The 52,494-nt window shown below is 40.5% G+C and overlaps 5 protein-coding genes across 9 annotated transcripts; 4 read left to right on the top strand and 1 right to left on the bottom strand.

The window, feature by feature from the left end:
* Positions 1 to 1,859: 1,859 nt before the first annotated feature.
* Positions 1,860 to 11,951, bottom strand: LOC139135121 (solute carrier organic anion transporter family member 2A1-like). The gene is made up of 9 exons (XM_070702367.1): positions 11,714 to 11,951; positions 8,497 to 9,276; positions 7,407 to 7,703; positions 6,734 to 6,892; positions 5,698 to 5,893; positions 4,708 to 4,852; positions 4,138 to 4,328; positions 3,805 to 3,869; positions 1,860 to 3,395 (listed from the first exon to the last, which is right to left on the bottom strand). The coding sequence occupies exons 1-9, from the start codon at positions 11,790 to 11,792 to the stop codon at positions 3,094 to 3,096; spliced, it is 2,214 nt and encodes a 737-aa protein (XP_070558468.1). The 5' UTR covers positions 11,793 to 11,951; the 3' UTR covers positions 1,860 to 3,093.
* A 3,400-nt stretch (positions 11,952 to 15,351) lies between these two features.
* On the top strand, positions 15,352 to 19,920 carry LOC139135120 (uncharacterized). 2 transcript variants are annotated; one of them, XM_070702365.1, is made up of 2 exons: positions 15,352 to 15,579; positions 17,619 to 19,920. In XM_070702365.1, exon 2 carries the CDS (start codon positions 17,635 to 17,637, stop codon positions 18,292 to 18,294), a length of 660 nt encoding a protein of 219 aa, XP_070558466.1. In that variant the 5' UTR covers positions 15,352 to 15,579; positions 17,619 to 17,634; the 3' UTR covers positions 18,295 to 19,920. The 2 variants fall into 2 exon arrangements, with proteins under 2 accessions (XP_070558466.1, XP_070558467.1); XM_070702366.1 differs by lacking the exon at positions 15,352 to 15,579 and adding an exon at positions 17,126 to 17,319.
* Positions 18,215 to 28,236, top strand: LOC139135118 (monocarboxylate transporter 12-like). 2 transcript variants are annotated; one of them, XM_070702363.1, is made up of 5 exons: positions 18,215 to 18,302; positions 22,387 to 22,671; positions 24,188 to 24,331; positions 25,864 to 26,724; positions 27,470 to 28,236. In XM_070702363.1, exons 2-5 carry the CDS (start codon positions 22,428 to 22,430, stop codon positions 27,793 to 27,795), a joined length of 1,575 nt encoding a protein of 524 aa, XP_070558464.1. In that variant the 5' UTR covers positions 18,215 to 18,302; positions 22,387 to 22,427; the 3' UTR covers positions 27,796 to 28,236. The 2 variants fall into 2 exon arrangements, with proteins under 2 accessions (XP_070558464.1, XP_070558465.1); XM_070702364.1 differs by lacking the exon at positions 18,215 to 18,302 and adding an exon at positions 20,191 to 20,496.
* An 809-nt stretch (positions 28,237 to 29,045) lies between these two features.
* On the top strand, positions 29,046 to 37,380 carry LOC139135117 (monocarboxylate transporter 12-like). Its single transcript, XM_070702362.1, has 5 exons — positions 29,046 to 29,415; positions 30,746 to 31,029; positions 32,294 to 32,437; positions 33,940 to 34,791; positions 35,121 to 37,380. The coding sequence occupies exons 2-5, from the start codon at positions 30,786 to 30,788 to the stop codon at positions 35,459 to 35,461; spliced, it is 1,581 nt and encodes a 526-aa protein (XP_070558463.1). The 5' UTR covers positions 29,046 to 29,415; positions 30,746 to 30,785; the 3' UTR covers positions 35,462 to 37,380.
* A 4,460-nt stretch (positions 37,381 to 41,840) lies between these two features.
* Positions 41,841 to 52,146, top strand: LOC139135116 (monocarboxylate transporter 12-like). 3 transcript variants are annotated; one of them, XM_070702360.1, is made up of 6 exons: positions 41,853 to 42,197; positions 44,566 to 44,623; positions 47,044 to 47,309; positions 47,437 to 47,580; positions 48,757 to 49,596; positions 50,966 to 52,146. In XM_070702360.1, exons 3-6 carry the CDS (start codon positions 47,078 to 47,080, stop codon positions 51,286 to 51,288), a joined length of 1,539 nt encoding a protein of 512 aa, XP_070558461.1. In that variant the 5' UTR covers positions 41,853 to 42,197; positions 44,566 to 44,623; positions 47,044 to 47,077; the 3' UTR covers positions 51,289 to 52,146. The 3 variants fall into 3 exon arrangements, with proteins under 3 accessions (XP_070558460.1, XP_070558461.1, XP_070558462.1); XM_070702359.1 differs by lacking the exon at positions 44,566 to 44,623 and having other exon boundaries at positions 41,841 to 42,197; XM_070702361.1 differs by lacking the exons at positions 44,566 to 44,623; positions 47,437 to 47,580 and having other exon boundaries at positions 42,056 to 42,197.
* Positions 52,147 to 52,494: the final 348 nt, after the last annotated feature.

Genomic DNA, 52,494 nt, shown 5'->3' with positions numbered 1-52,494 from the left:
CTGAGAGACATTTAATTTCGGTGGTAATTGATGATTTTACAGCACCTAGTTCTTCCATTATGTCTTTCATTGTATAGTTTTTATCGCCAGCTTTACCTGCCTCAGAAGTCACATTCTCTATGGAGACCGAACGGTTACGTAGTTCTTTAAACCCAACACTTACACTCTCCGTTATTTTTGGTTGTTTGGTTGCATGAACTTGGGGTTGGTTTGGTCCCGGGTTTAATTCTACATCACCACTCAGAATTAATAAATCAGCACGATGACATATCCGTGACATACCAAGACAGTACTTGTTCACATCACATTCATAGCGACAGACCCAATTTTCATATACTATGCGTGTGGCACAAGTTATTAGGCTGAAGTCCAATAATAGTTCATTATTACCGTTCATTTCATTCCGTCCGCGTCCGTTATAGCCAGTACATGGTACCATACCGTCAGTGAGAACTGTGCCGAAGAGCAGAACGGTCGTGGCTATTATTAGCGTGCATGCTAATCGATAGCTGAATACCATTGCTCGTGACCATTTGCTGTGTGGGTTGTATTCGGACGGTAAATCTACCATTTTCCAAGAAATTGGTTGTAGAAAACCACCAATACGACAACGCCAGGCACTAAGAGTGACTCCCATCCTACACACTGCACTCAGTTGGTAACAAATTTGTTAGAAGAAGTCGAAACTCACAGAAGGAAATGATATTCTCTGTCGAGTTCAGGAGCGCGGTCCGCACGATGCACACCCTTGAAAGCCACAGGTGCAATCACATCTGTACTTTTAAAACTGCTCTATCTTGAGTTTCTGAGCAATATACGTTACCGTCATCATTTGGGTGGTCATGAGTTGATCAGCTTTAATTCGTTCGTTGGATGCAGAAACCTCTATTTGATACAGTATCAACACCGAACAGACACAAAGAAAAACCAAAACTGTATGTGGCTCATAGCAAGTAGGCTATAAGCCATGCAAGACATTGATAGAGAACAAAACAGCCCAACAGAAAAACCAACAAATTAAAAAAAAAGCCGATAGGAAGGCCAAACTAAAACTAAAGTGGTGTCTTCTGCTGGCCATTTTGAAATTCCCTTTCCTCACAGAGTTTAATATTATAGATAATTTCTTTCTCTATTACAAAAATGTTATTCTTTACATCTACAGGGAAATATTTTAAGATTCCTTACAAAAGTCACAGCAAAATGTTTATAAGTATTTCAATTTCGATACGCGAAGCACCTCAACGCATATAGCTGTAGTTGACATACGCATGTGTCGATAGACTAGTCACTTATTTTCTTGGCTGCACTCACTAAGCCACAAACTCTTGCACTGCAGCTGGTTAAAAAAAAGTAGAAAATTATTTTGGACGTTTGCCATTCTGCTGGAATGAATTATCGTCTTATCTAAATATTTGGCAATACATTCACTCATTGTACACTGGGAATTTTCCTTCAGACTCGTGGTAACATTCAAAGAGGACCTCCATGGCAGAGGTTTCCACGATACGTCAGTAAAAGTGTTCTACGAAAGCTAACGTGATGAATAGTCCGTTCGATTCGCTTGTAATGCATGGACCGAAGATTTTTGATGATGAAGGTAATTTAATGACATGCAATTCGCCTCACTTTCGGTAACTGGGTTTCAAATGTCTCGCCGAAAGGATTATGTACTAAAAGACTTTACCCATGATCTCATCATGAGCATTGAAGACACGCAAAGGGACATTACATTTTCCCTTATTCTATTTCCTTCCTCTCCCTTTAACATTTGTAGTAGCCTTGTAAATAAAGCTCACCGAGTCTGCGATATGATTATCCGATGTCACACGCTCATTCAAGAACAAGGAAAACACGTCACATACTGATAAAATATCTGCTTTAATATTTTCCGGTAAAATCTCACACCTTGTGTATTATAGTTCATATTTTCAATTATACTTTATAAAGCAGAAATTATTGCTTTTTCCGATTGATTTAATTTCATTACTTGCAAGTTTTAAATGGCGACTGTTCTTTCACATCTAAATGCCCGTTGGGTTCGTGGTCTATCAAAATCAGTCAGATATCGGATGATTTCTGCTTAAATACAACCAGAAAATAATATATAAACAATGATTTTCCTTTCATTGGGATTTCCTACATGTATCTCTTAATCGAAAATCCCACATTGTCCTTTGATTTTGAAGACGGAAACTTAACTCTGAGTACGAATTCACATACTTTTTTGTTTTCTGCGAACTTGCAAATGGATTGAAACAAATGTCGAACAGCTATTACTAAAAGTCATACACCGATAAAAAACCATGAAATTACTGTGCATATGTCATTCCCAAGTCCAACCTAAAATACTTCTAATGAATGTGTTCAATCTTGGGATTTATGTTTCGGTTACCAAGAGGTAAATGCTAATGCTAAAATACTATATAAAATGGAGTTAAAATGTCAAAACCTCTGCAGAATGTTCTAAATGAGAAAATGTACATCAGAAGGATATGACAACGAGCGCCGCATTTTGTGGTCAATAATAGATTGATCATCTATTGTTGATTCCTCTGATACCAAGAGGTCAGAAACTTTCGGCTAAATTTATAGAATTTATAAACTACGTCCATGGTCATCATTTGCTAGTGTAGCTACCACATACAATAGTCTAACCAGCAGTCAGAATTAGCAACACGTGCGTTTGATCAGTGCATGCGTAGTGTGTTACATCTCACGCTTCTCTTGGCTCTATGATTTGAAAATTGTCGTGGCGATATCGCAAAAGAAAGCAATATATGATACAACCACTTTTCATCCCGATCGTTTGACGTCATTGATTTTGATGTACCTCAGCTACCAAACTGGGTATAATCGTTTTGTTATGGTTGCATGTGACCGTCAACTCGTCTAGTGCAAACGTCTCATTTAGTTAAATTTGTGAATTCAACCTTAAACCATAGACCTTTCTCAAGGGTCTATGCTGAAACTGATTTTTCAGCGTCAATAAACTTAAAAAAAAACGAACTATGTAGGCTGAAATCTTAATCGCAGACTGGGTCTCTGGTTTCTTTGGTTACAAAACAAATATATGCGGGAAACAAGACAGTGGCACTAAATTGAAGTTATCATTTGGATTTTCTGGTACGAAGCAATCCTTTCCGCTTTCTTTGATTCTTTTTCATAAAACTCAGTCATGTAATTCGGTTGTGTGTTCCGCTTGATCAGAAGGTAAAGGACCATGTAGAAAAATAGTGCGACAGCGGAGGCTCCCCCGCCAAGGGCCATGAACGAATAGTGAATTGCCGAACTGTTGAAAGAGACACAATTCTCCGGTGTGTTACATTCTGTAGTCTGCCAAACTGCGCATGTGTAATTGATTAGTAAGCCGCTGATAAGAGCTCCTGGTATGTAGTCTGGAAAAGATAGATAAATAAAAGGTATTTTATTCATAAAATATAGTTCTGTTAGACGGTATTATTCTAGGCAAATAGATGAGTAAGCTTATATTTCACATTTTTGGTCCACATTGTCTGACATTACGCCTACTAGAATTTCAATTTCCGTGTTCTGAAATCTCTTCGATTTGTCATTCTGTACATTTTGTCGTCTGCCAAACTGTATACTTGAAGAGCGCATGTGCTAAGTGCGACCCCCCCCCCCCCCCAATTCTTCATGCATGCCACTAGAGAACGTCACTAGTATGCGGGAAACGTGAACTTGAATTAATGTGGATAAGGTAAAAATAGAAAACTTGAAAAAAGACAGATTGCGTTGAAATTGCAGAATAATATATTAATTGGATGACTTTTTGGAACGACTTACTGAATATCCTGACAAATATCAGGTGTAGGCCAAGTGCAAATGACTTGTCTCGCCGATGGACACTCCTGCAAAGGAAAGAACACGTGCGCAGAGGTGTTGGTGCAAATCCGTTCAGTTAGTCATGTGCAAAAAATATGCTTGACTTCAATCTAAATAAAACTAAAGAGAAGACCATAAACAAATGAAATAATGTCCAACAAGAGATACATTTTATGCATCATAATATACGTCAAATATAAATATTTAAGAAACTCATTCCATTTCATTCTCAACTCGAGATGTAGGGTACGCACACTTGTGTACAATCACATATACACAAGCGTTTTGACTAACCTCATTACGACCGTCATATGGGGCACTGTACCACCGTGGGTTGCCAATGAAAATATGATAACAAAAATGATAAAGGCCGCTAGATGGCGTTTGATAGGTTGATCTTCACACGGGCCGTCTGTTGCAAACGACACCGTCACACCGAGAGGTGGCTGTGGTTCCATAACGACGCAGCTACAGTTGGCGTACATCTGAGAAGTAAAGCGGTTGGGGAAAATAAAAGGTAAAAATTTCCATAAAGGGACGCCGAATAAATAGCAATTCATGTTAAATAACTGCTATCAAATGCAGTACTGTATAACATATCAGGAAATTGTTCGGTATCATTTGGGGGAGATATTGGGACTAGTTTTTTGCCGAATGCAACACAAGACGATTATCGAGAGTGAATCGCAAATGTTGACTTTGTCAATAAAGATAACTCATACCGAAAAGCATCGAGAGGATAAACTTTTCACTGTTTGAACCCTCAGGCCACCTGCAATGACCTTAGGTCACCTGTCGACGCCCATAATTCACCCTTGAAATCTCCCCATTTCAGAAGTAGGCCTACCAACGTTTTCAACACACCTTTCCCGTATCTGCGTCGACTCTCGAGCACCCAGCGTGACATGGTGAGAAGTAGGTCATTTTGTCAGTCCCGCACACAGGTTGGTAGTGTTCCGTGCTACATTCACAGTTCGCATTGCATGTCGATATCAGGTCCTGGTTACTCCTGTCGACAGAGGAACATCCTTACAGGTAATATTGACATGAGATCATGTCACTGGGTAAGTAAGTGCCATGTGTTTCGTCTCTAAATATCAATCGCGATAGCTGCAATAATTGTAGCCCTTGGTTGGTGGGGATTGGGCTTCTGTCGTGCGGCTCGCGCCTTGCCCCAACCAGGGGCAAGGCGCGAGCCGCACGACAGAAGCCCAATCCCCACCAACCAAGGGCTACAATTATTGCAGCTACAATCGCGACTATGATTTTACTGGACATTGTGGAAAAGAGTGATTTTTGTATGATTTTAAGAAAATCGAAATGAACGTCAGCTTCTAATAACAATGGCCATACTCGGCCACTCCACGACTTGGCGTCAAATACAGGCAAATTGAAAGAGCGAGCTAATAGAAATGATCCTTCCTCGTGACCGGATGGTACTTTACCTGAAATTTCTCATGTATATCCTCTAGCAGACGCGCGTATCTCGATGGCCGAGGAAACTTTGAGCTGGAGAAACACTTGCACATCGAGTTTGTGCATAATGCTGGTTACAGAGCCAACATCCGCATTCAAATGTTCATGAAAGCAAAAAGGGTTATTATGTTTCTGTTCTGATCAAACAACGGGAATTTACCTAAGAAAATTAGTACATTTTCTAGTCCGCTAGATTCTATTTTTTTAATTTATCCAACGACTCTATTCTATATTAAAGCTGGTGTCAGTTACACTTCGGTGCACGGGAAAAAAACGCATAGGGAGGCAAATCAGCCTTTTCTACTGTGATTTTTTAAACACTTATTTTCATCACTCTGTCGCTCACAGACTAGTGAAGCGTTCGATTGGTATACTCACAAGGCAATTCCGTGACCAGGAGCGTTCACGGTGGTTCCTTCCATGGGGAAGACAAGCAACAGCCATGCGCAGACGACAGCCGTTACCGATAGAATGATGATCATTTTGGAAACGCTGACCAGGGACTGACGTAGCTTCTTCAAAATCAAGCCGGTGAAAATGCAGGCCGGGACAGCCGGGAAAAGCCACACACAGACTGTTGGAGAATGGGGCGGTAGCAAAGATGAAATATGGGGGTACTGCGTAGCTTATTTTATTCTTACATTTTGATTAAGGCGGTATCATTTATTACTTTTTCAAAATATCGTCGGTACACACAAAAAAGTCTGCGTTGAAGTGATGATTTATGTTTAAAATTACAAAGTAAGGTACTAAGCGCATCGGAACTAGAATACAAGGTTCTTCATTTGTTTTCCAACACTTTCCTCAAGGACTCTTTCAACCATTCTCATCCACATCAAAAATAAAATCACGGGTCCCCGTTTGATTTTGGTGCTACAGAAACAGATCATATACATTTAATTGCCGATATTTGGAATTAAAATGGCCGCCACCCCCGTGTTAACTCTGTCAGAAAAAACACAATTTCTTTGAAAGTTCGAATATCCATGACCCGAGACGCATTGTACCTTAAAATGTCCCATCAGGCCAACATAATGATTTCCAGCACACAATGCTAACCTGACACACCCTACTCTACATAAATGACAATCTGATTGAAATCAGATGTAGAGTACGGCGACGTCTATACTTACGCGGTATTCTCTTGCTGTCGCCTCTCACTACCGCGTAAGTATAGACGTCGCCGTACTCTACATCTGATTTCAATCAGATTGCATAAATGACAGTGCATTTGTGATGTCGAAGTCACTGTCATCACCATGAGAGCACACACATTTAAAGAAAACTTCTTTAGACTATATAAGGAACGTAAATGATGAAAACGGTATCAGTTGACAGTTTTTTTACCATTGAATGGCCGGTATAGGTCATTAGTTTTTTTTATTATATAACGATTCCATGTCTGTAAACCTACCGATTATGAAATTCAGGAGGAGAGGTCGGAGGACTTTCAACTGCTGTAGATATTTTGCCGTGAACATCACCAATCCAACAGGTCGATCGATGGAGTATGCGAATAGCGCCACCACAAGGACACCATTGGTCAGAAGTCTCACCGTGGCTCTCCAGTATTCTTCGGAGTGGTGAAGTCAAGAGATGATGAAATGTACATAAGGATTGTAGATCTTCAATGAAGCCAACATGTATAGAAGTGTCTCTTTGATTTGTGTTGTTTGTTTTTGTTGTTGTTGGTAATAATGCTATACATATAGAGACTATTATTTTTAAATGAACTTGGTGACCAACAAATTTTAATACTGTAAGGAGTGTGTTGTTGGTGAACAACATTCATTAACAAAGTCTTCCTATATTCACTGTAGACTGCATCATGTTGTTGTTGACTACTTCGTTCTTGCAAAATTCTTTTAAAAATCGAAATGTTGGCCAGTATTGTCTAAAATAGTGCCTATAATACGCCGACTCGGAAGGACGTGAGTATTAACGTGGACTTTAGAATGGAGAATTCCTCGGTAATTACTATGTGTGTTTTCTTAGTTACATCTTTTGTTAATTGGCGATGCTTTCAATTCCTTGCGGATATGTACACTGTTTCCTTTTAGATTGCTTACACCCTAACCGACCCTTACCTTTCGTGACGTCGGAGGAGGCAACAATTGGTCGCAAGACCAGCTGCGTGGCTTCCACAACGGGGCTAGGTTTGTGCATCGACTTCGAGAAGCAGAGAAGGGGAATGGCCGTTATGACCACCACCGCCGATCCGATGGCCACGATCAGCCACCAGGCACCCACCCAGCGTGGATCGTCGATGCCGATGTCGATCGAAGACATGTCCACTCGGTTGAAGTCGACATAGAGTCGGAGAGAGAGCGCCCCGAAGATGTATCCAACGATGGGCGCAATGCCCCAACACGATTCCAGCAGGCCTAGAGGATTTATCAAAACAGTAAATCATCGTGTATTCAATCAAAAAGTGCGTATACTATGATCCAGTCAATCTCGACAAGTTGTATTTGTGTAAAAAAAAACTGCCTAAAGCTGCATGCGTAGTGGCAGTGCTAAAGAAATGATGTATATACGAGAAGCAACAACGCACAATCTGTATTTTGCAAAGTAGAGTGTACAGGATAATTGTCTCGAAATTTATGACAATCAGGCAGTCTACAAAAATAAGAGATTTGCGTAAAACTGCAAACTCAAGATAAAAGCTGAAAAGAGAAATAATAAATGAAATAACCCTGACCCTCTGATTAGTTAGCTATTGATTTCACACTTTTCGAAGAGATAATGAATGTCTATTGACAAAAGATAAGCAGACAGCAGGTACCCCATAAAGAAGACTACTCGATATCAAATCTCCCCTCAAAATCACCTGTCAGAGCCCTATTAGCTGCAACTTTATCATTTACTGTTAATGAAATGCAGTTTCTTTCCAAAATCATATCTATACGCCTTAGAAGCGGCTTGTGCGCGTGTAACGTCCGATGTTATTGTCGACAACTGAAATTTTTGTCCGATAATCTGCCAACAATTTTATTACTTGCATATTGTTCACCATGCCTCCGGCCCGTCGTTTGGCAATTAAGTCAAAAAGTATGAGAGAAAAAGAAGTCACTCTGTTTTGTGGGGAAAACAGTGAAATATCAAAGCAAGAAAGATTGTCCCTTCAAAGTGTGATTAGATATCACGTGACAGTCAAACTGACTGCAAGATTCTTACCTATATAGAAAGGGGCGTTGTCCCCACCATAGTCATCTACGTACGACAGCATCAGGGTATTCACAGGTGCGTATCCGATCCCAACGACAACAGCGCCGGCCGCGAAACACAAAAACGCAAAGCCGTCATCTGGCACCATTGTAGGTACCTTCTCATCCTGGCACTCTTCGAACAGGTCGCTGCTAATTATCCTGTACGGACTATCTCCGTTTTCCACCGGCGAGCACAGATCGCCCGCAGCTAACTCTGAGTTCTGGCCGTCCCTCAGGTGTCCGACCTTCGCCTCCTTGTCGTACCTGTACTCGTAGTCAAAGATCTGCGGCAGAAGCATCAACGTGAATCCCACGGCTATGAAAACTCCGCCGAGCGCTGTCCACACCGGTCGACGGTCGGTCCTCCCGCCGCAGAAATAAGTCACGAAGGGCAGCGCCAGCACGGTACCTAAAACTCCCATCAGTGCGATGAATCCCAACTGTGGCGTCGTGAGGCCGTAGCGAACTTGCACTGTGGGCGCCACGGCCAGAGCCACCGATATCAGCCATATCACGTTGAAATTAAAGATATACGCGAACCCAACAAAGCAACGTATGTCCTGAGAGCAACCCGGCTTCCCTGTCGGTTCTCTCTCAGACGGCTTCTCGGAGCTAACAACAGAAGGATCTTTTTTCTCGGCGTTCCCCTTGGATACGTCTCCGGAGCAGTCGTACAAAAGATGCGTTTCCGCCGTGCCATCTTCAAGGTCTATGGTGAGAGGAAATTTACCGGGCTGCTCCTCGTCATCTGTACAGATTTATGAAGCACAATATTGTATGTTAATTTAGATTGCATCAAGCGCATCCTCTGACGCCACTAATCTATAAACAGTAAAATTTTGCAATGAAACGTGCATCGAGTGGAAAGTAACAGTTTCAAGGCACACTTACGCCAAATACACATTAAAAAAGAAGTAAAGAAATAAATGTAGTAAAAACAGATATAAAACATATGAAAAACAAAACAAATAGAAGTGAATAATAAATAAAATAAACAAATAGATAAATAATAAACAAATAAAAAACACTTTCCTTTATCAGTGGATGACAAATGTCGTCGATGGTATTCTTCACAGTTTGTGAGTACAGTCATGACGCATTCGACTTTCATTTCAACGTTGGCCCACGGTGGATGGAATCTATGCTGTGCATTTTTCTGACTTTTGAAGTTGGGAGTATCAGAGATTTGCTCGGCGACTACTCCTCTGTGAAGTTGCCAAGTGCAAAATCGACGCTCAAGTTGCAAGATTTTGTAGCTTGAATGAAGTCTTCAGCACACTGAACTCCAACTTTTTTTTATTATCAAGCTCTTTATTTCCGCTCCTCGATATCTCTTGCCATGAACGTTTGCCCGTTGCCGCAATAAGGAGTTGAGCGGTTCACGACGATGCACTTTCCAAACCGTGAGGGAGTCAGCGGATTTGGTCAGAGTCGAACAGCGCCCTCACATCAATTCCACCACAGGCTAACCTTCTGCGGCACATTAACCCGCGTAATGTGTATTATATCTGGCCTCAATTCAAATCTGATATTGTGATACTTTTGGACTTCCGTCAGGTGATTTCGTTTGAATATAATCTACCGACTTGAGTTTTATCAGGCCGTAATTTACAGCAGGCAAATTATCAAAACCTTATAATACTACCCCAACAGCTTATTTTGCCAAATTTGTCGTCAGCTGTTGTTCATTCTCGCGTGCGACGCCGATAACCACTTGCAATAATAAGTATGGTCACCCTTTGGCATTTCAGAGTTGACACTGAACAAACAAAACACTGAAAAACTGAACAAACAAGAAAGAATGAAAGTGTGGAGTTCGGTTGTATTTCACTGTCCATCAGTTGTATACAGCTCGGCTCTAGACTGATAACGCGAATGACAGTCCCATTGATTGAGCATAAATCATTTTCGGAAACGCTTTAGAACAGCCATACAGAACCCTACCTACAGAAACTGTATTGTCGATGGATAGCCCGGTGTTACACGTAACCTGAAGTGTAGGTGACCGTCCTTTAAAATCGGACACAGTCAAAGGGAACACCTTTTCTCCGGGACATGAGCAGCGATTCTAAAGTTCACCCGATGGCCGACTTTCTTGGTATGGCGCCCAAGAGCGCGAGAAAATCCCTAAATGTCCTGTACACGAAGTAAGAACGCCCGGTGCTCTTCTTTATGTCAATATGTCCCGAATTTATCGCGTTCGGGAAGCTAATATCGGGCAAGATAAGCAATAAAATAAGTTAATGGCAAACCGGTTCCTCTGATAAGTTTTTAGAACTAGTGGGTCAAGTATGTCACGACGTCAGAAATTAATGGTTTGTCAATTTGCCAGATCGCAAATGCCGAATAAACTGAAAAAAACCACGCTAACCGAAGATAAAGACAGATTGAAATTTACAGAAAATGCACCAAATTATGCATGTCTTTTGTGACCCCTAGCAAACCTAGTGTTGTGTTTATCAAATAGGAATTTAGATCACATGTTGAATTACGGAGAGTTCATAGGGTGACAAGGCAGTCGGCACAAAGGACTCAATGTGGCTCGCCGCTGCAGGGGCAAACGTTTAGTTGTCAACATGGTGCATTTGACGCAGAAAGAATCACTTTGAACGAGTGTTTTTAGAGAAGCTTGCGACAGTTTCTGGTGAGCAGAAACTACTCTGGCTATTTAGACGAGTCCCTAGTTTTCGAATGATTTTTTTTACGTTTTCTTCTTCTTTGCAAGGTCTTGCTACCACGCGCTACTGTGACATGTAAATACATATTATATATGGGTAAACTCTTTTATTAAAGAAACGTTTTCGTTTCGTGGTAACGGATTTCGTGTTCTCCACGATGCATGGTTGCGACACGTGCAGCGCGACACCGTCGTTGATCATCGAGATAATGGCGGTAAAGGTAACAAAAATTGAACAAGCGACAGATCTAAAACCTGTTGGGTATGCTTTTTGCGAGGAAGGATTTTCCTGGAAATGCCCGTGTCACCCATGTGTGATGCAATCATTTTGTTGAGAGAGACAAGACCGTATTGTCGTTCAACTAATGCACCTGCATGGCTCGGAAACCGTCGTATCTAAACAAGGCAATAGTTCCTAATTTCACCAGGGGTGTCTGTTATCAGAGAAGGAACTGAGAGTTTTACACAGCAACGTGCAATTTGAACCGAGAGAGACATGTACGCTCACCTGATTGCTTGCTCTCCCAGAAATTCAGTTCTCTATCGGCCGAACGATTGTTGTTCTCCGCAATATCACCATTGAACATCTTGAAGAAGCTTTTACGGAAAAACGACTCGAAGACTGAACTCCCTATCTATTCTGAAGCAGCGATGGATGGATGCATTTCCAGTGAGGTCCAAGGACTTGAGTTTCTCTCTCTCGCTCTCTCCCTCACTCTCGTAAACATCGGTTCTGTGACGTAGTCAGTGCGTGTGACACGTGATTAAGTTGACTCAGCCTGTGAGTTGTTTGCCATAATCTCGTGTCATAACTTGAACTGCCACCTTTTGTGGTTTGCAGACTTGATGCGCCGCTTTTCTGTAGGGATTTCTGCTGACTTCGAATAAAGGCGGGTGATGTGTGAACGCGAAGGCAACAACATGCAGGGTGATTGAGTATGTTTTCAAAATAAGGGTCAACATGGCATGTTACATTAACGTTATCGGTGGTGAAATTTACGATTATAACTTCGGCGGTGTGACCGAGTGGAACGGTGTGTTTACCTTTAGCTTATTAGGTCATAGCGAGCAATAAAATGTAACTAATGTCACTAAAAATTGCAAGTTTTTGTCTTAGTATTGCGAGACTGATGATAATGACAGTGGTGGTGATGGTGGTGGTTGTGACGACGACGACGACGATGATGACGATGATGATGATGATGATGATGACGGTTATGACGATGATGATGATGATGATGATGATGATGATGATGATGATGATGATGATGATGATGATGGTGGTGGTGGTGGTGGTGATGATGATGAAGATGATGAGGAGGAGGATGACGACGACGATGACGACAACGTGTACTTCGCTAAACGTATTTATTCCGATTTGTACTGGCCATGATCTCCGAGTTCTAATCATCATCTACATGATCGCTCTCCTATCACTTTCGCAATTACAATAATCATGAAACTGAAAACCTTAAAAATCATTATCATGATCAACAGGGACGTTTCAATAGTCGCCCTCAGTGGCAACACTCATTTTGTAAACCGCCATTATGTTTTTTATTTACTTCAGGCGTAACAGTAGTAACAGTTTCATCAGCATCGTCATCATCAGCAGTAGCAGCAGCAGCAGACCCAGTATCATCATCACCGTCAATGACCATGAACTTCACAATTATGATTTTTTTTACTTTTAATTAGATCGAGTAATCACATTTCCTACAGCAAAACGTAATATAAAACCAGTGTGGTCAAATTGGTGCAACAATCCTTTCCATTCCAAGTAAAATCGGGTTTACAAAAAGAAAAAAGGTTTCTACACAAAGAAAATGGATTTTACAAAAACAATTACTAGTAGGTTTTTACAAAAAGAAAATAGTACAAAAGAAAATGGTTTTACAAAAAGAAATGTTTTTTCAATGATTTAGCAATGTTTGGCTCGCCACAGAAGCATTATGTACAATATCTTGCTGGACCATCTTGAACCACTGATATTAATGGTGATAACATGGGTAAGCCTAGCCTACACTCCTAGTACGCAATCCTCGTCAGGATTTGTCAAAAATTGTCAAAATTGTAAGTGATACGGACGAAAGTGAACCATTTCTGGGCAAAGTTAGGTGTCCTGTAAATTCATCATTTGAGTAGCATAAGTGTGGCATTTTCAGTGTCTCCACTAAATCTACACAACAAGAGTGGTGTAAAGTACATAGACACTAGTTGATCTTGAAAAGCATCAAACGATTGAATATTCTATGTACAAAGGAACGCAAAACCAATAGATATCATTGTGGACTAGAGAAACTTTTTAAATATTATTAACGGCCTGATTGAGTTTCAAAATCTAGCCACGTCGCCGTCGTTCCATCGCAGAGAATGCGTGGCGACGTATTTGTTTTCACTTCGCTGCAGTTCTTAACTTCAGAGACCATATGGGAAATGGCGGTTTTGTTGACTCGTTCGGGCCTCTGATAAGGAGCGCATTATCAGCGCGTTAAATTTATCATATCATCTGTATTAAAATAGCTGTCAGTCACCTTCGTACGTAAAGGTCTCTATCTATGCAGAGGTTAAAATCAACTTTTGAATCTGAACTCTACCACTTCCACAACTGCGTAAAAAATAAACAATCGGTCTGTGTGTGCGTACGTGCGTACAAACAATGTCACAGACACCAACACAGACTCAGATATACACATGTACATGCATATATATATATATATATATATATATATATATATATATATATATATATATATGTGTGTGTGTGTGTGTGTGTGTGTGTGTGTGTGTGTGTGTGTGTGTGTGTGTGTGTGTGTGGTGTGTGTATCTGAGTCTGTGTCCATAAGGAGGCACCGCGTTCTAATAAACACAAGCATACAGTTATTATAATTCGATGGGTCATGGTCGGCCATATCCGGGGCAGCTCGGTATTTGAACATCTCTGAGAGGTTTAATGTTTGTCTATCAGAGAAAAACGCGTCATTATCAACGCTGATCAACATTAACTGTACTGTTAAATAAGCAACAAATGCATACGGAATGTCAAAATTATGATCTCAGCTGCAAAACGCAAAGAATGACACGACCCATGGCCAGTACATACGTCGGACTGAACGCGACAGTTGAATTCAGCCCCCCCCCCCGGTAATGCGTGAAACTGCAGACACAAACACTCTTACAGTACTTGAATTAATTTTTATTGATACCGTGTTGCACTTTTGCATTCATTCATTTATCAATAAACGCACACATACACAGCACACACTTTTCAAACTTCATTCACACCAACCACCAGAAATGATAGGAACCAACTTGAAATATTAAAGCGTGTACACATGAGACTTTGAAGTAAATATTTTCTACCTATCTCAAGATCGCGTTAAACTGGCGTAAAAGGTATTCTTGACATGTTCTCATTTTATCGATATGCCAGCCGATCTATCAATCTATATGTTACGAAATCATGGGAAGATGCAAAAATAGATACACAGATACAGAGATAGATTACATACATACATACATACATACATACATACATACATACATACATACATACATACATACATACATACATACATACATACATACATACATACATACATACATACATACATACATACATACATACATACATACATACATAGGCAGACAGACAGAGATTGCTATACGTGCAAGTTTACGTAAAAATAAAAATGTCACAACATGAAATACAACACACTCTCGCGATAAGCACCGACAATCTAGCCTATAGGATATTACAGTTTTAAGTCTGTAAGTTGTAAGTGAACAGGGTCCAAAGTTCTAATTCTTGTGACTTGTTGGACAAGCTGAACAGTTTTGATTGTTCTGTGTCATCTGATGTCAGTGTCACTGTCTGTGTGCGGCATAAATTCATTTGTTTGCATTAAATGTCAAGGAAAAATCGGGGATATTTGTGCAGATTAGGCGCAGAGCAAGCGACCATGTCGACCTAGAAAGTCGCGCTCACACCAGATAGCTGAAAACCACAGAATGAATGGTTGGCTCTCTAACACGGTTATACAGATGATATTTTCATCATCACAAGCAGATGCTCAAACAGAATAGCGCCCCCAAGACTCGCGTTGGATTGCTTTGTTTTGGTAGAGTGCCCCCAAACGGAGAGCATTGTATTTAAACCTAAGATAGTGTGGGACTGGATCGCTCACTTCAGAGAAGCACAGTGACCATCGTTGTTTACAGGAACAGAAAGCGCTACAGCCCTGCCGTTGTGGTATTGCGTCTGAAATATTGCCCTGAAAATCAACGTTGTCATCTTAAAATTTCGCCGCCTTCAATCTCTGGAAAGACTCCGTCATCCTTGGCTGTCTCCACGCTGCGTGTAAATTCCTGCAGGTAGCGTATAACGTACATGCATGTTTCTTATGAATTTCAGATTTCCATCTGGACAAGACATCGCTTCACCACGTACTCTCGGTTCAGGTGAGACGGCGAAGTGCCTTGACATATACGGCGATAAACCTAGGTTTTCCTCCTTCCGTTGAATCAGTGTGCATTGCCGCCGCAGAGTTTACATTACCATAGCGTTGAGTACTTACCCCATGCCGTGCAACAAAGACTGTTCTTTCCACTCCTCCAGAAAAATTAATGACACTGTTGCATGCACTTGCGCAAGGTTTACCTGAAAGGCCGTCGCAAAGTCTACGCACTCTTACTCTAAAGGACGTATTCGATTACAATGGATTTCAGGAATAACCCTACTTGGATTTCACAATTCATATCATGTACAGAAGGCCCGTATTCAAATACAATCCGAAGTCGAGTCATATTACCCTGATTGCTATTGTGTTGCTTGTTAGTTGTTTTCATCTTCAGTAAAGCTATGTTTTCATACAGAAATCGGTGTTTATGTTCATACTCGTAAACCTCACACAAGACACTAATTATTTTGAACATGCGCATGTATAGCTTTGTGTGTTCTGTTATTTTATCTATATCTCTATCTGATTTTGTGCGTATGTGTGTACATACCTTGGGCATGTTGGTCTGACCAAACACCCTTATATTTTTAAATTATATTAACTACCTATAGCGGCTGTATAGGCACAGGGGCTAAATACACATTAACATTCTGCAATGAAATATTTTGAAAGTGCACTAAACGTAATCAATTCAATAGAGTCTAGTCATTTTATGTGCCATATCGATGTTTATGGAGGTACGTGATATTTTGAAAGACCACAGACCTGGCCCGTATTTTAATATCCGTTCCTGACTTCATTTTCCGTCAATTTGTGCTAGTGGTTTGTTTTTTAATAAGGCGAACGTCCCGACAACTCTTCCAAGGACGCGCTGTTTTCACGGCGGAGATAAGTTCACACGCCTGACCGAGAAACGCCGATGGATAAATCAAAACACTCATTCCATGCATTTGGTTGCCTTCCTGTTTGCCTTGACTCCATGGCAACCAGACAGGGATCGCTCAATCTTCATCGGTGCCTGATTGGTTACTTGTCTTTAAGCGTCGGTTATGTCAGTTGGCCACAGAGAAACGATGTCGTTGGCATGGAAACGCGAGAAATCGGTTCTCTGCGAAGACGGAAATATTTTCTCGAACGCGAACAATTGTCTAAATTAATCACCAATGGAACCTTCCATGTGTGTTATTATCAATGCCCACATCATTGAAAGAGTCTCTCTCTCTCTCTCTCTCTCTCTCTCTCTCTCTCTCTCTCTCTCTCTCTCTCTCCCCCCCCCCAAAGTTCCTCTTTCCCACGTATCTGTGAAATCTCATCGCCTGTACAATTCCATTGTACTGGGTGCCAGGGAAAAAACTAACAAAAGATGCCGAAACCTTTGTTCGATAGCATTCTCCTAAACCTGGCCGGGATCCAGGAATCTGCGGAAGTAATTATGGCGCATGCTCTACTATATATTCTTCGCAAGTTGCAGGGCTACGCATGTCGGTCGAGAACAACAATTTCATTTGGGGTCACTAAGCGACTTTGTACACCCATCTGAGTAGGCCTATGCTTCTTTTCATCATGATAAATTTCTACAGGCATTTAATTGATATACGGAACCTGCCGAAAGCGCTTGGCCGGCTAAGTCGTCACGTAATATCAATCTTGCCAGGTAATTATAAAGGGACATTTGTCTCAATTCGGTACTTGTCTAAATCCCTTTTAAGAGTCAAGACCACGCTCTTTTGAGTTCAAAACAAGGACCACTTATTAGACTTTCGGTATTGTGTCGATGTTGAGCTTATAATGAAGTAGGTTTATGGCCTGAATTTGGGTTGACATTGATTTCTCTCTCTCTCTCTCTCTCTCTCTCTCTCTCTCTCTCTCTCTCTCTCTCTCTCTCTCTCTCTAGAACGTGTGCAAAAAAGAAATACTCATCGCTATTGCGTCACCTTTTTCATAATCTTTCAGAATACGAAATAAGAAGATGGCTGTAACCGAACATTGTGTTTCCGAAGTTATCATCCGCGTGATGAAAGAAAACGACGTGGAAGAAGCCACCCGTTTGCTGGCTGATGCTTTCACCGGCCGTGAACCCCTGACGGTTTGCCTCGGCATCAAAGCCAAAGACGACTTGTCTTACGCGCAGCGTATATGTGAACGCGCTGCGCAGGACGGGGTGTCGATGGTTGCCCAGGATACAATGAGGAAGAAAATCGTTGGCGTGGCAACTACGTTCGCAATGCGGAATCAAGAGGATGACGACGTGATAAAGCCGCTGCGCATCTTTCGACCCATTCACGCCCTGCTGAATCGCCTCGTTCGCTGCTTTACCAAACACCCGGACTACGCGAACGTCCCTCTGTCGAAGATTGCCCAGTTTATACGCCTAGCTGTTCATCCTGATTACACTGGCCGCGGCATCGCCACTATGTTGCGAGAGGCTAATGCTCGCCTCGCTAACAGCAAAGGCTTTCGGATGGCCATCGCCACGGCGACAGCGCCGGCGACGCACAAGATGTACGCCAAGCTCGGATTCGTCGAACTTCACGAAATACGCTATGAGGACTTTGAGTTCGAGGGTCGACGGCCTTTTGAAGGTGTGACGGAGTGTAAATCGGCAAAACTGTTCATCAAATCGCTGTAATTTGATAGGTATGTAGGAAAGAAATTTGTGAACTTAAAGACCAGGATATGTGGCTATGATCCGGATAGTTTCGGGTCCACGTTACATGACTCACTTCAATATCACATGGATGTGATACACGATATGCTTTGTCAGCTGCACCGGGTCTACAAGCGCCGCCGATCAGTTGACAATACCACATGTCATATAGACAGATCGAAACTGAACATTCTAGAATTTCCACGGGACCAAAATTTGTTCCACTCTGCCGGCTGTTAAAGAAAACCTTGCAGAATGATATATTTGCTTTCATCGTTAAGGCTTTTGTTAAGATATCCTCGGGGACAGATACTCTCAAATTCTTATGATGCTTCTCTGATCTACCACTCGTGGCGGCTCATGTCATAAGAAATTTTTTCTTCATAGAAATAACATAGGGATTTCGGCAATTCTGAATTTTAAATATCGGTACATGTTATAGGCAATTTGTTTCTCTCGTACAAAATTTCCAGGATGACCCCCGATTTTTATTTTTGATTTTGAAAGAGAACGGTTGAAAGATTCCTTGAAAAAAAGTTTGAGCAGAAGTTTAAGTCTTTCGCTTTCGAGGCGCATACTACCTTAACACGATGTACAGTAGGCTATTAATGATATACATGTTTCAAAATGCAATGTCCCAAGCGACCTCTACACTTGACTTGGCGAGGAGCAATTTTGAGTCGTCAGGCTTCGCTGTGAGAAAATCTGGAATATAAGTATAACTAGGAGTTTTGGTGTTTACATAAGAATTACTAAGCGCGTTAAGTAAATATTTATGTAAAAGTATGTAAAAGTGATTTGTCAATACGTGTCAATGGTGTCTCATCGAGTAGAGAAAACCACATACTATATATATATATCTATGGCTGTGTATGATATATGTATGTATGTGCGTGCGTATGTATCTATCTATCTATATACACTATATATCTCTCTCTCTCTAATTATGTGTATTATTTTTGGTTAACGTATATGCACGTAACAGTATGTTTGTGCTTATCTGACATACACAGTGAAATTATGTCTACCCTACATATGTATTTCCCTCACAACTATACACGTGTCTGCCGGGATTCCCACGTGAAGCATTCATTTTGTGTTTGATTTTTTGATTACGTCTCTTTCAATCTCTTGTTAATGTTGAATGGAAATAATATTGAATTATGCTATGTACATATTATTGCAAATGAATTTATTTCAGCAGTTACCCTCGACATGTTTTTCGATTTTGTCAATATATATGATTGTTACAATAATCCGTTGAATAGGACTGATTGCAGCTTATACACCGACATGAATCTGAATCTGATCACACATACATTAGAATCGGTGAGCTGCTGTGCATTTTGCACTTCGATAATTTACAGTCACGGTGTAAATTTTCTTCACGCTTTGATTTTTAAACATTTTTCAAGCATGGTAAACTTTGTAACTTTATAGCATTTGTATTTTATTGTACTTGTGACTGTCGAGACTTGTCCAAACCGTCACAAACACTTTCCTTCGATTGATATCTGTGAAAATAAGTACTTGTACAGATTCTGTTAACGTTGAAATAAACTATCAAAATGGTCTGCCTGCCTGCCAAGCACCGATTAACATACAAAATGTGATAATTCTTGTCATAAAACTGATAAAACATGCAAAAGCTTGAATCATGCGAATATATATATATATATATATATATATATATATATATATATATATATATATATTGATTACAGTGAGACATTATGTTATATAAAACACACACACACACACAGACACACACAGACACACACATACGCGTTAGAGTTGCTAATTGGCGCCCTCAGTGAACAATATGAAATCCCTAGTGAGTACGGTCACGGGTACGCGCTTGCGTACCAGTTCCTCATGATCACAAGCCTTTGGAGTCACTATGACCCGGACATTGCATAGAATGACATAGGACCTTGCAATTAAGGCAGAAAGAGCGAGTCTCGTGAAAGCCGTGCATGGTCTGTTGTTATTCTTATGTGGAAGTTAATCACGGTTGTGTACAGCACCCTCAGCAGACAACATTACTTCACCCCGCGACATCGCACCGTGTGAACGGACGTGACTTTCCGTGCGACATCGTCCACGGACGACTGTTCTCAAGTGTGCCGGAGTGAAACCGGTATATGGTGGCTACATGGTTACGGCAGGGGGAAACAGTTGCAGGTGACTCTCATGTGACTAATCATATAATTATGTAGTAACCGTGGATGGACTATTGTGACAATTTTCCTAATCGAACGTGTTCTGTGTAGTTTGAGCCAATTGTGTGCCACTGGCTGTGACAGTTGTCTTCAAGTTCTCTGTTGGGGAGCGTAATCTCCAAAGCAATGATAGCATAGTATAATTATGATGGGAGTACCGAGCTCTGGCCAGTAGTTGGAGAAAATGCATGATTCGCATTTTTGAAGCTAACGTGCTATAGGCAATTGTATTTGTATTATAGAACCCAAACATAACATGTGTCATAGTTACTTCACTTACACTTTACCCTACAGGTGGATTTAATCAAACGTGTATGTCTCTACAACAGTAAAAGTCTGCACATTAGGCACGTTAACCTTTTCACCCCCAATTCCATGTATAGAGGTCCACACTTACCAGTGATAACAATGGGTTTGGACAAAACCACGGTGGCGAAAGGGTTAAAGGACGTCAAGATGTTACGCGATAGGTGTAGCGTGTTTGGCACGATAGAATTTGACTTATGGAGTACCATGCACCACAGGCTAATTAGACATTATTTGTGTTGATTTTCCAGTTATGATCAAAAACTAATTATGATATTGATAAATTATTAATAATTTATCAATATTCATATTAAAGTTTGATCATAACTGGAAAAATCAACGTAAGTATGTCTAATTAGCGTGTGCATGCACCAGCGTATATACCCTTGTGTCACTTTGTGATTTAAGTAGTTTCTCGCGTGATTCCTATGATTGATGGGCCACGGTTCGGCGTGGATGGACGTACTTGCGTGCCACCTGTGCGAGGAGAGTTTGTATTGCGTTCAGCCTACTGCGCATGTGCCGATGGTCACTGGGATTCCTGCCAGTGATGCGGGTACCATTAGGCCTGTGATTCAAGTGGTTGAATTGATGCAAATTGTCATTTAACTGTTTTCTCTTGAAGATAATGTAATACGTGATGCGGTGAGAGTAATCTGCAGGCAGTTCTCCACTGTGCGCTGACTCAATGGCTGTGCTAGCTGTCTAGAGAGGTTACAATAAATGATAAAAAAACACGTACTCCACTCTCTCTGCGCCCGCCCGAATACTCGACTTGGAATACGTGTATATTTTTGCAGGATCTAAGATAGTACTGTTATAGAAAAAACCTGTCATCTGCCGTGGTTTATATTTTCAAATAAATTCAACGACAAAGTTTGAAAAAATAATCCAGACTTGTGCAACAGAGTGTCATCAAGTTATACATCAGGGTATAATAAAATGGACTGCTTTTGATGCAATGATGAGTGTATGTTTGCTGTTTCCATGGCGAACGTTACTAAGGAGTTTTTGCATTTGAAAGGGGTAGCACAACCAAGTGTAATGATGCTCGATAATCATCTTCCTTTACTGAGTCACCAAAATTAACAGAAATAAAAATTTCTGTAACTTTGTAAATTTAAGTTGGCATATAAATAAAACCGTGAACAAATCATGAAAACTTACAGCTGCTGGTCCTTTCAGATGGGTAAGCGCCCATCCTGCTAACGATAGTTTTGGAATACTCGTCCGTGGATGTTTATATTACGAGTATTTGAGGTCTCGTCCCACCTGACATCTAATATACAGACAGCTAGAAGATGATACTTTCATTTTTGCGCTGTCATTTTAGCATGTTAGTTTGTGTGTGCGCCTTGACAGTAGTAAGCGATCGACTTAAACCATAAACTCTGGACCGCTCTACAGTGTATGAGTTAAGTTCATCATGTCATAGGCACACCGTTTGCTGTCTGTGTCGTTAATCGAAAATTTATTTCTAAGATGCGTATTTTGCGGATAGTTCTTGGTACAATTTTCATTCTCACATCTGTCTCTTTATCACCAGGGAATTTGATCCACACATACAATTATTTTAATATTCGATAAATGACGCGAGTTATGGCGACAAACAACAAGCAACGCAATCCATGGAAGAGAAAACTCGAGGAGCCGCCCGACGGAGGCTGGGGCTGGATGGTCGTCTTTGCCTCATTCATAGTCCTCTTCGTCGTCAGAGGAATCCAGAACTCGATTGGAGTATTCTTTGTGGTCTTAATGGATCATTTTCAAGAGGGCGCTGGCTCAACGTCTTGGCTGACAACATGTTTGACTTCTCTCAGTTCATGCACAGGTAAAAAATCGCATGTTCGTAGCCCATGGTATCTTGAAAGACAATATTTTATAGTAGGCTTGACATGTAATTGTCTCAGAATTTAATATCAAAGACGCAAGTCAGCGAATAAGATAATAATGGTCTGAAACCAAGGATTTGGCTTATTTTGTAAGTGTACGTACTGTATACAGTGGTATGGTTTGTATAGATTCGCCCGATCCTTGTGATTGACCGTCACCCTGTAGATGGCGCTCCATGCAAGTAGCAATGGCTCTAATTTATCAAGCTGAGTCATCGTCGACCAGCACATAGCGTCTTTGATAAGTCTTCCCCAAAACCATTTCAATAGCAGTACTAGTGGTTCATTTAGCAGTCAATAATTGTCGGACATAGGATTTCGGGCTTTGACAGTAAATCTAGAAATATATTTGATATCTATCAAGTGGCCACTGGGGAGCTCGGTGCATCATACTAACTATTCCAATAATTCCATCTGATTGTAATAATATTGAAATTACCACATCACCTTAAGGGGACTTGAAAATATCAAGGGTATGTTGGGGGCACTTGAAAGCATTTGAGGGACTCGAAATAACACTGTCTGTGATTGATGTGGAGTATGTGTTGGGTTGTCAATTTAAGTTATAATGCTTGGCTAATTTTAGGCGGCAGTAGTCATGAAACTTTTCTGTAACGGCCCATTTTAACTTTCGTTTGTTTTGCGTATCCGCTGCAGTTTCTTTTCTACTCCTTGAAGCATAATGAAAGTCCAGCACAGCCATATGTGTACAGCCAGCATTGAATGATTCTTTAAAATGGAATTCAAGTCCGGACTAGAATTCATTTGTCATCAACAACAATAATCGGAATTCAAGTCCGGACTAGAATTCATTTGTCATCAACAACAATAATCGGAATTCAAGTCCAGACTAGAATTCATTTGTCATCAACAACAATAATCTCTGCACTTGCATATACAGAGTATTTGCCAAACAGAATTTTGTTATTCTAGCATGCTAGGGGAGTAGGACAAGAAACTGCAGTCGATAGACAGAACAAACCATACTTGATGGCCAAAAGATGCACTAATGTCCCTTTTATACAAATATGTTAATCGTGCCCAGTTTTCCTGACAGATGAGTGAAGTCATTCTGTTTCCAAAACTTTCTTAAGTGATCACAAAAGGGACAAAAGTTGTAAGGTTTACCTTCATTCATAGTTTGGCTTGAAATTTTACAGACAGCACTCTTATTGTTCATCGAGATACTTATTACAGCCTAAAAGTCAATGTTTAACAACTCTTAAATATATACATATGTACTTATATATTACAGATAAAGCAAATTTTTCCAGGGAAAATATCAAATACTTTACACGTAGACTACCAAGAGAAGTGAAATAATAATTTTGGGCGAAATTCCAACATCATATTTGTTGTCCATATCTGAACTTTCAAACATCCTATTTGAATCAAGTACACTTGTATCAATTAGTTAACCAAAGTAACCCCGTCTAGTCTTAACTCCCATCGCAGGACCGATTTCCGGGGCGCTCAGTAAACGATTTGGTCACCGCAGAGTGGTGATGCTGGGCGGGCTTCTAGCCGGCACTTCCATCTTCATCACGGCCTTCGCCACCAACATTATCTACGTGACCGTAACATTCGGTGTCTTAACAGGTAAGGTAGCGTTCATGTGCTTTCGGTTTCCCATCACAGCGACTACGAAGAATTGCTGCCAGTATTCTAGAATGAACCTCCATGAGAACAGTTCACCAATCCCATTTTATGTGAATTTTTGTATAATTTGAGAAGTGTCTTGACTGCTATATTCTGAAGCTCGAAACGTGGTGTACTTGTAAAAAAAGGCGGACAAAACACATCACATTCCGCTTCCAGACTCAACGCACATTTCAAGAAAGCCTTTGTCCATAATTTTTACCATCCACGAGAAACTTCTGTGGCGTCAATCCAAGCCTGTTCAAATGATTGAAATATCACATCACGCGCCGAAAAGAAAACTTTTTCATAATGCCTGCAATGTACCAAAAACTACGTCATTTGAATTCATTATTTGAACGGGTAGTTTCAACCATAGACACTAGAAATCTATGTTTTGTTTTAGTCTACGTATTTCATTTCTGCTTGATACAAATAACGGCGTCTTTCCCCTGTAAGAATAAGTTGACGTCGTGGAATTCTTAGCATCATTGATTTGGTCCTTGATTTCTCACTAGACATTCCGTAAGTTTTGTATTCTTTCAGAGACATAAAAAGATTACATTTATTTGCTTGTTTTTAGGTACCATGCTCGTAAAAAAGCGAAAATTTCAGACAGGAGTTTTTTCAATGATTATTTTAGTGTCTACGCGCGCAAAAAAAATATTTCTTCTCACTAGAGTCTTTCAGACTGTTTTCACGGTTATGGCAAGTATATCACACAAGAGTATTCCGATGACGTAACTGCCATGAATAATTGCATCACACGAAGTGATGTTCATGCACGGCGCCATAAGATGTACAGCAAGTTTCGTGACATATACCAACTCCAAAGTTGATGAAAACCTGTCGTGAGACCTACCGTTTTTCGCACCCCGTGTCAATTCTAAAGCTCCATCCGCCTTGTGATCCCGCAGGATGTTTGTCAGTGGCAATCTTCAGACGGACGGACGAGAGAGAGAGAGAGAGAGAGAGAGAGAGAGAGAGAGAGAGAGAGAGAGAGAGCTGATGTTTTTATTGTTGTTGTTGTTCCTCAATTCCTCCTCAAAATATGAGAAGAGTTACATCAACACAGGTCTAATTCAGTGGGTTCTTACAGAGGTTAATAGTTTGTCGAATTTCGTCATTCTCACTGTGCACAGCTGAGGAATTGACAAGTTCTCGGAAGTGCAGATACCGACATGCATAGATTTTACGCTTTTCAATATTAAACAGATTATGCTTTCGGATTATGAATGGCTCGTTAAACAACTTTTCCCAAATTTCCATATCATTTTCCAGCTCACCTTCGTTTTTCTCTTAACTTGAAAGCTCAAGTAATTCTATAACTCCGGTCCCTCGATCTCACGGTTCATCCTAACTACCGGAGGGGCTAAGTCATTCCTTCTGATAATGACTAAGCGAATTCCGATGGAGATGGTATCTGCTCCAGAGCTCTAACACTGAGTTAAGTTCAAAGTGAAGTTATTAATGGTAATTTTTCTCCTCAATAGGTATCGGTTTCGGTCTTGCACGTGTACCTGCAGTCGCCTTGATCGGTCGTTACTTCAAGAAACACCACGCGATCGCCGCTGGAATCGCCGTGGTCGGCACAGGAGCAGGGGCTTTCTCCGTCCCGCCGTCGGTGCCATTTCTGGTCGACATTTACGGCTGGCGCGGCACCTTTATGCTTATGGGTGGGTTAGCCTTGAACTTGTGCGTAGGTGGCGCCCTACTACGACCGATATACTTGGCAGCAGACGACGGAGAACTGGGAGAAGACAAAGATGCGTCCAAACCTATGTCCGAGACTGTACTCGACAGTTCCAGTGCAAAGACTGATGATATTCTCCCCGACGAAAGCCACAAAAGTTGTTGCAAAAGATTTTTCTTGACATTTGCCTCATATTTCGAACTTGGACTTTTCAAGGATGCAATGTTCGTCACGCTGATGGTGTGTTACTCGTTATTCGGGTTTGGAGTTAACATCCCAACAATACACATCGTGAAGAGAGCGGTCAATGTCGGCGTGCCAGAACACCAAGCGCCTCTTCTGCTGTCAGCTTTAGGGTTTGCCATGATGATCGGTGGCTTCGTTCAGGGCTTTGTTGTCGACCTTCTGCATTTGCCGAAGTGCAGGGTCTTTGCTTCTGTTGTCTGTGTATATGGATTGCTGACTCTCTTTCTGCCTGTCGCAAAAGATTTCGTTACAATATGCACGCTGATGTCCATCATGGGCCTTGTAAGAGGTGTCTTCGCTGCGCTGAACTCTGTAGTCGTACGAGTAGTCGTCGGGCACAATCGATTCACTGGAGCATATGGAATGTCGCTTGTTTTCCTCGGTGTTCCACAGTTAGTTGGACCAGTTGTAGCAGGTATACCCTGACACACACACACACACACACTCTCTCTCTCTCTCTCTCTCTCTCTCTCTCTCTCTCTCTCTCTCTCTCTCTCTCTCTCTCTCTCTCTCTCTCTCTCTCTCTCAGCCAGGTCGAAACCAAAATAAAGAAATAGATAATTACGTTTGTCTCGTTGATATTCGGGCTTACAAGAACAGAGAACTTCATGCTCGATATGAAGTGTTTTATGAGAATAGTGAGAAATTCAACAGTTTTCACGTGCTCAAAGAAGCAAATGAAAACATTTAAGGTAGAACCCACCTCGGGGGCAGACATTCGGACTCTGAAACTTTTACAATTCTTTTCTGATATACCACATGTGGGGGTTCATTTTAAAGCTCTTGGTGAAAGAAAACTTTTCACCGGCTTAGTTTTTCGAAATTCGAATTTTTTTATTTTTCTCTATGGAGTTAACACAGGGATGGCGGCCATTTTGAATTTCTAATATCGGTAAATCTAGGGTAATTTGTTTCTCTAGTACCAAAATTTGCATGGTGACCCCCTATTTTTATTATTGATTTTGAAAGAGAACGATTGAAAGATCCCTTGAGGAAAGATAGAGCAAAAGTTCAAGTCTTTCATTTTCGAGGTGAATACTTCCTTAATGTTCATTTACAGGGTTTCATACAAATGTTTGGATTAAGCAAATTTTGATTCAGAACTTCAAACGGTTTAACTATTTATATAACCTTTTTCCTGTATTCTTTCCTCAACATAGGCTACCTTTACGATTACACTAATGACTACAGAGTTTCCTTTTACCTGAGCGGAATATGTATTCTTCTGAGTGGACTGATATTTTTTGTTGGCCATTGCATATGGGAGCGGGGGAAAGCTACCGCGAAGGACGAAGAGGACGACTCGCCCGAGGAAGTGATGCCTGACTACCCGGGTGGAGAACTCCAACATGCCGTGCTCGTAGTTGCGCACACTGACGACGACGGACACGGAACAACTACAAAGACTATTCAGGATGATGAAAGAGACTTAGTGAAATGTGCCGGCCCTCCGTCTGTCGATTTTGAGGAAGAAACCGCGATTTGAGTAAACGTTTGGTTTAAACTTGCCCGTAGACTGTCATACCAGCAGCGGCAAAGTCCGGCAGATGAATATGTGTCTGTGTGTATATGTGTCTGTGTCTCTGTGTGTGTGTGTTTGTGTGTGTGTGTGTGTGTACAACGCAGCGAAATCAAAATCGACAAATTATAAAATAAAAAAGGAAACCTTCAAAGCATTAGCACTAGCCTGGTTCTGGTAATTGTAGACCAAGTGACTATCGGACACTGACTTGAGGTGTAAGTGCCAGGACTTTCCTCAGTGAGTTGGTGAACAGTGGAGGCTCTATGTATTTGTGACTGGCGAGCTCCAAACCGTCACAAACACTTTCCTTAAATTGATCTGCGAATATAAGTACTTGTACAGATTCTTTCGAAATAAACTTTTAAAAGGTCTGCCTGCCCGACAAGCGCAGATTAACATACAGAATGTGATAAATGTTGTCTTAAAACAGTGTTCGATGCCACAAGTAGAGCGTACAAAGTTAATGTCTGTTTTTCCATGCATCCTGCAATCTTCAGACAGACAATCAGAACTAAGAGGATTCTTAGCGCTACACTTTCATTTACATTTTTGAGACTCCTCTCTCTCTCTCTCTCTCTCTCTCTCTCTCTCTCTCTCTCTCTCTCTCTCTCTCTCTCTCTCTCTCTCTCTCTCTCTCTCTCTCTCTCTCTCTCCTCTTTCTCTCTCTCTAATATATGTATGTATGTATATATATGTATGTTTGTATATATATATATATATATATATATATATATATATATATATATATATTATGTGTGTGTGTGTGTGTGTGTGTGTGTGTGTGTGTGTGTGGTGTATACATACATACATACATACATACATACAACATTCATAGATACATACATACATACATACATACATACTATACATACATACATGCATATATACATACTTACATACTTCTCTTTTCTCGTCAACGCATCTGATAAGCCTATACGTATAATATCCAATGTTTTTGTTAACGACTAAATTTCATTCCGGATAAGAATTTATGTGTAAACACAAGAACACCACGTATAACACTGTGCGTTATGTTCGCACGGTAACAACGTTTGAAACACTCGTGTTTGTTTTTTTCAAGCTAAAATTTCTTCACGAAATTTAACTTTAAAAGCAAATATTATGTCCATCATGAACATCAGGAGTAAAACCATGACGCGTTGGAGTTGCTAATTAGCGCCCTCAATCATGCTAGTGAACATGATGAAATCCCTAGTGGACCGCTGAACTGTCCGCGCTTGCGTACCATTTACGAGCCTTCCGGGTCACTATAACACCGGGACATTGCATAATTCCAGAATGCCATAGTACCTTGTCATGTCATGATGACAGAAAGAGCGATTCTTGTGAAAGCCGTGTATGGTATGTCGTCATTCTTCTGTGGAAGTTCATCAGGGCTATATCCACCACGCTCACCCTACAACGTTTACTTCACCCTGCGACATCGCACCGTGTAACGAACATTTCCGTAGGGTTTCGTCCACGGCTGACTGTACTCCGTTTTAAGCCGGACTGAAACCGGTATATATACATAAGTTTATCATTTACACATTGGTTGGTTACGACAAGGGGAAACAGTTGCAGGTGAGTGTCATCACAAACGAGGAATAAATGATCACTAGACCACGGTAGAGTGTAACCGTCAGCGGAATATGGTGACAAATTTCCTAACCGAACGTGTACGGTGAAGTTCGAGCCCATATTATGTACCACTGTCTGTGATCAAGTTATCTGCCGCGGAGCGTATAAATCTCGATAGTATAATTTATGAAGAGTGCCTTGCACCAGCTACGGTCATTCCACAATTTTGCGGAGTGACCTTACACCAGCGTATCGAGACGTATGCCAACTCTGTGATTTACGTAATCGCTGATTTATTTGTGATCATTCGCTTCAGAATGATTCAGCGAATTACGATGACCGATGGACCAAGGTCCGCCGTGGACTGACGTACTGCGGGCTATCTCTTCGAGGAGAGCTTTCGCCTTGTGCGCGTGCTCAGATGGTCGCTCGGATTTACTGGTAGTTCTTCAGCGCCTTCTTACATCGTATAGGCCTACTCTGCCTACTGGTAGTTTTTCAGCGTTTTTTTATATCGTACACGCGTACGCTATCTACTCTATAGGGTGTCATCTTCACTTGAGTTTGACTGCATACAATAGTGTGTCTATTCACATACAATCACTCAATGAATGAGTGACCATGTCCTATTCAAAAAAAAAAAAGACAATGCTACTCTGCACAATCGATAGAAAGTGACTCCACCATTTAACCCATAGCATGTGAGCGGAAGATGTTTATGGTTCTACTGGTTCTACAACTAGAACAACGTCAATATCAAAAGTTACAGTTCACAGGTGAATAAGTTCATTGGTTGGGCTTCGTGATGAATCAGTTGTACACAGATCGAATGAAGTGTATTCACAGGGCCATAAGGTATTATCAGTCATAGCAAGAGAGTAAAACCTAATAAATTTATGATTATGAATATTTTTGATAAAAATTAAAAAATTCTGTCAGTATTGTACACTTACACAAGTACCCTTACTGCACTCGAATCTTTAATGCAGATCAGTTTTCAAGCCAACTTCACGCAGGTGTAGCACAGACCCTCAGTAATATGGTCAATAGTTACACTGCAGCAGCATTGCGCAGTAACTTGATACGCGGTACGGTCTCAGTACTGCCTCGGCAGACTTAACAGTAAATAATATTAAGGGGACCCATACTAGTTAGAGAGTCTGCCGAACTTTGACCGCGCATCAAGTTACTGTGTATGAGTTAACTTACTCATACCATGTAGGCACACCATGTACTGTTTATGTCGCTAATCGAAAAGTTATTTCTAAGATGCGTATTTTCTGTATAATTCTTGGTAAAATTTTCATTCTCAAATCTGTCTCTTCATCACCAGGGAATTTATCCATACATACAATTATTTTAATATTCGATAAATGGCGCGAGTTATGGCGACAAACAACAAGCAACGCAATCCATGGAAGAAAAAACTCGAGGAGCCGCCCGACGGAGGCTGGGGCTGGATGGTGGTCTGTGCCTCATTCATAGTCCTCTTCATCGTCAGAGGAATCCAGAACTCGATTGGAGTATTCTTTGTGGTCTTAATGGATCATTTTCAAGAGGGCGCTGGCTCAACGTCTTGGCTAACAACATGTTTGACTTCTCTCAGTTTATGCACAGGTAACAAGTTGCACGTTCATAGCCTATCGTGTGGCTTTTGATCTTTCCCGGTTATCCCAGAATGCATTGCTGTGGCTGAATCAAATACTTTATACCACCCAAAACAACAAAAACACTGATTTTGTGTGTACAACGAATTGTTATACAAAATTTATGCAAATTTACGATGCCAAAAATGCCTCGTGTATTTTTCATCTGTCAGCGACGAAAATATAGGTCATTGTGTAACCTGCAATAGTGTTCTATGAGTAATATATCCTGCATATAGGCCTACCCTACGGCTAAAACGTTCTGTGGGTAACGTACGAGGCATTTTTGACATATCCTAGCGCGCACTGCATCATGGAACCGGTAAAAGAACTTTTGCTAAGGAGCAAGTCAATAAATAATATAATAATGGTCTTAAACCAAGGATTTGGCTTATTTTGTAAGTGTACGTAGTGTATACAGTGGTAAGGTTTGTATTGATTTGCCCGATCCTCGTGATTGACCGTCACCCTGTAGATGGCGCTCCATGCAAGTAGCAATTGCTCTAATTTATATGATCCAAGTCATCGTCAACCAGCACATAGCTTTCTTGAAAGTATTCCGAAAAAACATTTCAATTGCAGTGGTTCATTCAGCATTCAATAATTATCGCGTATACGATTATTGGCCATGATTGTAAATCTAGAAATATATATGAACTCTATCAAGTGACCATCGAGGATATTAACTATGCCTATAATGTCATTCTCTGATGTTTATAATCTCGAAAGTCCCAAATCACCGTAAAGTGAGGGTGATTGGTAACAAAGACATGTTTGCATATAATTTCAGTTTGTTTTAATATTTAGAATGCGTCAAATTCAGAGTTATTGCCTTGAATCTTATCCCTATAAATTTTGACACCATATCACTATGAATGATGTGTATGGATAGATGGCAAGTTATGCCAGTCTGCCTGCACTTGTGTGGAAGTGATCTTCGACACAGTTATCTTGTTTTCTAAGGCAAGGCACTTATATCAGTAGTGTTAATTATTTGAGGTTTGGAGGAGCGTTGAAAATTTTCTAAAGAAATTATTGTGAAATTTCGATACAGGAAAAGAGCGAGGGACAGAAAACAAGCGCACCGTCCCCATGGAAGGGATATTATATCAGAGTGAGATACGGAATGCCGTAGGATTTTTCCCGGGCTAACCTTCATTGACTTTTACATCCCAAAAATGTTTCCCCGTAGTTCACCAAAGTAACTATAGTTCTCGTCTTAACTACCATCGCAGGTCCGATTTCCGGGGCGCTCAGTAAACGATTTGGTCACCGCAAAGTGGTGATGCTGGGCGGGCTTCTAGCCGGCACTTCAATCTTCATCACGGCCTTCGCCACCAACATTATCTACGTGACCGTAACATTCGGTGTCTTAACAGGTAAGGTTGCGTTCATGTGCTTTCGGTTTCCCATCACAGCGACTACGAAGAATTGCTGCCAGTATTCTAGAATGAACCTCCATGAGAACAGTTCACCAATCCCAATTTTGTGTGAAGTTTTGTATAATTTGAGAAGTGACTTCACTTCTATATTCTGAAGCTTGGTTTACTAGTGAGAAGGGACAAAACATACATCAAATTCCTCCGCCAGGCTGAACTCACGTTTTAAGAAAACCTTTTTTCATAATTTGTTTTTCCATCTACAAGAAACTTCTGTAGCGTCAACTCTTTTTAAGTACGAACTTCAGCACAATTCAACTGACTAAGGTAATATATGAAATGTCACGTTACGCGCCAAAAAGTAAACGTTTTCAAAATTTCTGCTGTGTACGAGAAATGACGTCATTTGAATTCATTATTTGCAAGGGTAGTTTCAACCATAGATAGTAGAAGTCTGTGTTTCAGTCTATTTTATTTCTGCTTGATATAAAAACTCAAGAAAAAGAAATTTGCGCCTGGTCCGGTAAGAACAAGTTAGCCTTCCCGGAAATCTCAACATCATTGTTCTTGTGCTATAATTGTTCTATTCCGTAAGTTCAGCATTTTTTCAGAAACATAAAGGTTAAAGTTTCTTTACTTGTCATGTTTAGGTACTATGCTGTAATTAGCGAAAATTTCAGACTGGAGTTTTTTTTAATTATTATTTTAGTGTCTACAAGCAAAAATATTTTTTCTCAATAGAGTCTGTCAGACTATTTTCACTGTTATCCGGTCATGAGACGTGCCGTTCTTCACACCTCGTGTCAATTCTAAAGCTCCATTCGCCTTGTGATCCCGCAGGATGTTTATCACTGGCAATCTTCGGACGGAAGGACGAGAGAGAGAGAGAGAGAGAGAGAGAGAGAGAGAGAGAGAGAGAGAGAGAGATTCTGAGGTAGTTGCTTAGCTCTTCTCTAGCGTATATGCAGTAGTTACTGGGCGTAGGCCATCTCGATCACCACTCTACAGTCTGCCAAAGTATATTGCTTCAGTTTCGCGAAAACCTCACCATGAACTCAACAGTATGCTAAAATTCATCGCTTTAGTTTGCCCCGTTTGATAATTATATGCCGACAGACTTTGGGCAAGTCTATTTCATTGGGTACAATGGCAGAGGGACCAGGAGTGCAGACACCGACATGCATAGATTTTACGCGTTTCAATGTTTCACATGTCCGATTACGCTTTCGGATCATGAATGACTACAACTTTCACAAATTTGCATACTTTCTTCAGGCTTAACTTCGTTTGAATATTTTTTCTTAAAAAAATGAGCCAGTTTGCAAAACTCAATCGAGCAATTCTTACTCCGGTCCCTAGATCTTACGGTTCACCCTAACTACTGGCCAAGTCATTCCTTCTGATAATGACTAAGCGAATTCCAATGGAGATGGTATCTCCTCTAGAGCTCGAACACTGAGTCAAGTTCAAAGTTATGATACGGTTATTTTTCTCCTCAACAGGTATCGGTTTCGGTCTTGCACGTGTACCTGCAGTCGCCTTGATGGGTCGTTACTTCAAGAAACGCCATGCGATAGCCAGTGGAATTGCAGTTGTCGGCACAGGAGCAGGTTCTTTCTCCATCGCGCCGTCTATGCGATTTTTGATCGACATTTATGGCTGGCGCGGCACCTTTATGCTAATGGGTGGGTTGGCCTTGAACCTGTGCGTAGGTGGCGCCCTACTACGACCGATATACTTGGCAGCAGACGACGGAGAAGACAAAGATGCGTCCAAACCTATGTCTGTGACAGTATTCGACAGGTCCAGTGCAAGGACCGAAGAGATTCTCCCCGACAAAAGCCACAAAAGTTGTTGCAAAAGGTTTTTCGTGACATTTGCCTCATATTTCGAACTTGGACTTTTCAAGGATGCAATGTTCGTCACGCTGATGGTGTGTTACTCGTTATTCGGGTTTGGAGTTAACATCCCAACAATACACATCGTGAAGAGAGCGGTCAATGTCGGCGTGCCAGAACACCAAGCGCCTCTTCTGCTGTCAGCTTTAGGGTTTGCCATGATGATCGGTGGCTTCGTTCAGGGCTTTGTTGTTGACCTACTACATTTGCCGAAGTGCAGGGTCTTTGCTTCTGTTGTCTTTATATATGGATTGCTGACTCTCTTTCTGCCTGTTGCAAAAGATTTCGTTTCAATATGCACGCTGATGTCCATCATGGGACTTGCAAGAGGTGTCTTCGCTGCGCTGAACTCTGTAGTCGTACGAGTAGTCGTCGGGCACAACCGATTCACTGGAGCATATGGAACGTCGCTCGTTTTCATCGGTGTTCCACAGTTAGTTGGACCAGTTGTAGCAGGTATGTCCTGAGTCTCTCTCTCTCTCTCTCTCTCTCTCTCTCTCTCTCTCTCTCTCTCTCAATTCGAAGCCAAAAATGATAATTAAATTTCTCTCGTTGACATTCGGGCTCACAAGAAACCGAGACCTTCCATGCTCAATATGCAGTCTTTAGTGAGAATAGTGAGAATTCAACAAATTTGTTGTGCTCAAAGAAGTAAATGAAATATTTTTAACATACACTTACAGCGTTTTCTACCACTGTTAGAACAACCAAAGTTGAATAATCCGCGCCACGGTCCAACTATTTAAAATTTAAGTTTTTTTTCCTGTAATCTTCCCTCAACACAGGCTACCTTTACGATTACACTGAAGACTACAGAGTTTCATTTTACCTGAGCGGAACATGTCTTCTTCTGAGTGGACTGATATTATTTGTTGGCCATTGCATATGGGAGCGGGGGAAAGCTACCACGAAGGACGAAGAGGACGACTCGCCCAAGGAAGTGATCCCCGACTACCCGGGTGGAGAACTCCAACATGCCGTTCTCGTAGTTGCGGACACAGACGACGACGGACATTGTACAACTACAAAGACTATTCTGCTAGCACTCTCCGATGATGATAAAACCGACTGCCTAGAATGTGCCGGCACTCCGTCCGTCGATTTTGAGGAAGAAACCGCGATTTGAGTGAACTTGCCTGCATCGGTTATCGAGGCTGTCATATTAGCAGCGGCAAAGTTCGGCAGATGGATTTGTGTTTCTGTGTGTCTGTATGTGTATGTGTGTGTGTGTGTGTGTGTACAACGCAGCAAAATCAAAATCGACAAATTATTAAATTAAGAAAAACTAACGGTCAAAGCATTAGCACCAACCTGATCCCTGGTTATTGTAGACCAACTGACCATGACACAGTGAATTGTGAGCGTCGCGAACTTTCCTCAGTGAGTTTGTGAAAACATTTGGACTAGCTATTGAAGGCTGTCATGTTATGAATAAGAGAGCCGCTGAGAATATCCAAGAGTCGCAACCTTTATGTGTATTCATTCGCAGGGTTTTTCGTAGGAATAGCTCCAAGTAAGCCTAACGTTTGTTGCGAACAGAACTCGTAAGCCATCTTGTTGGTAAGCAATTTTCACTCTTCAGATGGACCAGGGGTGCATATACATGTGCATTCTGTAATTGAAGATGGACGCGCCGGTGAATTTACTTCAGTAGTTTTTAGTACTATAGACTATAGTCTATAGAATCTATTGGGATTGGTATCCGTCCGGTGTCAGTCTGTATGTATGTATGTATGTATGTATGTATGTATGTATGTATGTACGTATGTATGTATGTATGTATGTATGTGTGTGTGTCTGTGTATGTATTTATGTATGTATGTCCGTTTGTGAGGATGTCCGTCCACCCAAATATCTTGCACCGCAGTGCTTACAGATTTGATATTTTTTGTGTTGATGCAAAATATGATTATGAGAAACCGTTTCTTTTATTTTTTTGATATTGTTAAAAATATGCAAATTACGCAAAAAACCTTCTTCTACTTCATAACCGCTGGTCAGACAGCTTTGATATTTGGTATTCAGGGCTCTAGGGATAACCCAAATATATTTGTTCAAATTGTGATGAAATATGCAAATTTGTATTTTTAAGGAATTTTTTGTCATTTTTGGTCAAAAATTTATTTCATCAAAACCGCTTGTCTGACAGCTTTGATATTTGGTATACAGGTACATAGGGGTGATCAAAATATGACATATTCAAATTATGATGAAATATACAATTTTGTATTTTTAGGGCAATTTTTGCCATTTATGGTAAAAAAAATCATTTCTCAAAAGGCACTTGTCTGATGGCCTTGATATTTGGTATACAGGTTCCTACATGATGAACTAAATATGATACATTGAAATTATTATGAAATCTTCAATTTTGTATTTTTCATGCAATTTTTGCCATTTTTAGTCAAAATATTTGTTTATACTTAATTTTGTATCCATGTCTATAGTAGATTCAGGGACACTATAGTAGATTCAGGGACATTGGCCCTATATTTTACATTTCTCCTGTTCCTTCTCACGTGTGCTACATTAATTCTCAAGGTAATTCTTAAAGTATACTTAAGACCTTCTCGATGATAAGAAATCATTCTATTTTTAAGAATTCTGACAATATTTACTTCTGGTACGTTCATCCATAGACAGCAGAGGGGAATCCTCTACCGTCTGTGATTCATTACCCGCTTGAGACGTTGACATCAAGTTTGCAAAGTGTCCTTTGCATACGACCCGGTAATAAATAAGAAACAACGTATCATGTTTGACACAATTACAAATAAATTCTCTGTGTAAATGGTAGGATAAAGGAGAAGCCGTTTCGACAAAGTCTTTGCCGAAGTTTAAAAATATTATGGAGAGCAGGTGATATCTTCCGTTCACAATGCAATAACGTCGAGCCGTTCATTTCTGAACAAAACCAAACTTAACCAATGTAGACGTACCGTATGGTTAATTTGGTAAACTCGGTACTATGAATGACTGTAGCTTTTGAAGATGTGGTATGTACTTTAAATAAGCCATTAAACACCACAATGTATTGAAATGCAACTCGTTACTTAAAGCGTTTGGCACCTGGTGGCTTCCGCAAGCACGCTTGCATCGAGCAATGTGTATTTGCGAAAAAAATCATGTATGTGCATAACTATATATGTACATGTATACATATGTATGTATCTGTGTACTATGTATGTGCCTGTCCATCTGTTACTGAGCAGTTAAAGTGTTTGTGTGTGTTTGTTTATTTATTTATTCATTCATTCATTCATCCATCCATCCATCCATTCATTCATTCAGATACAGTTTGTAGATACAGTTTGCCAGCCTGATACAGTTTGTAGAACACCAACTAACGCTTGCACGATGTTCAGATACAGAGAGACAGCCGTTCACATGCATCACCAAAATAGCTCGTTTGACTGAACCATGAGGTCACATGATTCTAGACATGTGGGTATATTTTACAGCGGACAGAGCAGAATTCTTCTGTACCAGTACAACACAAATTTCAGTCTTGATTCCCGTTTGTATCAGTCTCAGAATTTCGCATTTATTTCCCGTAGCTTGCTTTTCCGGGTTCTGTACCATCTATATTTTCATTAGGGTAGAACACATGATGCAGTCAAGGGATATTCGGCTGCTTTGGCGCTTTCGTTCGATATTCGGTCTTTTTTGGGATAGTCTCAGTATTCAGTACATGTATATTGTCGATTATTTTGTATCTGTCGGTGAAATAATTATTTTTTCTTCGTTATACTTTGTGTTTGTGGGTGTCACGGTCGTCGTAGCTGTTGTCGTTTTCGACAAATCCGAAGCCCAGGATTTTATCGGATCCGTAGATTTCACGATTCGGTGCCACTGTCAAAGACTTTCCCCCGGCTGCAGCTGATCCTCATCGTATGACCCATCAAGGCCAGTCAGATACAGTTTGTAGCACACCAACTAACGCTCGCACGATGGTCAGAATGCCTTCCGTCATATGTGTATAGGGTGAAAAACAAATGTTTTCAAAAATAATCACATTTACTTTATTTTAGGATATCAATTAACATGGAAATTCACCTGTCCACACGAATGTCACTTGTATAATAATCGCAATCATACCAATCCATAATCCAATAACAGTAGGTCAGAATTCGTAAGACAATAGTTGTAAACATAGACACAAAATAACACAGAACAGACAGTAAATAGACGGTACACAAACAAAGTCATATTCATGAAAGAAAGATATATGGACCTCTGGCCAGAAGACCGAGAAGTGATGCCAGGTGTATATTAAACGTAGAAACGCAGCTAGCGGTCAAACCAAGACCGTAGAACTATGATACGAGAAGATTAAACGTGAACCCAAGTTTTTAAGCAAAGGGCAGGCAATATGTGGCTGGCCTCAATTCTAAGTACTTTAAATACGATTTTGCCATCCAATAAGTGAATCATAAAAGTAAGTCTTAGGCGGTCGACCATATTTTCATCATGGCGGATTTCTACAGGTAAAACATCAGATTACAGAAGGTAAAAGCTTTAGTCTATACTGAAATTTCATACCAGAAATGCCTCCAGGGATGAGTTTAGCTAGTTTCACAAACAAACAGCACTTATTGCCATGAAAAAGATTGCTATCTCAAACTCTCCAAAGCGCTGGATGAGAAGTCGACTTTTTACCCACAAATCATTTCAGTATCATGCTGACCTCCTAGCACAAGCCTGAAGCTATTTATGGTAGTGAGAATTCACCAAATCTTTGATATCGCGATGATCAGATAAACCTGGGTTAGTTTGGATCGATTAAACCGATATTTTTGTGTGCGACATTACTCAGCTCATTACTTGTGGTGTAAAACTGCCACCTGGTCACTCCTAGTCTGATTATTTTTAATTCCATATCAGACGAAATCGATTAAAAATTAACCAGATCGGCAAACGGGAACTGTGAATGCCCTCGTACGTATGTAGCGTTTGGAAAGACTGACCCATCTTACCGATATTCGTTGTGTTTCTACTGTGTTTACTAATATCAGTACGCTACCGGTACGGTCTGTCTAATCATTTTGAGAACAAAAATGGCACAATTCAAGGGTGATCTACATAACCATCCTCCATGAACAAATTACTTGTACGTTTCTAGATCTAGCACACAGTGACCTACTACTGAGCTTTTCACTATTTCGCAATACTTCTGTATGACCTGACCGGACTTGCGCGAATTACCTGTCAGTGCTATGATGGATGAGTAACTGGGCTGTTAATTTATTAATCGGGTCGTTGTAAACCTGTGTTGAAATACATATAATTGCATGGAATGGGCAGTTAGGGAGCCGTCATTATTTACGGCCGGGGGTCGGAGGAAGGTGAGGGGTCACTCAAAAATTGAAAACTTCAAGGGGGAGTCAAAATGTGAAGAAGGAAGAAGGAGGGTTAGGGCCTACTCTTATTTTTTGTGCAAAAATCAATTGAAACACCTCTCAGATTGCACCATTGCACACATCAATTTCTCAAATTTTTCCACAGGATCTAGGACAAAACTGAACTGCTGTGAATTCATCCTTTATTATCACAGAAACATGAATTTTAATTGACTTCAGTTCAATAACCATGTTGACATTGAGAAGGTCACATACTTTCCATTTCTTCATGATCTTTGGTCTTCAATCTCTGGCAAACTGAGAACGGTTTTGTACAAAATGTATTGTCATTGTTTGGTTGTTGAATACTGTAGCTCAAACAGTGATCATGCGAAAAATGTAATAAAAATATCTGTGTTTAAAGGGAGTGTTTAAAGGGACAAAGTCGGCCATTTTTCATGAATTTTGTTTCATGCAAGATACTACTTATATTGTTTGACATGTTGAAAGATACAGAATGAATGGGTGACCATGCATATCTTCAACCACGGTTTAAGACAAATTAAATGAAACCATCGCGAAAAGGAATTGATGGTCATGACCATCAATTCATTTTCGCGATGGTTTCATGTATCGTGTCTAAAACCGGGGTCGAATGTATGCATGGTCACCCATTCATTCTGTTTCTTTCAACATTTCAAACAATATGAGTAGTATCTCGTATCAAACAAAATTTATGAAAAATAGCTGACTTTGTCCCTTAAATGCCATTTTCAAACAGTTTTACAAAATATTTCACAAAATAAAATGAAATACCTTTCAGATTGCACAATTACACACATCAATTTCTGGAAGGTTAAAATATTCAATCAAATAAATGTTTTAATCTCTGAAATTTTGGGTGTAATAATGGCGAATTTGGTTAAAAAAATAATGCCATTAAGTTACATATTTTTCATTTAGCACTGTTCAAAGTTTTGCTTTTGTATTGTTTTATGATGAGAATGTGAAAAGTTAGAAAATCAAGCATGGTGACCCTATCTTTTTTCTTAATATTTTATTATTCTCATACTAAATGCCAGAATTCAAAAATCCCCGATAACTTTTAAAGTCTCCTGGTCTTCCATGTGTTGCTCTCTGGCCTGATCTTGTGTACAAGTATGTTTCACTGTCATGAGCGTCGTTTGACCCAAACTCTTCTTCAACTACCATGTACATCAGAGTCAGAGCTAGCTATCCCTGTCACTGCTCAGGTATGCAGTGACAGTGACACTGCAGTAGCAGGCGGTACCTGATAGTGACACTGCCCGCAGGGAGTAGCTGTATTAACTTTGATAATTTTGACAACATTTTTTTTAGTTTATAAAACTGTGTTCTTGTTCTACTCCCTACAGCATGCTGAACTGTCCAGTATTCAGATTGCTATCACAGCCTGTGTATGTGTACCATGCATTTGTATCACTGACAACTGACTGTCAGTCTGGACTTTAATTAAATAATACATATTTATATATACAGGCTTTGTCGACGAACTGAATATTGTGTGTTTGAGGATGTTGCAGGGAAACATGTTTAGATGTTTTCAAGATAAAAGTCATTAAAAGTGACAAAATGGTTCTAGATTTTGTTACACTATTACAAACACTACAACAATTGGATAACATAAAATCATTTTTAATTTTCATTGAATTACCTACAAAAACTTTCAATTGGAAAATCTCAAACGTAGAAGGGAACACAAAAATTTTCAAGCTCCCCCACCTACAGGCAGAGCAAAATTTTCAAGTTCCCCCTCTACTACCCAACAAAATTTTCGAATCACCCCTGAATTCCTCCAATCCCCTCCCCAACCATTTTTTGTGAACGCAGCCTTACATTAAAAAAGAATTATGTACCATCAAGAACGACTGAATTTTTCAGTTATATTCCAAAATGTTCATTGTCCATGGGCGGGGATGAAGTAAATAATATCTGATGTTTCATTGTTTTCATTATGAATTCGTATTACTGCTACGCGTTTGATATATGTTTTGCTGTTGACATTATGTTTTCCAACATAGTTTTAGAAACAGATTTTTTTCTGCCATCTTTTTGTGATTGTGTGACTAGCGCCTCCAGCGGCCACATTTTGCTCTCGTTGATTGTCCTGACCTCTGTACTATACTCTGACTGCATAAGATAAACAGTCCTTGTGACTGAGCGGACGTAACGTCAGACGCGGAAGCGCCGCGAATCTGCTCTAGCTTTGTGGCTTTGATGTCCGAAACTACACCAACGTACAACTGGTTAGTCAAGGATAGCTGGAATAGGATTTGAAAGCGTAAGCTTAGGCCTAACAAGCGGAACGGCGGGGTGAATACGACGGGCGCGGGCACCGGAACCGCCTGCTGAACAGCACCGTGACCTCGGGTGCGTGGAGTTGCCGTGTAGCACGAATGATCCACGGTCTGACAGGTCTTCAGTGTATGACCTGAGGACAAACAATGCAAAGCAGGTCTCCTGTTTGTGGACCCTGGATTATGTGTAAGTAGGCCTATGTCAATCGAAAGTACAGTCGCTTGTGGTTCGAGCAAGGCGAGGTTCCCGGTATACGTTAACAAAGCTCATGAAGCTGGCCCTCGACTAGCCCTGCGTACGATGCTGTGTGTTCCGCTACAGCTAATAGCCCCGCTCACCACAGCCCTGCAAAGACGTAGAGTTGGTGACTTCAAATCCATTTTTGGACTTGACGTAAAAAGCCAAATTACTGCCGAAATTCAGCGTTCTTGGGCCCAAGTCGTATCCCTGCCTACCTCAGCTACTCGATCGCTTCCAAAAATGCCAGTCTTTTATTCTTTTTTCGTAAATAACTGTCGATGTCGCGTCGGCAACTCTCTCGCTAGCCCTGCGTACGTACGCAGTGTACGCTGTGTATTCCCTGTGTGCGTTCCTAACACACAGCGTCCACTGCGTACGTACGCAGGGCTAGCGAGAGAGTTGCCGACATCGACGGTTATTTACGAAAAAAGAATAAAAGACTGGCATTTTTGGAAGCGATCGAGTAGCTGAGGTAGGCAGGGATACGACTTGGGCCCAAGAACGCTGAATGTCGGCAGTAATTTGGCTTTTTACGTCAAGTCCAAAAATGGATTTGAAGTCACCAACTCTACGTACGGGTCTTTGCAGGGCTGTGGTGAGCGGGGCTATTAGCTGTAGCGGAACACACAGCATCGTACGCAGGGCTAGCCCTCGACGTGTATCGGACCACCAAGCTACTGTTATCAAAGGGATATGGACCTTTATAGGCAGCAGAAAACGCTTGTGGTACAGACAGCTTCTTCCACCTGTAGTAATATGAGTTTGATATAAACGGCACTGTGGCCGTATGTATGCTATTCATTTTTGCACGACGTAGTAAACTTGAGATGATGTCATAAGGGACTGGTCAATCTCTTCGGCCGGGGGGGGGGGCGGTAGATTATTTTTTTCCGGACGTTAGAAAGTGGCCGACCCCCGTTCCAACAGGGTAACCCCCTATTCCAACTTTCGAAAACACAGTGAGCACCCGGCGCCAAAGGTAAAACAAAAGGTGAAATATGAAGTGTGTGTGCGTGTGTGTATATAGCATATATATATATATATATATATATATATATATATATATATATATATATATATATATATATATATATATATATATATATATATATATATATAACATGGCAGTTGTAGGATATGAATTTCAAAGTTTTAATTTTAAAGTTTGAATTTTGAGTGAGATGTGAATGTATTTCCCACTTTCTGTGCATAGCCAGATGTTCAGACCCGTATGTTGTACATGAATGGATATCAAAGAGAGACCAGCAGCCTCAAAAACTTCATTTGGTAATTAGACTGTTGCCAGTCATCTAATTACATTCCAGCTGAGAAGCAATAGGAAGCCATTTTTCAGAATGTTACAAATAGCTGCTTCAGCTCTCGGAGGGGAGGGGCGGTTTTGTGTACAAAATCTCTCAGCATCCAAAGCTTCTGCCTTCACGTGCACCGTGACTGCATTGCTATGCCCACCCTTATGCTAAAACCTACCTCAACAGTTGCCCCAGCTTGCTCTGGTGAAATCTTCAGAATAAAATGTACGACTCTTCAACTATGTAAAGACTAGGAAGATAGTTTGTCCCGAACAAACCCACACTTAGTTTCTCTTCTTTTAATATGTTTCTGCAGGCGAAAGTTCGGAACGAAAAATAATGTACTGTCCGTATTACCACGGGTTTTGCAGTCACGTAATCGATGCAATGAAATATAAACACTGTGCATCTCACTGCACACAAAGGTGAATTGTGTCTATCAAGCTACCCCTCCTCTTATTGCCTCTTTTATGTGGTATTTCAAAGAAAAAGCTTCATATTCCTACCATAATATATTCCATAAGATGGTTCTATCGAGCAATAAACTGCTGGAGGCAATGAAAAACTCATAAAAATGGTAATAGGGGAAATGTGATTAAAATCTAACGCTCTATAGTTATGAGAACTCAACGTCGACATCGCGATCGTTGATCGCGTGTAATACAATACCCTCATGATTACAATATTTTCTATGCATAATGGCTGCCAAGGGCTATTAAACAACGTCATCGTGGTTGGTGACAAACGAGCAAACGGTTGTAATCTAAACTGCTTCCCAGGACAAATATACGATCGAAGGACGCCCAGCAAACACTGATGCTGAAGTTGGCGATATGCATGCTAGTTTTCTCTCATAAGGGGGTGGGGCGTTCCCCTCTGTTTCAAAAGAGTTTTGGAGATTTTTTTTCTGATAGTCAAGTTTTTCAATGCATTAGAAAATCAATGATTATAGCCTGGATCAAATATGAAATTACCGACAGTCCACAGTTTCTGCCCTTTTCCAGCTGGTTAATGTTTAATATATGAGAAGCCTACATAAATCATTCACACTTCATCATTCGTGTAAGTTCAGTTTTGTATTATTAAGTCAAGTTCTAGTTGATAATCTTTCAGCTCAACACATCTTTCTGCAGATCGGAAGCTACTTTTGTCATTTCACTGTGGCAGGATAGATAAGTCTGTGTGCTACCTCCATGGTTAAATCGACTTTACCATTGCATCATAGGCAGCAATCATGGCGCGGAATGACACTATCAAAGACAGTATCGCCAGATCTAAGTTTGTGTGCGGTGAGCGCACTAGCGTGAGTGCGTCACGAAATCTACAGTGTGTCACGTTGGAGGGGTCGCAGTCAGAAAAATTGTAACAGCTCAGGTCGGTTATTGAACCGATCGTTTTTGAGATTTTGGATTTGGCCGAGCGATTTTGTCTGTGGCTTCTCCGTTAGGTGACTGGGTACCGTACGTTATGAGTTCGAACCTCTTCGAAACCACCGTATTTGTAGAGGGGATGATTGAGTATGCGTTTCCCTTTTTTTTTTGAAAAAGATAAATTTATTTCAACATAGTCACAAATAAAATAAATCTACATAACTGTTAATGCACTAGAATTACAATGCGCCTTGTCTGAAAAAAACCCCAGATAATTAGCTGTTCAATTACAAAGATCATCATATGAATGCATTTAGAATGCATTCTTCTCCTTCAAGTCTTACAAGGCTTGAAAACTTTGTGATAAAATCCTCAGTTTTGTTTTTGTTTAGTTTTTGTTTTTGTTCCATCAGTTTTGTTCAGTTTTTGTTTCCTTTGAAACCGTGGTTCGCGAAATCGCGCCCTCTAGAGAGAGAAGACGCTTAGTACCATTTAACAGCTAATCAGTAAGCTTGACTTTATATGTTTTCTCAATCAAGGAATCGCGTTGGCAACGATTTGTGATTTTTTGAAAAGGCGGTAACAATCTGTGCACTAATATACGAACATGAGTAAAACTAGTTTTTGCACATGGACGTTTTCCGGTTCAGATGGACAATACACTGGTTTTATAGAACGTTGAATTTACATAGGCGTTGTCATGTCCAGTCGAATATAAAGCCGGTGCAATTCACGTTGACAAAGAGACAGCGTCCGAGACGTAATAGTATTTTCATAAGTACGAGGACAGAAACAATAATAATAGCATTCCGAACTCAGTGTGTAAGAAAGACAATGTACACTGTATGTGTGCAATGTCCATTGTCTTTTCTCCTGGTCTATGTTAATGGAAGTGAACGTGAACTGTCGACAGAAGCACAACGTATGCATATAAATCGGATCGCTGGTCGCCAACATTACAGACGGAGAGTTTTTCAAGAACAAAATGATAAATGGGCCGCGGGATTTGTGTAAAGAAAATTACTCTGAGTAAAACAAAACGTTACACTTAATTTAAAGAACGAGGCTTGCTTGTCAGCGATTAAGGTATATACACACGCAACGTCACAGACACGCAACATATTTGCATATACGTACATAATATATATATATATATATATATATATATATATATATATATATCACTCTTCTTTTAGTTTCGAGCACCGTAATTTCCAACAGGGACATCTGTAAACTATATATATATTATATATATAAAATATTATATTATATATAAAATTACTCTGAGTAAAACAAAACGTTACATTTACAGCTCCATAAGCAGTATCTTTTGGCTATTTTTTCAGAACTTTTGTTTTGTGGTTTCCCTACACTTTCTGCATTGAATCCCTAAACTGTAATTTAATGCCAAGTATTTAGCATATCCACACAACCTATATGAGTATAATCTCCATTGTTATCGTTAAAAACTGTATTCAAGTCCGGACTAGAACTCATTTGTAAACAATAAACAATGATCACTACACACATACAAGCTGTGTTGACAAAAAGATTACTCGAAATTTCAGCATGACAAACGGATGAGGGTCAGACACTGTAGTTGATATACATAACAAGAATACTGAAAAAGTTGCCAGAAGTTACAGCTTATGTCCCTTTAATTTAAAGAACGAGGCTTGCTTACCTGGGTTCGTCAGCGATTAAGGTATACACACGCAACGCCACAGGCACGCAACATATTTGCATATACAAACATACTATATATATATATATATATATATATATATATATATATATATATATATATATATATATATATATATTACTGTTATTTTAGTTTCGAGCACCGTAATTTCCATCAGGGGCAACTGTAAAATATATATATATATATATATATATATATATATATATATATATATATATATGTGTGTGTGTGTGTGTGTGTGTGTGTGTGTGTGTGTGTGTGTGTGTGTGTGTGTGTGTGTGTGTGGCTGTGTCTGTGTATGTGTGTCTGTGTCTGTGTCTATGTGTGTGCATCTGAGTGGGTACAATTTTACTATAAATCGACAAGTAACAGACTTTGTTATACCAATATTGAAATGTTTCTTTCAGCTGAAGGTTAGGAGATTTTTTCATCAGCTTCATCATGGTTCAAGAAAAAGTCACAAAAGCCCATAAAAGACGGTCCTTTGGAGATCCTCCGGATGGCGGTTGGGGATGGATGGTAGTAGCTGCAGGATTCTTGCTTCTTTTCCTAGTTCGTGGGATTCAGAACTCAGTTGGGGTATTCTTCGTGGTTCTGTTGGATCACTTCGGTGAGGGCGCTGGTACCACTTCGATTTTGGCCACGTGTCTAACGTCCATGAGCCTCATATCAGGTAAGGGATGAACAGTGAATTTCATATGACCGGCGTTTCTCTCTCTCAGAAAAAATACCCGATCACATATTTACTTCTATTACATACAAAAAAAATACGAATGGGTCTTAATGTGGTTTCTCAACAGGTCCCTTTGCAGCGGCTCTGAGCAAGCGTTTTAGCCATCGTAAAGTTGTAATGTCAGGGGGACTTTTAGCAGCCACCTCTATAGTAATGTCGTCATTCGCTCCAAACATTGTCTTCATTACTATCACCTACGGTTTCATGACAGGTCAGTAAAAAATCACGATATTTCATTGTGAATTATGCTCTACAATGCAGTATAATTGTTCTTTGGTCATCAGTCTCAATGACAAGTCAATGTCTCTCTTCAACTTCGCATAAGCTTAATTACCACTTGTACTGAAGACAGTTTACCGTGTGCATCCCCCACCTCTCGCATCGAATGTGCATTGTTTCATGCGGCCTGTAATGCCTTGAGTTGAGGCTCTAACTTCAAAATTTTAAAATATCTTACATCCAGCATTTTTAGCTCATATTTGGTTTTGTATATAAATACCAAAAATAGCTTATATGATGAGTCGGTGGCGTCTGTATTTCTGTATATTTGTGGGTATGTATGTGCGGATGTATGTCCGTCACACACAAAGGCTCCCATACCGCCAAAGCTACCATCTCAGTATTTGGCGTACAGGTAGACGCAGGGGTCGAGATGTGATTTTGTTCAAATGAACACATCAGTGTCAAAAATGTGCAAATGAGGTAAGAAAAAGTGAAATCCTGCAAATGTGCAGGCCAGTAAGAAACAGGCCAACTCCACTGATCTTGAATCATTTCCTGTCATTGTTTATGAACTGTTACATATTAACAGACCTGATGAAACCATTGACAGTAGAGGGGGTAAGACCGTCTATACTCAAACTAAGAGGGGCTTGTTTCTGCTATGCATGTTGCTAAAGTTGACCTCCAGTACCTAAAGTTTCAGACCTTAATTACTTTTGTCATTTTTGTTTTTCAGGTTTGAATATTTCTTGTTGTTTTTCTGGTTGTACTGTGCAGAAATCATTGTCACAACATCAAAATAGAATTTTCCTCCACTGAACAGATAGAAACAACATTTATTGTTGATCATTGGTAACCCATACTGGTATATACCAATTCTGATCAAATTTGAGCGACACCGTATAATTGCGGTATTTTTAATAAGCGTAATGAGAACACTATCTGCCGCAACTCCACTTTCTTTCTGACATCCCTTTGCAGTGAAATGCAATTGTGGCTTTGGAGAGCAGTCCGAGTCGAAATGCCTATTTTTCCCCCGTGTCAAAAGTGACTGTGGCATGTTCAAGCACTCATTTTATGACGTCAGTTTCTATGGCTGGACTGACTGTCCTGAGAAAATGTACATTTCTATTGAGTAACTGAAATTCTTCCTATTTCCAATCAGGTATTGGATTCGGTCTGTCACGCGTTCCCACTGTGGCGATGATCGGGCGCTACTTCAAAAAACGCCACGCCATTGCAAACGGAATGACTGTAGTTGGTACAGGGTGTGGTTCCTTCGCCGTGGCCCCACTCACTCGCGTTCTCATCGACCAGTACGGCTGGCGTGGCAGTTTCATCGTAATTGGGGCCTTGGCTTTCAACATCTGTGTGTGCGGTGCCCTCCTACGACCCATATATCTGAAAGGCGACGCCGGCGATCATGCAGATACTGTGCAATACCAGAAGGACGAAAAAGTATCAATCTCTGGTGACGAGGATGTTAACTCTGAACCTCCCAAGAAGCTCTCCATTTCTTGCTCAGACTGTTCCTCTTATTTTGATCTGAAACTACTCAAACACCCCATGTTTGCAACCATAGTGGTTGCCTACCTGTTTTTCGGCTTTGGCCTGAACATCCCCCTCATTCATGTGGTGAAGAGAGCTGTAGACGTCGGGGTCTCTCAAGGCCAGGCGCCCTTCCTCCTCTCGACTCTCGGTTTATGCATGATGATCGGCGGTGTTGCCCAGGGATTCGCCGTTGACCTACTACACCTCTCGAAATGTCGGGCTTTAGGGTTCGATCTTGTCATGTACGGTCTTGGTACGCTTTTCTTGCCGGTTACCCAAAACTTTATCGGCATGTGTGTGATCATGGCCTGGCTCGGTCTCTCCAGAGGTGGATTCGCCGGCATAAGTGCGGTGGTGGTGCGATTCGTCGCCGGACATGCAAGATTTACGAGTGCTTACGGGATGTCGACTGCCGCTGCAGGTACAGCGCAGTTGATTGGACCTGTAGTGGCAGGTATGTGCACAAGGAGAACTAAGAGTATCACGTAATCCTTTGGTGATACCTGTGATATTTCCAATAAAGAACTATATTTTCTACTGTAAAAAATCTCCCTTTGTTTGACATACGGTGATGGGACATTGCTTTACACTTTCACTGCAACCTTTAAGCCTTAATCATTTGACCACACTCTGCTTTTAGTTTCTAAACACTGCCTAATGAGCTACAATGATACCTTATCGGTGTACGTCTCGCCATATACTACATGTAAAAACTTCCAGGTCATCAAATTCCCGTGATGATAAGTTCAACATGGTAGCTCATCAGGCAAATTTTCACAGCAGTGGCTGGTCAGATGATCAGGATTTCCAAAGTAGTGAATAAATAAAAGAAAGAGAGCAGACCATCCATAAAAATGCATAATCGAAAGGATTATATGGATGTCTTTATTTTCGTGCAGGTCACTATGGTACCTGCAAGGTTTTGCTGGTTTCTATGCACTCAGCTAGTCTTGCTCCAAGTCTGTGGGTAATATATATATATATATATATATATATATATATATATATATATATATATATATATATATATATATATATAATATATATATATATATATATATATATATATATATATATATATATATATATATATATATATATATATATATAATGAAGGAATAAACTCCAGCAGACTGTCGCGTTCGATGTAGGCTGTTGCGTAGATCGTGAGGTGAACGCTTAGCCAGCCAGCCAGTAGCTGCTGCCGGGAAAAAATTCACGACCGGGGACCAGTCTGTGTATTCTGCCTGATTTCAGCGTAAAAAGGCACTCTTTCGATCGTGTTGCTGCCCATCTCTTCTGATAGGCATAATACACACCGGGCTCTGGTTATCGATTTCTCATGACAATTGTTTTTCCCCATATTGTTGATGATGGCTTATTTTACCGTTAATTGTAATCGTAGAAATGTAGAGTGTTATTTTTCTCACACAGTCAGCACAGAGCTTTGCGGCCGTTTGCATTCAGCTTTTAGTGAATTTAATTTCAGGTCACGATATACTGTCAACACCCGCTGATGTATTTTGAGTTTTTTCTCATTTAGATTTTGCGGAATCAAATAACGTCAAAGTTTGATTAATAAAAGTAATGTGAAATAACGTTTTAACGGTGTCTTTGCATGACATATTGACAGGTGCAATACCGTGCTTCGGTATATTTTTATTCTTCTCCTGTAATATTCAAATTTTGACTGTGATGACTCAGCAAAAACCAAATTAGCGAAACCTATAATACATGGGCGGGTGTTTGTCCTAGTTCAGAAATATTTGACACAATTAAGTATCTTAAGACTGATCTTTTTTCCCATTCTTGTCTAAATACAGGGTATCTTTACGATTACACTGAAGATTACGCTGTGTCGTTCTACATGGCAGGGACGTCCTCGCTAATAGGAGGAATACTTATTCTAGTCGGCCATCTCTTCTGGGAAAGGTCAAGGAAAAAGCAACAACGCCAAATGCTCGAGGACGAGCGTGAAGTCTCGCGTGGTGATGAGGCCGAGCCCGATGTAACACACGGTGGCTCAGCTCTGCCGGTCGATCAAACTGTCGAACCGATGATTTTATCGGCTGCAACTGCGTCGTGCATCCAAAGTGAAAGTGAACGTGGCTCCGCTATCTCTCTGGAGATGGAAACGATTTTTTAAAGACTGTTTGAACGATGAATATCAGGGGATTAATGCCATGATAAATTGGATTTTCCCCTAGATTGTTTTTCGCGGTAAAATATGGCGACCAGATGGCAAACTTAACAGTAAAACTGAACTGAAGCGGTGCTTTTAGTTTGAAACATTCTCTCACTGGACGAACAGGCATCCTGTAGTATTTCCGTTTCATTTTTACGTCATGAACATTTGATACAAAAGCTTTTTTTGAAAGCTTAACCCGGGATATCTTGAAAACGACTCTTGAGTACCCTTATGGAGCATACATACGTAACACTGCCGTGACCCTAATAACATTTATAGCGCTCCACATTCTGTGCCGCGAACCAGAACAAATCATGTAACGACGAATAGATAAGTCTGGTGCCTACTGGCCCGAGAAAATTGTATCAAGGAGTGTTTTTCTCAGTATATTTCTCGAGACCAATAGTACAGTGTGCCAACTTTGAAATCCGTCCGATGTAGACTTGATCGGGAACACTGACACCTTTCGAACGATGTTACTTGCAACTCCCCAGTCAGAAAACAGGTCTGTCGCCTCCTTTGAAAATCATCTTCTTCTTGTACAAGTTCTCCTGCCTGTAGACGGGCTCAGGACGCCATTTTTACAACCTCAATGAAGAGTGTCCTCTGTGTCAGCTTCAGCCACTGTGAGAGAACTTTGATCTCATCAACGAATCAGAAAACAGTTGACACTGACTATCTAACACATACTAGAACGTTTAATCAAAATAGTTACAGAAATATCAATCTGTGCGTGGAATATTGACTGCACAATGTTTTAACCCATCAAGAAAGTATATATTGTGAGAAATAAAGTATATTTCTAACATGAAAAAACCTGAAAGCTATCCTTTCTGTGTTATACGGTCTTTCAAAGCCCTAGACTGAAAAATCCGTCGCTCGAGGACGCTCCCTTTTTTTTTTTTTTGAAAAAGATAAATTTATTTCAACATAGTCACAAATAAAACAAATCTACATAACTGTGAATGCGTTAAAATTACAATGCCTCTTGTGTGAAAAAACAAATAATTAGCTGTTTGATTACAAAGATTATCATATGAATGCATTCAGGATGCATTCTTCTCCTTCCAGTCTTACAAGGCTTGAAAACTTTGTGATAAAATCCTCAGTTTTGTTCATCATCTTATAAATGAAATACAATGTATTCATCCATGAGGAGAGATG

This window comes from Ptychodera flava, chromosome 6, assembly GCF_041260155.1.
Source record: "Ptychodera flava strain L36383 chromosome 6, AS_Pfla_20210202, whole genome shotgun sequence".
NCBI lineage: Eukaryota > Metazoa > Hemichordata > Enteropneusta > Ptychoderidae > Ptychodera > Ptychodera flava.
This window is presented reverse-complemented; position numbering and strand designations above follow the sequence as displayed.

What these genes read in the sequence shown, in the direction of transcription:
- LOC139135120 (XM_070702365.1), top strand. Translation starts at nt 17,635, where the DNA reads ATGGCTGTAACCGAACATTGTGTTTCCGAAGTTATCATCCGCGTGATG.
- LOC139135116 (XM_070702359.1), top strand. Translation starts at nt 47,078, where the DNA reads ATGGTTCAAGAAAAAGTCACAAAAGCCCATAAAAGACGGTCCTTTGGA. An exon ending in CACCTACGGTTTCATGACAG is followed by an intron (nt 47,581 to 48,756) that starts GTCAGTAAAAAA and finishes ATTTCCAATCAG; the next exon opens with GTATTGGATTCGGTCTGTCA. An exon ending in GATTGGACCTGTAGTGGCAG is followed by an intron (nt 49,597 to 50,965) that starts GTATGTGCACAA and finishes GTCTAAATACAG; the next exon opens with GGTATCTTTACGATTACACT.
- LOC139135118 (XM_070702363.1), top strand. Translation starts at nt 22,428, where the DNA reads ATGACGCGAGTTATGGCGACAAACAACAAGCAACGCAATCCATGGAAG. An exon ending in TTCTCTCAGTTCATGCACAG is followed by an intron (nt 22,672 to 24,187) that starts GTAAAAAATCGC and finishes CTCCCATCGCAG; the next exon opens with GACCGATTTCCGGGGCGCTC. An exon ending in AACATTCGGTGTCTTAACAG is followed by an intron (nt 24,332 to 25,863) that starts GTAAGGTAGCGT and finishes TCTCCTCAATAG; the next exon opens with GTATCGGTTTCGGTCTTGCA.
- LOC139135117 (XM_070702362.1), top strand. Translation starts at nt 30,786, where the DNA reads ATGGCGCGAGTTATGGCGACAAACAACAAGCAACGCAATCCATGGAAG. An exon ending in TTCTCTCAGTTTATGCACAG is followed by an intron (nt 31,030 to 32,293) that starts GTAACAAGTTGC and finishes CTACCATCGCAG; the next exon opens with GTCCGATTTCCGGGGCGCTC. An exon ending in AACATTCGGTGTCTTAACAG is followed by an intron (nt 32,438 to 33,939) that starts GTAAGGTTGCGT and finishes TCTCCTCAACAG; the next exon opens with GTATCGGTTTCGGTCTTGCA.
- LOC139135121 (XM_070702367.1), bottom strand. Translation starts at nt 11,792, where the DNA reads ATGTTCAATGGTGATATTGCGGAGAACAACAATCGTTCGGCCGATAGA. An exon ending in CAACGCCCCTTTCTATATAG is followed by an intron (nt 7,704 to 8,496) that starts GTAAGAATCTTG and finishes TAAATCCTCTAG; the next exon opens with GCCTGCTGGAATCGTGTTGG. An exon ending in CCTCCTGAATTTCATAATCG is followed by an intron (nt 5,894 to 6,733) that starts GTAGGTTTACAG and finishes ATTCTCCAACAG; the next exon opens with TCTGTGTGTGGCTTTTCCCG.